Source organism: Heteronotia binoei, chromosome 9 (genome assembly GCF_032191835.1).
Source record: "Heteronotia binoei isolate CCM8104 ecotype False Entrance Well chromosome 9, APGP_CSIRO_Hbin_v1, whole genome shotgun sequence".
In the NCBI taxonomy this organism is placed as follows: domain Eukaryota; kingdom Metazoa; phylum Chordata; class Lepidosauria; order Squamata; family Gekkonidae; genus Heteronotia; species Heteronotia binoei.
In genome coordinates this window covers 87,174,278-87,246,366 of record NC_083231.1, presented here as the reverse complement: position 1 = coordinate 87,246,366, position 72,089 = coordinate 87,174,278, and the positions used below count along the sequence as shown (strand labels likewise).

Genomic DNA, 72,089 nt, shown 5'->3' with positions numbered 1-72,089 from the left:
AGTTACAAAGGTGTCTTCAGGTTGCTAGGGCTTGAGCCCCTGTCTGGGGACAGCCCTGCAACTCTGGCTGCAAGTCCCAGATGCTGTCCTTCTAGCTACTGGACGTGAATCTAGCTAGTCTTGGTGAGGCTCTGATAGATGTGCTGTGCTGTAGGTTATTTCTGACAGCACATTTCTGCATTGTGCATGAGAAGATAGGTTCCAGCTATTGTGAAGCTGTTGTTGCCAAGTATCATTGTGATTGACAGAAAGAGATGTGGAACTGCCTGGGATTACAGTGCAAGTGGCTGTCAATGTTGGTTATGCTGACCTCCACTCCCCTCAGAGAAATTATTGGGCTTTCTGCCTTGCTATTTCAGGATTGCACAGCATTGTGAGTGCGTTGTGCTGGCACAGAACTGGTGAAGCACAACAGGGTCAGGCTGCTAAACTGCTTTTCATCTGCACTGTTTCATGATCTTCAGTGAGATGTGTCTCTGAAACTGCGGAAGAATCATCATTACTCTGTATTGAGTTCTGAGTGCTTTGTGGACAATTCTCTACCTACACGTTTCAGTTATTACCTTCAAATTATTGGACTTGCACAATAGTCTCATTGCTTTCAGAAGAACTGAAGCCTATGTGGCATTTTCAAGATTGGCTTGTTAGGGGACACTTACCACTTTATACATTTTCATTCTGTATGAAGTAGTATAAGGGAAGCATACCTTAAACAGTTATTGTACTGAAGCATATAAATTATTTTGTGACATGGAAACCACCAACATGAATCTGGCAAGGTGTGTACAGCATTCATTGGCAAAGCTGCAAGCCATACATCTCTTCCATGAAAGTAGTCCCACTGACTCCCTGCAGGCTGCTCTGAAGCAAGCAACTTCTGGAATGCAGCTGGATGCCTATATCTTCTGTGTAACTCCAAATGGAAGATGCTTGACAAAGAATGTATCAAACATCACAATGATGGTGTTTCAGTCCCACCAGAAGACTACGCATCCTTTTAAAATACTATTTTACAAGTCATACTATAAAACTGACATGGCATCTGAAAATAAAATCGCTAGACCAGAAGCCACTGTGAATATTCTCACTCCTTAACTGTTTTTATGCAAAGATAAGAGGCCCATTTTTAACTCTTTGACTTCCAGAAGTCTCTGCTTTGTGCTATAATGTTAAAAGGAAGTTTTGCCAGGAAGCAAGTGCACGGAATTGGATAGCCAAGAAGCTATCTAGACCTCAGGAGCAGACACAAAAGTGGTTTGCTCACAGTAGGGTAGCCTTAAAGATGCTGGCACAAGACCAGGGAGCTGTTTGCGGTAATAGAGGAGAGACTCCTTACAAAACCTCATCCTCATTCCGATTGAGCAGTTGGTAGCTGTTAAGTATACACAGAATGTAAAAGGAGAATGAAAAGTGGTCACATTGAACCCCAGGAAGAATGAATAAAATGGATTAGGTCTCTTGTACAGAAGAATTAGAAACCTATATACAGTATAGCATATGCAGAAGGGGGTCAGGATCACTTCTGTGCAATGCGGCTTGAAGTTAAGTGTGTGCTGTTAGCTCTCCAATCAACAGTATAAAGTACAATGCTGGTCATAAAAGGCTGCCTGTGCAAATTATTTGCTCTCTTGCTTTTGTGGGGTTGAGTTACAAAGCAAGCAGCCTGAGCTCTCCAAAAGATTAATACCTGGTATTATCCCTCTTGAAGGAATGAAGCAGAATGGCTTTCATCCATACTTCTGAGAGACGGACCCTGTAAAGAGATACAGGCAATCACAAGCTAAGGTGCCCACTTCTCCCTAAGACGTTGCCAAGAAATAAACTGCTTATCTTCCCTCCCTTCTCCCTGCTTTATTTACAATAGCTTTAAAACAGAAAATCAAAACATTTTGTTCACCTAACAGAAGAAACAACAGTAAATAACCATAATATTAATTCAGGAAAAAAATAACATTTACTTTCTGAGTAACTGAGAGATCTTGCATGGTATAGTGGTTGAAGTGTTGGACTAGGAAATGAGAAACTCAGGTTCAAATCACTCCGCCATGGACACTTGTTGGGTGACCTTGAGCCAGTTATAGAATCTCTATCTAACCTACCTCACAGGGTTGTTGTGGGGATAAAATGCAGAAGAGGAGAATGTTGTAAGTCGCTTAAGTCCCCATTGGGGAGAAAGGTGGGAATTCAATAATGTAAGTAAATAAACCATTTTATAGAAAGCAACAGATATAGTCAATTGAACAACTACAACAGCATTGGTCAATAATTATATCTCCTCCTAGGTCTTCCTCTCCAATGTTACTCTACCTGTTTCAGAAGCTGCAGCTGGAGAAGACCAAACCCTGGCTTCTTTGACTTTTCACTCTGCATGGCTCCTGTATTTTAAAAGTGGCTGATTCTAACTACTGCTTCTTGTGCCATCTTGTTTTCTTCCTCAATATTCTTCAGCAATGGCTGCTTCATGCTCTGATCATCTCCAGCCTCAGCTTCTGAAATCATCTCACACAATTTGTCCTTCTATCTCTGTTCAAAGTTTGTGGTGTCAAAACCACATGGTTATACGGTCCCCCAAATCTCTCTCTGGCTTGGTGGTAGATAGGTGGTTGCAGTTTGTTGAGGGGGGTGATGCCTGCAGATGCACCTGTGTTACTCTTACTGTCTGAGTTGTTTTGGTTTTTGTTCTCAAGTTTTCTACAAGTCTGGGACTTCCTCTACATTGGCAGGACTCTGAATTATAGCCATAAGCCCCCTGTCCCAGGCAGATTTGTTTTATCCATGTAGAGGCCAGCTGTCTCTATTTGATATCTGGATAATCATATTTCCTATTTTTAACACAAATAATAATTTTGACTACAAGAATATAACATTGCTACCTATCCTCCCCAACTTCTGATTGACACTTTGAACATAAAGCACAATCCCTAATTTTTCCATGTGATATAAATTTCCCTTGGATCACCAGGTACTTAAAGTTTTTATTTACTTCATTTATACCTTACGTTTCTCCCCAATCAGGACCCAAAGTGGATTGCAAAATTCTTATCTCCTCCATTTTATCTTCACATCAGCCCTGTGAGGTATGCTAGGAGAAGATGGTATGACAGGCCCAAGGTCACCCAGCAAGCTTCCATGGCAGGGTGGGCATTTGAATCTGGGCCTGCCAGATCCTAGCTTGATGCTCCAATGACTAAATGATACCAGCTCTCTATAGAATATAGAGTTTATAATATGTATATAATAAACTTATATGATCCCACTAGTTTCCTTAAAACAATGTTGAGTGTCTACCCATTGTGTAACATTCCAAATGAATGAGGTTGTGGGGTTATTTTCAGGAACTGTGAAAAGGGTACTTTGATGTTGGACTGTTTCCTCTTAGATACCGCATTTGATATATGTTATAGTTCTCTGAGCCTCACAAGTGTGAATAATGTTTCCAACTATCTTGCCCCCTCTTAAGACCAGTAGGAGTCCGCAAGTATCTCTTTTCAGCTTTAGTGACTTAGATTGTTGCCCCTGTTGAATGCACATGTTAGTAGCAGCACAATCAGCCAAGGGACTTTCCAAGCTTGACACTTACAGATCAAGTGTCCTGTAACTCCTTTGATGAAACTGTTCTGAATGCTGTCTAGTCATTTATGGATCTTGCCGAAATGTTTCATCAGAGCTTCTCACATGCCAAGCTTCCTTCATTTCCTCCTTCTAATCCTTCCTTAAATACATTTCCTTTCAAAGGCTTCCAGTGTCAGTCTCCTAGCAAACAACATCTGTGCCTACTTCAGGAGGAACCACCAGCAGCAGTTTGTATCAGAGGAAAGAAGACCTGCAAAGAAAGAGATCTGTATTCTGTGTCTAGCAAACACATTGTGTGGCCCCACAGAAATATCTTTTGCTGAACTTTTCTGGTGTAATAGAAAGATTTTAGCTATTAAATAAATCCAGTATAGGACTACTGAAAACACCTACAGCAATCTGGAACTACTTATTACCATCTACCAATGATGCGGTTATATGTTTGGGAGGGACGGTGGCTCAGTGGTAGAGCATCTGCTTGGTAAGCAGAAGGTCCCAGGTTCAATCCAAGGCATCTCCAAAAAGGGTCCAGGCAAGTAGGCGTGAAAATCCTCAGCTTGAGGCCCTGGAGAGCCACTGCCAGTCTGAGAAGACAATACTGACTTTGATGGACCAAGGGTCTGATTCAGTATAAGGCAGCTTCATATGTTCATATGTTCACCCTCTCATCTACAAATAATTGACTGGCGATGGCCAAACTTTCTGCTATTTCCTTATCCCACAACACACACAAGCACGGGGAGACTGCAGCTCTCTTTCCAGCACTGACCAGCCTGATGTAGGTGCAGAAACATATTGACCTATACGATACCTAAATTCAAAGGTCCTTGCAGACTGGTACAGATTTCCTAGTGGTAACACTGGCAGACTAAAACAACCACCAATTCACTGGGCAAAAACAGCCAGGGTCCAACAGGGAAGGAAAGAGTGCAATTCCAGTAATTATACACAGCCACCTCCATGCTCAGTAGGCATGCATGGAGAATACACAGAATCCTCAGGAGGATTTCTTCACCGGAAGCTAAGCACTACACCTTCTTCACCAAACCCTGTTCCCAAGGTCCTGAATGCTGGGGGCTTTGGGGGTGGAGCCAGGAGACTTTGGGGGTGGAGCCAGGAGACATTGGGGTGGAGCCAGGAGCAAGGATGTGACAAGCATAATTGAACTCCAAAGGGAGTTCTGGCCACCACATTTAAAGGAACCACACAGTTTTTAAAATGCCTTCCTTCCATAGGAAATAATGAAGGATAGGGGCACCTTCTTTTGGAGCTCATAGAATTGGATCCCCTGGTCCAATCTTTTTTAAACTTTGGGGGTATTTTGGGGAAAGGCACTGGATGCTATACTGAAAATTTGGTGCCTCTACCTCTTAAAACAGCCCCCTTCCAGAGCCCCAGATACCTGTGGATCAATTCTCCATTATTTCCTATGGGAATAAGTCTCCATAGGGAATAACAGAGTTCTCAGCAGACATTTCCCTCCCCTCCCCATGCTTTCTGATGACCCTGAAGCGGGGGGAGGGCCTCCAAACCGGGGGATCCCCTGCCCCACCTGGGGATTGGCGGTTTTATCTGTTCCACACACTTATCACTCCTTGGACATGTGGCGATCTGCTAGCTTAAGCCCCCCGCCCCCCAGGTGCTTAACGTTCTGCTGGCATGAGGGTCTTTCAGTGTGTGTTCATTGGGGTACAATAACAATCCTATTCATACCCAGTGGGGACATAACTTAAAGACAGGATCACTCTGATAGTAAAATGTCTTCTGTTTATTTCTGTCTTGACAGCAAGTGACTTGGAGGGCCTATCAGCAGAAAATATGAGTAATATAAATATAACAAATAAACAAAGCCTTAAGTTTTTTCAAGTGGTAGCTTTGCTGACCTGTAATTAACAGATAATGTGCCTGGTCTCTCAATACAAAAACTATTATCCTGTGGGGTAGAGCTCCATTAATTCACCTCAAATGTGGCATGAAGAGTCTCCAACAAATATAACTTAAGACAGTCACTCACCACAAGCAACACACATGCACACACAAGCTTCAGAGGCTGCATGGGAATCAACCATCAGAGATTGCATTTCAGCTTGGTTTTAGAAAATGACTTTTGTTAATAAGGAACTAATGCCAAAAATATATGTTGTTCAGTCTTTCCCTCCCCCACCCCCTTTCATGCAAGGCATTTTAATTCATTTTCATGTAGCTTATTACTGCGATGAAAATATTATTCACTATTTTGCAAATGCTGTGTTATGAAAAGTAGGGTTTGAACATCAACAGCACATATGATTTCTATTAATAATGAAACTTGTATACATAAATGGAAATTAGAGTTAGTCCCAATTAGTTTAGATCTTCAGGAAAAATTAGAATCCTGTGTTATAATGATCATGCTTCTATTCAAACATAGCAAATGTCATTGATTTAATAGTGAAGCTCCCTTGTAATTTCTTATTCTAATTATACACCTAAAATATACTTTTAAAAGTCAACATATTTTCACAGTAAATGTAACAGAAATAAGGATAATATATGGAAATAACCTATTCTATTTCTAGATCAGACGAAATACTTTCTTTTTGTAGTAAAATATTTTTATACTTCATAGATGATGCTTTTAATGTAGGGTTTTTTTCATTTCTCCATTATTTTCATTCCATATTCCTCATCCTAGGCAATGCATGCATGTGTTGTTACTTTATCAATAGCAGCGTTAGGCTCCACTGGGGTGCAACAGCATCCCCTAGTGGGAAATAATCACTTAACATTTCCAGGAAGGGCAGAAACTATAATCATTCATAACCAAAAGGGAAACCAAGGCTTACACTCTGTTCAACAGCAGAAAAGAGCAAGAAGCCAGTAGCACCTTAAAGGCCAACAAAATTTGTGGCAGAGTGTAAGTTTTCATGAGTTACTGCTCACTTCTAAAGTCCTTAAGGTGTTACTGGACTTTTGCTCTTTAATGCTGCTACAGACTAACATGGCTACCCATCTTGATCAACTCTGTTTAACAGATGGGGAAAATAGGAACATAAAAAACACGTGCCTTAACCAGTGAAGAAACCACCCCAACTAGACACCAGTAGATTGCTACACCTTGCACTTTATTGCTTTTTAACCTCACTGTTCATAATTCTCTCCCTTTTGTGTTTATGTGTTGCACATGGGAACCTGCCAGTACTCCCTGAGTGCAACCAAGGGCTAGTCAATATCAGATGTCGCCTACCAGCTAGGAAGGCTGAGACCTTAGCACATTAACCAACCAAATCAAGCCCCCACTTGCAAGCCATGCTGGGCTGCAGTTCCCTACCTTCCCACTGCCTTCCTGCGCAGGTTCCTTCCCAGATCCTTGGCACAGCTGCTGCCTGCAGCAGAACTGACTGGGCTGGACTGGACCAGCTGTCCAGCAGCAACCTCATTTACCCAGCAAGGACACCTGGACCAGGGGTTGTTTTGTAGAAAAATAAGTGGTGGAGCTCATCCAGGGATTGCTATGCAGCTGCACCTCCTATTCAATGGACAAGGAGGTGGAACTCTCAGGAGGAGGAGGAGGAACTCTCAGAAAGGTTCAGGAGCTGCACTCCTGTGAACTCCCACGGAATCTCTCCTCCTTTGGCCATGGCACCCACTCAGATCCTACTGGCCTGCTGCAGCGCAGTGCCATCTGCTGGCTCCCAGTTCTCTCTGCCAAAGTTGCTGCGCTGCCTGGCCCACCCCTCAAGCAGGCCGGGGGAGGGGGGGCAGAGACACTCATGGTGGGCGGAGGCAAGGCAAACCCCAGCATATCACTGCAGAACCTCATATAGACAGGGGGGGAGCCAAAGCTAGGCTAGCTACTGTAATTGGTGCCCTTGGACCATTGGCATCCTAGACAATGGCCTAATTCACCTAATGGGCAGTCCAATCCTGCAGACAACAGAGATTTGTCCCTCTGGAGAAAATGGTTACTTTGGAGGGTGAATTCTATCAGCCGAGGCCTCTCCCCTTCCCAAGCCCTGCCTTCCCGAGATTCCACAACAAAATCTCCTGGATTTTCCCAACCAGGAGTTGGCAACCCCAGGTAGGCCTGGACCCAAAAAGGCCAAAAATAGGTCTGAAAAAGCACTCTTCCTACTCTGCCTGCCTTTTGCTTACTTAAAGAAAACCTGGAATACTGTGGTTGCCTAGCAACAGCCACTGAGGGACTCCATTGCTACAGGCATTCCTTAAAGCTACAGACATTCCTTAAAGCCACAGGCACTCCTTTTATCATTTTCACGTTTTTAAACCCCTAGTGTATTTCTTTAGTTTTCACATTCTCCTGCAACCTGGGGACTTTTTTATGTTTGTAGAAATATCTGCCTTGCCTATTCACAGCTCCAAACATTTCCCAACTTTGCTATTAGAATATAAGATATATGGCTTCTCAATAAATGGCTTCCTACAATAAATGTTAGACTTTAAAGTGCTATGAAACTCCGTTTTGTTTTGGATGAGATTAGCACAGCAACCCTCCTTTGGGATTTTATTTTTTAGTTATAGTTAACAGGTAGAGGTATTCTTGCATAGGGCAGAACAGAGGATGAGTAAAGTGGTGGCTAGTTGGAAAGGAGAGACTTCACCCAGGGATTATACTAATGTTGAAATTTATTGCTAGAATCAAGAGTTGCATTATTACACTTTGCATTTCAGTTTATGAGTCAGCAGGTGGCAATGAGAACCCAGATAAGCACAGCAGCATGTACCCATAGGTTGCCACAGGCCCAGTATCAGAATGAAATAATTGACTAAGAACTTTTTTTACAGCAGTTAAAAGCAAAAAAAAAGACAAGGAAATGGAATTATGTGCATCAGGGAATCAGTTCACTGTTGGTCAGAAACATTATAGCCAATAACTTACCAAGGACCAGAGATTCATTACCTGCAATCATCATATATTAAGCACTACTGGAAACAGGATACAGATGACAGAGACTAATGGTCTAGCTTCATAAGTTTATTCATGTGTTACTGGCTGCATAATGGCATTAATTGTACATAGACTGAATAGCAAGTTCATGCTAATGTGCTGACAAGGGGAAAAAAACAACAGATCTCAGCTTATTGGGGGGGGGGCTAGTATGCTAACTACCAGCACATCTGGATTTGCTAACAATAGATGGTTTGAATCAGAGAGTGAGTACCACATATGGAAGACAATTTACTAGGCTTTCAGTATAAACGTAAAACAAAGGGGGGGGGGGTGGAATCGGCGGAAATACATTCAGCTGTAGCCATCTCATAATGGATAGCTTTTGGAGATTACATGGTAGATTTTTTTTTTACATTTTTCATTCCTTTTAGAATTCCCCAGATGAAAATGGGAACAATTTTTGTGCGCTTGTATTATTACTGTTCTCACACTTGCACATGAGTTGCTCTCCCCCCAACTGCAATGGCTGATGTCTTTTCTCTGTCTTTTGTACACCGCATATTTTTACACTGCAACATTTTATGCATTGGCTTTTGAAATGGGAAATAGATAAAAAAAATAGTGTTGCAAACTCTGGGTTGGGAAATTCCTGGCGACTTGGGGATAGAGCCCGGAAAGGTGGGGTATGGGAAAGGGGAGAGACCTCAGCAGGGTCCACCCTCCAAAGCAGCTATTTTCTCCAGGGAAACCGATCTCTGTAGTCTGGAGTTTACTTATAATTCCAAAATATCGCCAGGCACCACCTGCAGGTTGGCAACCCTAATAACAATTTAAAACATTTAATGTTGTCTGATTATTCAGGCACTCCAGCCTTATGTATTACTACAGCTAAAATAAATCCAGTCTTCTCTGCTGTGTTGGTAGAAGCAGTTATACCTGATGGGAAGAAGCAACACATTGGGATTGGGTGGTCTTATGTCCATATGCACACACTCTCAAATTGAGATATATCCTCAAACCCACCCTGCATTGAGGAAGAATAAGCCCCACCAAACTTGGTAAAGAACTCGGCTGCACCAACCTGAGCATGCACTCACTGTTAATATTACAAAACTTTATCCACAAAAGAATGAGGAAAATATGAATGTTTTCTCAAGGAACGTATCCGAAAGTAAGGTCAACTGAAGAGCAAGGTTTTTGTTTTGTTTTGAGTCTTGGAGGCTTTGCTACGGACTGAAATTACATTTATTTGTTGTTGTTGGCACTAGAAAGTGCATCAGTTCTCTACCAAGAATTACTTGAGGTAATTACAATCCTGAGTTTGCTTCCCTAGAAACTAATTTCATTTAATGGGGCTTCTCAGCAACCCTATAGAGGATGGCAAAGCACCCGCTTTGTGGCCCATGATGAAAGGGTAAACTGATCTTTGTGGTGCAGTCAGAATTGTGTGGAATCAGCGGAAGAAGACAGTGACTGTAATTTCAGGTTAATTAATCCACAGTAAGAGGGTATGATTTTGTGTACGTGAAAGAAAGGGAAGGAAGCTGTGCTTGCCTAAGGCATCCACTCCATTGCTCCCCCAACTCACCCCCCAATGTCTAGGCAGGTACTAGGCAAACAATTAGTATCCTTCAAAAGGATTGCAGTTTTAATCTGCTGTAGTAAAAATAAACAGGACTCTTGTGGCACTTTAATAACTAAGACATTTTTTTTTATTTTGCTAGTCCTCATTTCGTCAGTTGCATTGTGTGTATAAGCTTTATCATCAAAGTTACAAAAGGGGCAGTAGAGTTATAACAGAGAAAGACATGTTGTTAAATCAATTACTGTGTGAGTGAGTCCCGAGGGTCAAAGGGGTGGCCTGGCTATTTAACCTGCAAGGAGATATCCCAGCAGGACACTGGCCTAGAGCTCCCGGGGGCCAAGAGCAAGCAGAGCCAAGTCCAAGCAACTCTGCCGGTGTCTAAGGGGCTCCTTGGCTCAAACCCTTCCTTGGCAGTAACTTGTTCACATGGTACAGTGAACATGTTATATCCTGCATGTACATGCATGCATCTGTTTGTAAGAAATAGTGTTGCCTTTGTAGCGGGAAAACCCTATTTATACGTTACCAATTCAGTTGGAGTAATCACAGAGGCAGCGGAGACGAAGTTCAGGAAAACAGCTTCTTTATTTAACGTGCACGGGCCCTGCACACGGGCTCCAGACTCTCAGGAGAGACTGGGCAACAATCATAGGGAGCTCACAGCTTTTATAGCACTTTCTGGTACTTTCCCGGTAGTGCTGGCTTTTATACATTTTTTATAGTCGCGTTCATACATATTTCCTCATTTCCATTTACAGTACACATTTTGGTAGCAATCTCATAGTCCAGTACAGACGTTCTCACTTCCCCTCTCATCCCTCATGTTGCAACCCATGTTTATGCTGATCGGTCTCTTTCAATGGGTTTTCCCATTCTATGACGTATTTATCTAATGACAACTTCTTTGTATTGATTATATTTATCTGTCTCCTAACTTCTATTATGATCACATCAACAGTTATATATTCAAAGTTACATTTAGTTCTCTTAGTTCTCAGCAGGGACTTTTACAGTGGCAAACATGAGTCTTACTTCCTTTATGGTAAACAACTATGTTTTCTGTCCTAGATGTTACTTGCTTCAGCTTGCGGTTAGTTTATGCAAGCGTGCTCACTGTAGCTAGTACATAGAGGGGTCAGTTCCTCTTTTCTTGCAGCTCTACATGTTTTCTGCTAACAAAAGCCTTCTATGTCCGCCTTGTCAAGCTTACATTTCTACTCATATATTGATTATAGATTATTAAAGCTTTCATTCGAGGGGTCTGCTACACCTTCATTTTATGACCAGTACCTGGACACAATATCTTTTCAACACATGTGCAGCTGTGCATGTGTTGAATACAAATAATAGTTACTTAAGCCGTAACTAGACTGTCAGCTCGCCAACTGTCTCTTTCCATGTTGCTAGTCTGCAGGAAGAAGCAAGGAGTAGGGTTGTCAATTCTGCATTGGGAAAATTCAGAGATGGTGTTTGTGGGTTGCCAGCCTCCAGGTGGTAGCTGGAGATCCCCTGGGATTACAACCGATCTCCAGGTGACAGAGATCAGTTCACCTGGGGGAAATGGCTGCTTTGGAAGGTGGACCCTATAGCATTATACCTCATTGCAGTCCTTCCCCTTCCCAAACCCTGCCCTTCTCCGGCTCCACTCCCAACATCACCAGGTGTTTCCCAGCCAGGAGCTGGCAACCCTATGATCTGAAAAGGGCTGCTCAGGGCTGGGTTTGGGGAGGGGACTTATCGGGATATAATGGCACACAGAGCACTCTGGAGTCAGAAGATCAGCTGTAATTCTGGGAGATCTTTGGCAGCCCTAGACAGTGCCTCTTGGTGCAGATAAGGAGAGATATCAGAGATCCCGGTTCCTCATGATGAAACCAGTGCTTATTTTGTAGGGGGGGAAGCCCAGCAGGAACTCATTTGCATATTAGGCCACAACGCCTGGCCTGGGAGCACGTGGCTGCCACATGGCGGTCCGGGCAGCCGGCAGAAAAAAAGCCCTGGATGAAACCATTCTAAAAAGCTATAAACGTTACAGCAGCAGAACATACTATACATACATCGTGGCTGGAGAGTTGGTAACCCTCAGGGAATATCTGGAGATCTTCTGGAAATATCATCTCCAGACTACATAAATAGCTTATTTATTTAAAATGTCTACTTCTGGAGAAAATGGCTGTTTTGAAAGGTGGACGGCATGACAATATACCCAACTAAGATCCTCTCTTAACTCTTCCTCTCTCCCTAAACTCCCTTTCTCTCCCAGGCTGCACCCTCAGATCGCTAGAGATTTCCAAACACGGGCTTGGCAAGCACATCAAAGGTCGTCAGCAGACGCAGTCTTAAAATATGTTGCCGCCGCAAGCAGCAGCCCCTAAAAAGGTTCGCGGCTTCCTCGCCTGAGTCGCGGTCGTCTAATCTGCGACAACCCAAGAAGAGCTGCGGTCGCTGCCGACCTCCTGCTTGGCGGTGCCGCGAGGTGGCGCTGTGAGCTGCAGCCGCTGTCGCAGCCGGTGGTCCTTCTGCTCGCGAGCTCTGCAGTGGTTCCGAGGAGGGACGTGGCGTCTCCTCAGCACGTTTGCTGTGGGAGTCGGTTCCGTTGGCGACCGACGTCGGCGCGCTCGCGCTCTGTCTCTCCCCGCCCCCGCGAGTCAGGCAGAAGCGCCGGAGAGGAGAAAGGCGCCATGTCCGTGCCTCCCGCCGGGTTTCCCCCGCCGCCCCTGGTGCCCACAGCCGCCAGACCCTCTCTTCCAGGCGGGTCCAACGCGCTCCCCGCGAACCCGGGCGGCCCGGAGAACGTGCGGCTTTGCCAGAACGGTAAATGAGGCCGGCTGGGCCTAGGGAAGGAGGGCAGGGGAGACGGAGGAGAAGTAGCCGGCTGGCGAGAAAGGAGAGCGGAGCGGCCAAAGCTGCTGTGGGGGAAGAGAAGGAAGGGAAGGCATCTGCCGGGCAGGGAAGCGTCCCGTGGAGTTGGGTGGATTGATGATGTTGTTAAGGCAGCAGCTGTCGGGAAAGGGCTGGACTCGTGGTGTGAAGGGGAAGGGGGCTTTAGGAGACCAGAATAGTATTTATGCTTTGGCGTTTGTAACTTTTTTCCCTTGTCGTCCCTCAAGGCTTGTAGTTAAATAGGATTGGCCAAATATAAGCATTACTAAATCAAATCAAAGTCATGAACATATGAAGCTGCCTTATACTGAACCAGACCCTTGGTCCATCAAAGTCGGTATTGTCCACTCAAACTGGCAGCAGCTCTCCAGGGTATCAAGCTGAGGTTTTTCATGCCTGGACCCTTTTTAGTTGCAGAGGCTGGGGACTGAACCTGGGACCTTCTGCTTACCAAGCTGATGCTCTACCACTGTGCCACCGTCCCTTCCCGTTCATCTAGTCCATTTACTGTATCTGACGTTAGTCAGGCAGCACCGTGTTGGAACCCCACAAATGGAGTGAAAGGCAACAGCCTTCTCTTGCAGCTTTTCTCCAGTAGTTGAGGTACGATGCCGCTGAAATTGGAGGCTCTGTTTAGCTGTCAAGGCTAATCTCTCCATGAGCATGTCCAATTCTGTTTTAAAACAATATCTGTCGATGATATTCAGTGCCTCTTGTGATGGTGAATTTCTTAAGCTTACTCTTGCTGTATAAAGAAGTCATCAATGTTATTTTGACTGTACTGCTAGCCAGTCTTTATTAAGGCCCATAGGCCATTCAAAATTAGGGAAAGCACTATTATAAAATTAATAACCAGTGACAAATCTCAGTAAATATAATTCATCCTAATATATCTAATCATTTAAGGGTGAGACTCCAAGTAGATTATACAGTGAAATGGATCTGTACTTTCATTGCAGAGAACAGAACTTTACCATAGAGACAGTAGGGTGGCTTTTTGGGAGGTCATACGTCAACTTCGTAATTTTGGTTGTACTTTTTCCATCACCTTTTCCAGCTCTCTTTTTGGAGATGGAATAGCCACGTCAAAGTTTTTTCTTGAGAGCTGATGTGCACCAGTTCTGGAATACTTTACCCCTGAAAAAGTCAGTTGGCATCTAGTTTGTTGCCTGTTTTTATTTTAGTAATTTTATTTATGCATTTTACATACCTTGCCATGTTTAATCTGTAGATGTCATATTTGACAGGCTTTGTTCCTTTTGTATTTTCAGGTATGTGATGATGTTACGTGTGCCTTCATCTTGTGCTAATTTTATTAGTAGTTATTGATTTCTGTGATTGCTTTTATAATCATTTTTATTAATTTTTATTCCAGTTTTGTATTGTTGCATGCTGCTTTAAGTAGTTTTCTAAAGAGTGGAAAAGAAATAAACTAGCAGCTTAATCTGTAATAGGGCTTTAGTCTGTTTAGGTTTAGCACAGTTGTTGCAATTTCTTACTCTGGAATATTCAGAGCAGTTCTGTGGTTGTGGTCTGCCTCTCTCAGGTTGTAAACACTATACGAGGGGGTGGCCAGACTTGCTTAACATAAGAGCCATGCAGAATAAATGTCAAATGTTTGAGAGCTGCAGGGAAGGAAGGTAAACAGATTGGGGGAGAGGAAGAGGTGGAAAGAAAGCAACTTGAAATGCATCCTGCAAGCTGCTGATTGGCTTGGCTTGTTGAAGTGATTTAAAGAGAGAAATCCCCTCTCCAAGCTGGCCAATGGGGCTTCGAGAGCCACCCACTATGTGTGAAAGAGCCATATGTGGCTCCTGAATAATAAAGTAAAAAAACACTGGAATAACAATAACACTTTTACACAATATAGTGTATATGCAAGCTACATTTATCAAAATACATGCATAGCAATAGTCATCATTAGTATCTTATAAACCACTCCTGATATTAAATTCACAAACGCTCATAATACAAACGCAGCTGGAAAAAGAGTTCTTTTAACTCCCCACACTGTCTGCTGTATGAAGATAATAAGGAACAATAATAAGGAAGGCAGTTGCCTTCCTGCTGTTCTCCCTTATGTTCAGCAACTTGGGTGGAGTCCTCAAATCTCCAACACAGCTTGTCTCCGAGAGAGTAAGGGACCACAGCCCAGAATTCCTCATGGTTTCAGACCTTCCTCAGCCTTTTTCTCTCAGTATTTTATCCTGGAGCTTCAGTACAACATAACTTGGATCAACGCATATTAATTGCTCTTTCTGTTTCTGGCTCTCCTGAGGCTCCTGAGCTGCAGTTTGGCCATCCTGCACTATACACTAGGGTTTTAAAAGATTTTCTTATAGATGTCCCTATCTATATAAGATGTAGATATATACTGCAGATACAGCTCTGCCACCTTATTTTATCTTTAGGACTCCAAGTTTCAGTCTCTGTATTGTGAATATTTCTCATACATGGTAGCCACTGTATGAAAGCAAAGGAGGGTTGGGTAAAAAAGATCTGCCAAGTGTATAGTACACATGTCCCTCACTGGCTATTAACCAGCTTAGGACCTCAGATGTAATGGATCTCTGAATACCAAATGCTGGAGACAGCCACTGGAGGAAGGCCATTGCCTGCTTTCATGCTTTTCAGAGGCATTTGGCTGGCCACTCAGTTAGATGGATCATAGACATATAATTTTATAGGTATTTTGTTATGATTCTTCTTTTGGCTGTGAGATACATGTAAAATGAAAACAGCAAACTGAAATATCTTTTCCCATGGAAATCAAAAATATCTTTTATTGTATATGCTTCTCTCTGTACCAGGAGAATTTTGTCAGTAATTAAATGTGGATGTTTGCCTTTGGCTACATTTGGATATAACAATCAAATTGTAGTCTATGAGCCCTGCTCCAAGGCTGAAGACTACTAGTGTAGGCTGTTTTCATGATAACCATGTTTGTGTTGTATGAATGCAGGCACTTTAAATAAACTGGGATTCTTAACTATGGTTTAATCCCTATTTAAAATCCTAGTTTGTGGGCAAGAAATAAGCCTCAGTTTATTAAAGTGCTCAAATGTGGATGCCATGACAAACTGCAGTAAGATCAAATCTACATTTGCAGTGTGATGAGTAATAGAAGGAGAGCACACAAATCTGAAAATTTTAAGGCTCATTTGCATTGTAGAATAATTTTGTTTTGTCATGAGATCACAGTGCAACCTTTGAGTCAGATGCCTGTGGACCAGTCCAACCAAAGCAGTCCTTTATAGATGCTGTGGTTTACTTTTTAAACATAAATACATGGATTTAGAGATCTTGTAAATGCGTGTGACTGAAAGTTTTTAATCTGTTAGCACTAACAAAGATTAATAGAGTTCTCACAAACATGCACAAGAAGTTGCAAGGGGTATTTATGGCAGAAATCCAGGCTTGTAAGAACAGTTGAGACAAATAACTTGTGTGGTTCAAAAAGTAATGCAAGTTGTTATGTTTTAAATAAGCATATCTAAGCAGTTTAATTACCAAATATGGTACATAAATCTTCATGAACCAGACGAAATACAAAGTGAAACTGTAGAAATACATGAGAATGGGAAGAATTTTCTGTAAGGGGAATAAGCAAATCTATAAACTACAATGGCTTCATTGGCATTTTATAGGATTATTACTAAAATTCAGAAAATGTCAGAACTTTATAGTTCTCATGGATGCAACTATGCAATGGCAAAAAAATTCTCTTTTAGTTTAATTTCACTTTTCCATCCTTACAAGATGACACAGTGCTCTCTGTATGAGTGCTATGTGAGGTTTAGTCTATGCATGCATTAGCAAAACTGATTGGATTACGGACATGATTTCCATCTGGTAGCAAATTGCTCTGGTACATTTGGGATTGCCAACTATTTCCCACTACTACAATCTTATGTCTGCTGCCAGGGCACCCACCCTCCAGCCTTTCCTCATGAGTAGAAACACACCAATACCCGGAGAGACCCATAGCCTCTGCAGCAGTGCCCTCAGAAATGCCAGGCTTGGCATTAATGTTGGGTCTGCCAGGAGCCATTTCTGTGCCTGAGAGAAAAAACATGTTCTCAGTGACAAGCTGGTTGCAACATTCCTACATGCTCCTTCCCCCCCCCTCCATTCTTCTCCCTCCTCTGAGAAACAAAGGATGGGCTATTGCTATAAGATTCCAGTTTCTAATGGGCTAAGAGACTACCTATTGTCAGGACAGGGTATGCAGACAAAAGATCCTGCCTCTAAGCACAATGGTATGATTGAATTATGTTCTGTTACTAATGGCATTCTTTCCCTCTATCTTTCACCTTGAGTGTGGACACACCTATTCTAACCTTTGTCTACATTAACATAACCAATTTCCCTTCTACCATACTATAGAATTTCTAGTGCATCCCTCCTCCAAGTAATCACTTTAAGTAAATCTTCCAAAATCTGCATTTCTCCTCTTATCTATCAAGGAACCACAGATCTAGGCAGCTCCACCCAGCTACCACCTTATAGAATTTGTCATGACACCTATTAAGACAAATCCTTCTTTTTGTCTAACACCTGGGAGAACATGGAACTTGTTTTTCTCAGGATCTCCTGAAATCAATTTTTTTGTCATATTAGTCCATCCACATTTACATAGCTTCAGGATACATTTTTGGTTATAAATATATCCCGTTTTTGTCATGATCTGTGTTCTGCTGACCTCTCACACAGTAGCACCCCTGGCTCACATAAAGTATTCTCCGTATAGAGCACCTCCCTGATCTGGTATCGTGTTACCCCATCTCTCATATCCCTATCTCACCCATTTCTCTCTTTGTTTCTATGTCTTGTGTGAAAGTCACCCCATTTTTGTGTGTATGTTTGAATTTTATTATTTTCTTTTACAAAGAAAACCCATGTTATTTGACTACTTGACCTGGCTATTGGTTCTAATAAGAGGATCTATTTGGGACTATAGATAAAATATTTTTGCTTTGCCCCACCCCTTGCTGTGCTCTGCCTTTTGATGCTAATTTCCCCAAATAAAGATCAAAGGCTAGAATTAATAATTCTGTCAGGGGTAACAATGCCTTGTGCTGTTTAACATCTAGATGAAAATGGTGAGGGATATTGCCTGGAATTTGGAGCATACTGTCACTAATATGCTGATGACAGGTCTCTGTTTTCCATCACATCCTGGAAGATAATGGAAATACTTATCAGAGGACATGAAAGATTAAATGAGAGTCAATATATTGAAACTTAACCTAGGCAAGAAGGACATAGTGTTGTTTTGTGTTAAAGCTAATACAAGTATAAATGTATATCCTGTTCCAGACAGAGTTTCACTTCCCTTGAAGATGTAGATTCACAGTTTGGGAATATTCCTTTATGGGAAGTTATATAGCAGAAACTGACAGAGGTACCTTTTTGAACTGAAGGTGATAGCTGTATCTGTTCTGCAGGAACATGGCCAGTGTTTTACATGCCTCGGTAACAGACTGGACTAGCAACATACTGTACTTGGGGCTGCTGCCATTAAACACAGTGCAGAAGTTTTCTCTGGTGCAAAATATGTCAGTTAGGGTTCATATAAGAAACATATCACAGTGGGCATAGAAAACAGATTTTTAAAAATCATTTACACTGGCTTGCATTCTGCTCAGCCCAATTTGATCTTTAAAGGCCTAAAAGGGCTTTAAAGGGCTACTTTTACAGAGAAGGCCATCCAGCAGGTGAGGCCTTCCTATCAGGATACATCTATTTGAGAGCCCTTTTGTACAGGTTGTGAGAATAGGACTTCGGAAACTTTTGTTGTTTAATTCAGCTAAGTATTTGAATGATTGAATAAGTATTTAACAAGACAATGCTGGAAATCCTGAAATTGTTTTAGTATTATTTTATTATAATAATGTATTGTGAGTTTTAAAATTTTCCACTGAGCCACCTTGAGTACATTCAAGTAGAAAAGGCATCACATAAGTTAACTGTCTTGAACCCATAAGTGCCTTTGTACTCTTAACAGTGCAATTGTAACCACACATACAGGGATTAAGTACTGTTGGAGTAAGCACAAGAACACCTGTTACAAGTTGTTTTATATAAAAACAGCATTAGATTAGGAGCAATGGGTGCAGATTCAGTGAAAGATTCAGTTTGTGATTATGCTTTTTGGATCCCTCAAACACATTTTTTTCATTAGGGTTTGTAGAATCTTTCGGGATCAAGTGCCGTGTTCTACTGGAGAAAGTTTTCCTTCCAGACGTTTCGTTCTCAGCTGCGGAGAACATCCTCAGTGGCGTTGCAGCAACGCCACTGAGGATGTTCTCCGCAGCTGAGAACGAAACATCTGGAAGGAAAACTTTCTCCAGTAGAACACGGCACTTGATCCCGAAAGATTCTACAAACCCTAATGATGTTACCAGCCGTGAAAACCTGAAATCTTTGATAACATTTTTTTCACTTTAAATGTTCAGACAAGAATTTGGTGCAATTCCAAACAGCACCAGGTTGCCCTCCGTTGATTAATAGTTAATATCTATTAAGGCTTAGGTCTGTTGAATTTCCATAGTATGTATAAGATCTTGACTGTCAAAGACAGCCATAATTAGTACTGAAGTAAGGTGAGCCATCTTTGTTATTTAATTATTTTTTTGTATCTACCTTTCTCAATTTCTCTAGTTTGAAATCTAGAGCTCTCAAGGCCTCTTGTTAAAACGCACAATTCCGAATTTAGATTTGTGTAATTTCTTACCGTAGGTGAAGGTTTTTGTTTTTTTAAAAAAAGTAATTTGTATCATCTCTGATCCTAGACAGTGAAACGTTACATTGGTGATCATTAGGAACTATATCATTAAGATACACCAGTTTCTTTTACTTTTATCAATGGAACAGTATGGGCATTTTCGCACTGACCTTCTCAGGAGCGACGCCCCTCTTCACCGCGCAGCGTCTGTGCGGATTTCACACTAATTGCTCCGCAGAACCCGGAAGAGCCGCAAAGTCCCGTGGCTTTTGCGTCGCAAATGTAAACTGGCCAAAAACCAGTTTACATTTGCGACGCAAAAGCCATGGGACTTTGTGGCTCTTCCGGGTTCTGCGGAGCAATTAGTGCGGAATCCGCGCAAACGCTGCGCGGTGAAGAGGGGCGTCGCTCCCGAGTAAGGTCAGTGCGAAAACGCCCTATGTCTGTTTTTCCTAAGTCTTGTGGAAGTCATAAACTGCAATGGTTGAAATGATATGAGTGGAAGGAATTCTTAAGCCATTTTCAATTTGACTTTAAAAATACTAAAAGTGATGTGATAGTGAAAATTACCCCAGCAATACAGGAGCCACTGCGTGTGGTGCTCTGAACTAGCCAATAAGAGCTTTATTGTGGGAAACAGGAAAGGTTTTAATAGTTCAGAGTTAGGTTTTTGAAGTCACAAGAAGAGTTATTGAAAGGTAAGTATAACTGGAAAGAAGATGATGATGATACTGGATTTATATCCCGCCCTATATTCTGAATTTCAGGGGCTGTTCAGATGCAGAGTATAATCAGTTGTCGCTGTTGTTTCATACTGGATTAAAAGTGGCTGATCAGACAGCAACATCTGCCTCCTGGTATTAACTCGTAGTAGCCTACCCCCAATCCTTCTTGGAACTGGAGTATTTTGTTACCTGCTCCTTTGCAGTGTTTTTTGAGTTCTCTGGTTTCACCTTGTAGTTTCCCCGTCTGGGTAGTCCTCGACCAACTTCCGGATGTCTGAAGGCTGTCCCGGAGCAAAAGGAGCCTCAGACATCTGGTTTATGGTCGCCATTTTTTTTTACTACTTAGCGATATGTGCATAACTGCATAACCACATAATGTTTTAACATATGCGCATGCACACGTGCGCATATGTGCGTAATGCATGCATGCGCATAATTCCCATAAAAGTGGAGGAAAAAAGAACTGTATGGCGCCATCGTGTGGACGGCAGAAAATGGTTTCACCGTGGAGTGATTCGAATTGCAGTATGGCAGTCTGATCAATAATATTCGTAACAAAGATATTCAGAACAGAACCTGGTCAGTTTAACACGGACTCAACACGCTGTGTGAACAGGGCCATAGAGTCTCAGAGCGGTCACAATCTCCTTTACCTTCCCCCCTCCCCACAACAGACACCCTGTGAGGTAGGTGGGGCTGAGAAAGCTCCTACAGCAGCTGCCCTTTCAAGAATAACTCCTACAAAAGCTTTGGCTGACCCAAGGCCATTCCAGAAGTTGCAAGTGGGGGAATGTGGAATCAAATCCGGTTCTCTCAGGTAAGAGTCCATGCACTTAACCACTACACTGAGCTGGCTCTCTGGTGCACTTCCAAACAGCACCAGGTTGCCGTCCATTGATTAATAGGAAGGATTAAGCAGAAAGAATAGAGGCCTCTGGTTGGAGCTGTCCTGAATTTGACATAGTTACTGAATTACAACGGAAGTTGTGCGTTATATTTAGTGTTTTATCAAAAGTGTAACAAAATGTTCAATTCTGCCTGGAAAAGGTTTCTTTCCTGGTATACATTCTTCAAAATCTGGCATCCCATTTCTCTGTATTCCCTGTACATATTACCCTCTGGACCAAACTAGATTTATGACATCTGACCCAATGGAAGAAGATAAAGGAGATTGTAAGCTGCTCTGAGACTCTGATTCATGGAGAAGGGTGGGGTATAAATCTTCTACTGCTTCTTCTTCTTCCTCCTCCATCTCCAATTTAAAGTCTAATGAGGTAAAAATGCTGTGATGACCTAGTCCTGATTGGGCCCACAGTGTGGATCAATAAGGCTCCCTTGTCTCTCCCCCTCCACGCCTTTCAAAGGCTCCTGGCTGTTTCAGCACTTGAAAAGGCATGGGGCGAGGGGGAGGACGACAAGAGGACTTGGTCCACGTATTCTGCACTCATGACATTTTGAAGTACCTGCTTGAAGGTTTAAAATGGCAGCAGATGAAAGCTAGTGCCTGCCTCTCCAAGCTGCCCTTCTCATTCCTCCTGGCAGCAACAGGAGAATTTCCAGGTCCTCAGTAGTTGTGGCACACGAAATTTTAGTCTGCACCTCTGTACATTGTCACAAAAGGGTTTTTATGTGTTGCTTTTCTTGCTAGTACAAGCAATGTTACTGAATACTGGAACAGAAAGAAAATGTATTGGTCTATTGTAATGCAAATGCTTAAATATAGATTAATTTATTGTGGTATGAGCTTTCATAGGCAAAAAGTGCTTTGTCAGTGGCAGAACAAATAATGCATATAATTTTAATACATTGGTCTTTCCCCCCTCTGGTTCAGGTCCAGTGCAGAATCAGATGCAGTTTCCCTCTGTGTATGGCTCATATCCTCAAAGCTATGGCATTCCTTCAGGACGCTACTCAGAAGTGCCCAATAAAGCTATCGCTTCACAGCTGGATAACCACTATCGTGCCGATTATTACTCTGCCTACTACTCAGTACCAGCACAAAATGTAATTACATCTTCTGTGACTCCCATTGTGGCAAGTACACAAGGGTTGCAACACTTATACAGTAGGGTTCCTCATACGGTGGAATCATCAGGACCCATCCAAGGAATGGTTTCTTCTGCATCCCAATTACATAACAGCGTTTCACAGTCTTATTCTTCGTTTGTTAGCCCATACAGTTCTTCAGCCTTGCAGTCTGCCAGCTCTTCTGTTCCGTCTCAGGGATTTGTTGCTCCTTCTGGTCACTATGCTATGCCCTCTGTCTCCAGTGCTGCTTATTCTAATGTTTCATATGCTCCTGTGTCCATTGGCGCTCCATATGGACAAGTGCCTACTTCTCACAGTGTACCAGCTCTTGGACATCCTAAAGAGGCAAATGCCCAATCTAGTCAAAGCAGAACAGCACCTACAGTGCAACAGAAAGTTCCGTTGGGATATAATTCTGCATCATGGTCTACTCCGGAACTCCAGTCAACTGAAGGGAGTCGTGGTGGAAGTTTTGCAGGATCTTTGCCTAGAGCAGGCAATCCAATGAGTACAGGTACAGTACCACAGTAAAGGCCAAGATTATACATTACAATGGCAGCCTTATTTTTAACTTTTGTGTCTCCATATTTAAATGATTGTGTATGTGTTTTCTACTTGCACTTGGGTAAAAGGAGCTAATGTCTGCCTTACATTGTTTCTTTTCATTACTTCAAAGAGTGTGCTTGTTTGTTTTTCACTCAGGCCAGTTCAGTATGAGCCAAACAGGGTGCAAAAGTGCTTGAAGTGGTGAAATTCAGTGAGTTCAAGGCATAGTAGGGCTAGCTCCTTTGACTCGTTCATACCTTTGGTTTGAAAATAGACCCATTCCTTGATTTTAGAAAGGGGCACATGGGGATAAATGTGGCTGCTGTGTGTGTGGGAGGTTAGTACATTGATGTCAAACCTGTGTACCTCTCTCACTCTTACCCCTTCCTTTGGTGATGGTGCTGTTCTTTGTGGCAACTTAATCTTCTCTGAAATCCATAAATTCAATATGCTGATTCTTGGGCAGCTAGGGAACTGATAATAGTTTACTGATAGAGCTCATTTGTGCATAAAGTTCCAGGTTTAATTCCTGGCATCTCATGTGAGCATGCTAGGTAGCTGGATTGGAAGAGTCCTCTGTCTGAGACCTTGCTGCTGGTTGCAGCAGACACTTCTAGACATGGTCTGTGTTGGTATAAGGCAGTTGCATATGTTTTTACTAAGTGAAGCAAATCAAGTCAGAATGTGTTACATCATGTGACTCTTTCCCGTTAGTTTCAAGAAATGTGCAGAACAACATTAAGCAGAACAACTTGGGATAATCCAAGCATTTTCACAGACCGTGGGAGCTCGCAGTGCAATTCCTGTCTTGATTGCACTCTTGAGTAGTTAACTAATCAAACTCACTTATGGCAAGCTAATAGAGAATGTTTGAACATATGAAGCTGCCTTATACTGAATCAGACCCTCGGCCCATTGAAATCAGTATTGTCTACTCAGACTGGCAGTGGCTCTCCAGGGTCTCAAGCTAAGGTTTTTCACGCCTATTTGCCTGAACCCTTTTTAGTTGGAGATGCCAGGGATTGAACCTGGGATCTTCTGCTTACCAATCAGATGCTCTACCACTGAGCCACCGTCCCTTTTTATCCTTAATTTTTTGATTCATAGGTTAATTAGTGTTAATTAGACAGTTCTTTCTGTGTTGTGGATGGCTCCACTGAGTATCCATTTTTATTATTGTACCTCTACTTTGTGACCTATACCTTTTTCCTCATAGGAGGAATAATCTGCAATTTCCCCTTTAATTTAAATGTTGATGCCTTCCCCTGTTATCTGAGATATAAGCAGAATGTGCTCATTAATTGCTATTAAATATGTAAAAATTTCTGGAATTTTGAAGTCATGGGAAATTTTTTTGGGGGGGGAAACAGATGTGGGGAAAAAATGAAATACTTGAAAAACTGGAAAAATTGGGGGATAGCAAAATCATTACATATATTTCAGTTTCCTATTGGAAAAAATTGAAAAGGTCCTTGTATATTTAGAATAAGTGAAATGCTTTGAAAGACAGTTTTCCTCATTCAAAAAGAGAAAATATTTCATGGGGGGACTTTCTGAAATGTCCCAATTTTTCCATTGGAAGAATTTTTAAATTCTCAGCCTTTTCATGCTGTACATGAAAGTGTGAAAAGAAACATTTTACTCATTCTAAAAGAGAACATATTTCACACATTTTGTTTCAGTGTTGAAAAGCACATTCACACACACACACTTAAGTTTTTACTGCTTTTTTCCTGGGCTTTTAAATCTCTGCTTGCTATAGAGGAATGTTCTATTTTTTGTAATGTAGAATTGTTGTTTGGGGCTTCAGGTATATTTTCAAGATTGTCTGCTGCCATGTAATCCAGCACTATACACTTGGAGAACAGTGTGCATGGAAAGCTTTGAGACTTTGGATGTCATGATTGCTTAATGTATATAGGGATCCTGCCAGTTTTTTGACAGGGTCTCACCCAAGTAAACCTATCCACAGCCACTGTCCCAACTGGTTTTGTACAAGTAGCAACAATGATCACCCAGCATAACCTTTTTTGAGTGGCCAAGTGACCCATCTTTCTTTTTTGCACCAGCACAAAAACCTGGCTGTATCCAGCTCCTAGGAATTATGTATTAAACTGTCTGTGTTGGTATCTAACCAGGTACATTATGATCCAGGCAGGCTCCATTTATATTGCAATGATTCTTTAATATAACCTTTTTTGTTGTGCTGCTATAAATGCTAACAGTGAACAATGCACTTTTTAACAGTATAGGTTTACAGATAAGAAATTAATTTTTGCTCCTCAGTCTAGCCTAATGAAACTGTTACACAACTATTCATCAGTGTTCTTTTGCTGCTTAAGTTGTGTACTTTTTCTTTTTGGTTGATATTGCAGGACCACCACATCCTGTAAACCAGAATGTTCAGCCTACAAGTACTACCCAACGAACGCGTTCCACTGTGACTTCTTCAGAAAGAACACCTGGTGTAGAGAAAATAACAAAGCCTACCCTTGCCTCCTCGATTACACAGCCACCAGAGTCATTACTACATGAAGGTATTAAAAAGTGGAAGAGTAAAAAAAAAATGTTCTCATGCACTTCAGTATTAACTTTAAACTTAAACACAGTGTCTCTTTTGGTGTTTGTTTTGAGGAGTAAATCCTTAATTTGACACTTTTTTCATTATAACAAAGGACTTGTTTTACTGGATTCTGTTCATAAACTAGATAACCTACAGTGCATGTATTTAAGTAATTACGACATACACACAGCTGCTTTTGACAGCATCTTTGTTTTCACGTCAAGGTGGCTGTGGATTTCATTTGTATATTTGAGAGAGAACATGTGTAGCACAATTCCCTTAGTTTGTCAAATTGGGACTCAGATTTCCCAGTATGATCTTTTACAGGTCTAATAATTCATTTCTCTCTCACCCCCCCCCCCCCCCAATAAGTAGCTCTGGTTCAGTATGGACCTTTATGTGGTGATCCTTTGCACTAAAATACTATTAAATACATTTTTGTTGCTTCCGTAAAATCAAGAGTTAGAGCTTTGGGATTTGTGGGGACCACTTTCATTAGTAAATATACTATGTCCTGCAGTCTGGGGTTTTGTAGCCCTTCTGCCAAAATCTGCTTCTGAAAGGTAGTCATATTTTAGAAAATGTCTTGAGGACAGGGTATTTCATAGTTGAAAAATACTCACAAAGGTTGTTGCCCTACAGGTCCTTCATTTCTAGCAGATGTTCTGTTGGTCTTAGAAGATTGTAATGATATATTGGAGTGGAGGTAGTCTGGCAGATATGTTGGTTCAACAACCTATTTAAGATTTTATAAGTCATAATCAGTACCTTAAATGGCACCTGAAAGATAATAGAATACAGTACAGATGCTAAAGTGCTGGTATAATGTTTTTTTGATTACTCATTCCATCAGCAAGTTGTAGTTTTCTGTATCAGTTAAATCTTGAACAATCATCAAGGGAGGTAGGAATATTTTAAGTGTGTTATTTTTAACAGGAGAGAAAAAGCTGCAGCTTTTTACACAGGTAGGTGGTAGTACTCACTGTTGCCTCTAACCATCTGGGATCACAGAATCCAAGATGTCAAACCTTTGTGTCCTAGGTGGAGGGAAGTGAGTCCCTGCTGATGACTGGCACTAGCCAGACACCAAGAACTGTTTGGTGTCTTGTTCCCTGAGCGAGGTATTACTGGCTTTATCCAAACTGACTTTTGAGACAAGATTGAACTTCTGGTTCTCACAGTCTTCAGAGTTATGGTCCTCAGGGGAACAGAGTGTGAGCAAAACAAGTCCCAAAGTGATCCTTCTGTGTTAACAATGACTTGATTTTTTTCAGATAGATATGGCTGTGGTTTATAATTCAATACTTGTTCCAGTGGATGACAGACTTTTTGCAGCTTCTGTGACAACAAAAATGTTATTTTCCCCTTACGTGTAGCAAGATTAAGATAAGGATGTCAATAATTCAGATATAAGTTATCTGTTAATTTTTAAAGTATATCATATAAGATCTGTATTGGCTGTCTCAGTTGATTAGTATAAATCAAACCATGATTGGAAATGTTAGATTAATAAGTGATTATTTAGAAGAAAACTTGCAATCAAATGTGACAGTTAAATTTCATTTGCTGGTGATAGAAGATGATGAAGAAGAAGATGAAGATATTGGATTTTATATCCCGCCCTCCACTCCGAAGAGTCTCAGAGCGGCTCACAATCTCCTTTACCTTCCTCCCCCACAACAGACACCCTGTGAGGTGGGTGGGGCTGGAGAGGGCTCTCACAGCAGCTGCCCTTTCAAGGATGACCTCTGCCAGAGCTATGGCTGACCCAAGGCCATTCCAGCAGGTGCAAGTGGAGGAGTGGGGAATCAAACCCGGTTCTCCCAGATAAGAGTCCGCACACTTAACCACTACACCAAACTGGTGATATTATAGTGCTTTGAGGCGATATTCTGTCACTTGCAGATTAATGTGATATATACTGAATATTTTTCTAAATTAAGTAGATAGTTACTTCCATCCTCTCAACAGGGCAAGGTGGTGTTGTGGGTTGTGAATGACATTTCTTAATGAAGAAGGAAAGGTCCCCTGTGCAAGCACCAGTCGTTTCTGACTCTGGGGTGACGTTGCTTTCACGATGTTTTCACGGCAGACTTTTTACGGGGTGGTTTGCCATTGCCTTCCCCAGTCAGCTACACTTTCCCCCCAGCAAGCTGGATACTCATTTTACCAACCTCGGAAGGATGGAAGGCTGAGTCACCCTTGAGCCAGCTACCTGAAAACCCAGCTTCCGCGGGGGATTGAACTCCCCGGTGATAACTAAGTTCCAGTGAACTCGATTAGAGTTCAGTTCAGTGCAGGCCTGGTTGAAAGCAAATCCCACCAAGTCTCTCTCTTTCTCTGCCCAGTTCTGGCTCTCTCCTCCCAAGCAGAAATACATGCTGTCTGTGGCAAATCTTCATTGCCTCAAATGCAATACAGTCTAAGACAGGGGTGTCAAACATGCGGCCCGGGGGTTGAATCAGGCCCCCGGAGGGCTCCTATCAGTCCCCCGAGCGATTGTCTCTTGTCTGCTTCCTTCTGCCCCTCTCTTTCTTCCTTTTGCATCTCAGCTTGCTTTGCAAGGTTTGCTCAATCGTACAGGAGCTATGGAGCAAGCTTCAATTTTCTCCATTGGTTTCAGTTTCAGTTTATTTCAGTTTATATCCCGCCTTTCCCACCGAAGCAGCTCAGATAATAAAACAAATAAAACAGCGATCTGTCAGAATACTACACTACAACCCTCTATAGTTTCCAATGCCAGTTAGTTATAGGCCAGCCGGAAGAGGACTGTCTTACAGGCCCTGCGGAACTGGCCAAGGTCCCGCAGGGCCCTCACCTCTTCCGGCAGCTGGTTCCACCAGTAAGGAGCCGTTACCGAAAAGGCCCTGTCCCTGGTGGATTTCAGATGGGCCTCCTTTGGCCTGCGGATAACAAGCAGATTTTGAGAGCCTGATCTCAGTACTCTCTGGGGAACATGTGGGGAGAGACGGTCCCTAAGGTAGGCAGGTCCTAGGCCATATAGGGCTTTAAAGGTAATAACCAGCACCTTGTACTGGACTCGGTATATTATTGGCAGCCAGTGCAGATCCCGGAGCTCTGGCCGGATGTGCTCCCATCTTGGGAGCCCTAATAACAGCCGGGCAGCGGCGTTCTGCACTAACTGCAACTTCTGGGTTCGGCACAGGGGCAGTCCCATGTAGAGGGCATTACAGTAGTCCAACCTCGAGGTGACTCTTCTGCCTCCTGGTCCCCTGGGGAGGGAGGGAAAGAGCCAGAACTTCTTTTGTCCAGTTCCCTGGATCCCATTGGAGAAATACAAAGAAAGCACCTTTAAGACCAACAAGTGCTAATGTTTTAAGCATGTTTTATTTTAAGGGTTTTAAAAAAAATCTTTAATCATGTTTGTCTGTGTCCTTTAAAAAAATTATATCTCTGCTACCCAATCTTAAATAGGTACACACATGGCCTGGCCCAACATGGCCCAAACCGACAAAGTCTCATTTATGTCACATCTGGCCCTCATAACAAATGATTGACACCCCTGGTCTAAGAGATGTCTGATAGGTTAATTTGTGAAGATACGTTTGATGATGGTCTTTATTTTAAATTTCTCTTCATCATATGTGCTTTTCCAACCCGATAATGTTGGCATTGATGATGATGATCAGTGTTTTTTGGAACTAATTTTTAAAAGATGCATGTTATGATTGATCTATATAATATAATGTAACAAGTAAAATAATGTTTAAAAGTGGTGCCTTTGCGTACTGTGGCTTCAGACATAGACAAATACACTGCAGAGGTCTAAAAGTATTTGTTAAATATGTGTTTGTATAGTCTCTGCTAAGCACTGCCTGAACTGCAACAAGAACTCTTTAGTTGATCTCAGAGTTCTTGTACAATAGAAAATTTAACTGCCACATGAAAATCTGGAGCCCTTGTGAGTGAATTTCAGATCAAGAGAAATTCAGAATGGAGAAATGTGTTGCTTAATCATAGTAGCCGTAGTAGCCACACAGAAGTGTGTTCCAAAACATGAATGTTGCTTTATAGTTATAAATGTTATACCCCATTGTCATGATTAGGAAGGTATGTATGGAGAGAGCTTTTGCTTTCTTCAGTTGACATAACAACCTCGTGTTTTCCTTTGATTGATCAGGGCCTAAGGGTAGAGGACTGCTGATATGTAATGATGCCCTGCTTGTTGAAACTATTTATGTGAATGAAGGACAAATAGCATTTTTTACTCATTTCATGCATGACTAGCTTATTTCCAAAGTGACAGAACTTTGGAAATCAGTAAAGATGTTGAAGTTGCATGCCAAAGGACATGGAAAGGGTTGCATAGTGGAATGTGAATTTGTTCCCATGATACTCATGAAATCCTTTAAAATTTTATCTTCTGAATTGTGCTTCAATGAGTTGTTTTAGTTCTACTAACTTTGTTTGTCTGCCGCTAATATTTAACCAAACCGTTCTACTAAAAATTGCCAGCTAAACTGCTTTTCTACTATTTGGTTAATAATAATTTGGGTAATTTGCCCATCCTTCATGTTACGGTGTCCTTTACAATGTTTGGTTTTGCTCTCTCTCTCTCAATGCTCTGAGTTATGCTTTCAATTTCTTAACTTTCCTGACGGTCTGATTCTTGTGTTTGTGCTTTCCACTTCACAGGCATGCAGTATGGTGGATATGTTAATAACCAAGCTAGCTCTCCAGCAACTCCCTTGTCATCAAGTACAGATGATGAGGAAGAGGATGAGGAGGATGAGGAAGCAGGTCTGCTTTAGCTTTGCGCCAGTATTTCTCATGTTTCATGCCCATTTTTGATAATAACTGAAGAAGTCAGAAATTCTGTTTTATATAGGAGTTTAAAGATGGTGTTCAGTAATAAAAAAACTCCTTATATAGGAAGTGGAGATCAGTAATAAAAAACCCCCTCTGCAATAAGCATTTCACTAAGATTCAAAGCCATGGAAGTGCATACTGAATGATCAGTTGGGCTTTTTAAAAAGAGTTACCATGGTTTCTGGTTAAAGTTCTGTGGTAACTTTGGAGCATTTCTCATGTTAACAATAACAGGGTTTTTTTAACCTAATCATATCCACAGATTGCTTTCTTTAAAGTTAAATATGTTATTATATTTTGGTATTTAGTGGGTATGAGAAGATTATCTGTAAATACCTGCAGTCCTAAACATAATTAAACTCTTCTAAGACCATTGTAACTCTGCAGGAATACACAGGTATCTTCTAAGACACACAAAATTCTGTGGCAACTTTATTTTTTTCCCCATTTTATTGTGCAGATAAACATTGACATGTGATAATTTATCTTCATGGTAATATATTTGCCAGTCTGTTTCAGTTGGCTTTATTAAATTGGGGTTTTTTTTGCCATGAGTATTATTATTCAGTGGACACATTATTTTATTTTATGTTTAGGCAGATTTCAACAACAGAGCCTAGAACATATGATTAAAGTCCAGCTGCCACAATTAAATAAATTCTTAAATTGTGGTATTTAGACAGAGTATGCTTTTTAAGTTAAGATTTAGAATGACACATTTACCATTTACTTTTCTTGCTATATTACTGAAGAATTAATTGTGCTCTTATGCTGCTTGTGTGCTCTTATACATTCCCCAAGGTGGTGCATGGGAATGTTGCCAACTTGGCATGCATAGCTGTACCCCCAGGAGTGTGTTTTGTGATTTTTCTTCTAAAACTGTTAGCTGATTTTTTCCAAATGTTATTTCTCTTATGCCCTTCTGCTTAAACTTCCAGTCAAATAAAAAGAAAGTTATACTCATTACATGCTTTCTCTGTGTTATACCAGATACCAGCATAATTCAGAGCAGTTACTGAAATATCTTAGTATGGTTGGAAATATTTTGTTGAAATGCATATCATTGTATTACTTAGCTTGTGCAGTTTATCCACCCCTATCAAATCCACTGCAAAAATGCATCTCAGAGTTTAGCACTTTATTTCATCGCCTTACTGTTAGGAATTTGACAGTCTGTTTCAGTATTGGAGGAAATTATAATTACATTTTTAAAAATTAATTCTTTTCCTCAACATTAATTAATTCAACAAAATTAATTCATTTCCCTCAACATTTGTAGAGTCCTTTAAGAAACAGTTTAAAAAAAAAAAAGCAAGTGACTTAGTGAAGTAATAGCCAACATTTAATTTTGAGAATCTCTTCAAGTAGTTTTAAATATGAGATCTGAATTTTGATTGAATTTCGTAATGAAAATTGAAATACTGGGGCTCGGAAATAATTGTAAGTTCTGGAACTAAATCAAGTTGGTCGATAGCATCTGTGCTGTTCTGAACTACCTTAAACTTGCTGTGAGATTTTTAAACCTTGTAGGATATGTAAGAAAATCTGCCTCCTTCAAATTATTGGCTCAGCTTTTGAATAGAAAAAGGGAGCCAAACTGTATACTTTTTCTACTCAAAAAGCTTGCAAGTTGTCCCCTGCCCCCCCACAAAGAAATACCTTAATTTGAAAGTTACAGCTTTTACAGTTAACTCATGCTTTGAATGCCATATTATGAAACATTTCAGTAGGTTTTCATTCTGTCTGTGCTATCGCAGTTCTGTCTGCAAACTGTATTAAGCATTTTAGAAACAACATAGTGCTGGCCATGATATGGTCAAGCTACAACTATGCTATATAACCCCTAGTCTATTTACCTGCTATGGGGCATCTTTAAGGAGCAAAAAAAGTCTTAAAATTGTATATGGTATGGGCCTGTTTTTAGTTTTAGAGCAGGCCTGGAATAATCCAGAAAGATAGTTGACAAAGCATCTGAAGATTTCAGTCAGTCTGGTTCATAAAAGTTTGATACAGATTTTTTTAAACCCTCCTTCCTATCTTATGATTTCCAGGCTGGTTTAGACACACAATAGAGTATTTTTAGAACTTTGTTGGTACTAACAAGAAATGTGACACTTAACGAGACTTGTTTCTGTCTTAAGTGTGCTAACTTTAATTTGGCTGTACTTTTAAAAATTGACTTTAAGTTTTAATGCATAAAAGTTCATTTGTTCCATTAGATACAACAGATCTTGGAGGTATAGAATCCTTCCAAAATAAATTAAAAATATAATGTGCACATATTTGAGTACTGGGTTATCTGCAAAAGGTTAGCCTACCATACTGAATGTTACAAAGTAAACAAAACCAAAGTAAACAAAAATAAGCAAATAGAATGTAAATTATATCTCATTTGCACTATATAATGCTTATATAGGTTTAGATTAAGTAGCATTAATGTTAAAGAAAACAGGAAATGTGTGTTGCTAAAGGACATGGTTCAGTTTGAATTAAAGAATGCAGACTAGGATAAGAAGGAAAAGAGTTTTGACCAAGAGGTGCCTGATAGTCAGTGCTTGGAGCATTCCTCTTCTCTTGCCCCGGGGACCTTAGCCAAAGTCTTTCTCACTTTTCGGAATGTACAAGTGATGTGCACTTGTTTTTGTTCGCAGACTTTTTTCTCTGGCTTTGAAATACTTGGGGGGGGAATCCATGATATCAAGTAGTCACAAACGGTTAGCATATGAATAATCTATTTTCGCTAATATCTTATCAGGCTGCTATTTTCTCATCGGTTTTGTCATTGGTAGTTCCTTTTTAAAAAGTAGTTTTGTAGGCACAAAATCCTGTCTTGTGTTCTTGTTGTATAATACTCTTATTTTTCTAACAGAGTTTCTTATTCTTTCTTACCTGGTATTGTTAAAACAGTGGTTGGCATGCAAGTGAATAAATGTGTTCTTTGGTTTCTTCCCCTAGCTATTGACAGCTCTTCCACTACTAGTAGTGCATCTCCTGTTCCCAACAATTACGATAACCTTGAAGGAGGTGGCTATCCAGGTAAATTCTTTATGTTCCATTATTATTATGAACATTACACTTTTGAAATATTAAAATGTAAACATGGATGTTTTGTCTAACTTCATATGTGTTATTCATTTTAACTTGAGATTCAAAAATTTGGGTTTTTATAATTAATTGGGTTATTTTTTAGATAATAAGTTAAATAATACTGAATGAGTTCCCTAACTAAATGAGTTCCTTAAAATTTATTTATTGCATTTTTGTACTCTTATGTTTTGTATTTTATGTTGTTAGCTGCCTTGAGTCCCATTCAATGGAAAGGCAGTGGGGAATAAATTTAATAAAGAAAATAAAGAAATAAATACTAACCTTTTTCAAATAAATTCAGGTGGGTAGCCATGTTGGTCTGAAGCAGCAGAGCAAAGGTTTAAGACCAGATTTATTCTGGGTATAAGCTTTCATGTGCATGCACACGTGAAATATCTGAAGAAGTACATGTGCATGTGAAGGTTCATTTTCAAAGATGTTATTAATGTAGCATTATAAATATGACAGTCTAAAATCATTTTTTTTCTTTTCACCTATGTAACATATGGCTTTATACCCTATATTACATTTCTGCAAAGCTTACTGGTTAATTCTGCTGTATGTTGTTCAGATGCAATCCTGTATACAATTATGAGATGGCCCTATTGAACCTGCTACTGTGCAGTGCTCTTCTTAGTAAAAATACAGTGTGGCTAATCAGCCATGGGGTAGTTTAATGGGAACTGAATATCACATACATCCCCTTTTAAAATAAGTTCCCTTTTATATACCCTTTTAAATTGTAATCTTGGTATCTGTCCAAACCTTATATTTATGTGGGATATATCACGTTTGTCTCTATTATTCTCGTATTGATATTTGATGTTTCCTATTTTATGCTGTAAAGAACTGCGAGACTGGGATTTTTTTTTCTGAGTTAATATTGATTAGGTGAAACTGCATGTGTGGCATTAATCCTTATATTTGTGTAGAGGCAGGGATGGGGCTTGTGGTAGGATCATGAAGTGTGTTTTGACTGAAAATGTTAGTCTGGTATCTCTGGTGAATGGATCATCTATGTAAGTTTTCCATAAAAGGGAAGATGTGAAACTGTGGAATATAGGTGGGTCAGTGATAATGAGTAACAGAGTAAGACTAAGGGGCAGACAAAAGAAATCTGTCATTCGTATTAACTTTTAAGTCACTTGAAGAATACCTCATTTTTAGCAATATTTTAAGGGCAGAAATATGTCAGAACAGGTTTTTGGGATGAGGTGGCTGCTGCCTGATGACCTTCTGTTCCCTGTAATTCAGAGGGAGTGTGGGGACAGGACTTCGTCTGCTACCGTTTGGGGTACTTGATTTTGTTTTATTTTGTTTAAAGTAAAGAAGTGCATTAAAATAAAACATTGCTCTTTTTAGACGCACGATCCACAAGTCCAGCTCCTGTTTCTTCTTCAGTTTCCCAGCCATCGAAACCCTCTAAACCTTTTGGCTATGGGTACCCTGCTCTCCAACCTGGCTATCAGAATGTAACACCTCCACCTGCCATGCAGCCAAATAGCTCTGGATATAATTCTGGATTTCCTCAGTACCCACAGGTTAGTGATTGGAAGATACTCATATAAAACATATATTTGTTATATGTGTATGTGTGTGTGTATGTCTGGTGTAGCTTTTGATAAAATGAAATGAATGCAGATGTATAGTACCAGGATTGGAATTCTAATTCTTTGATTTCAAAATAGATTCTTTATACTTCAGTTGAAAGAAAAGGCCTATTGAACAAAATTAATACCTGAATACCGTATTTTTCGGACCATAAGACGCACTTCCCCCCCCCCAAAAAAGTGGGGAAAGTGCGTGCGTCTTATGGTCTGAATACTAAAAGATGAGGGGGGAGGGGCCTGCAGCCCCTGGGAGACAAGCGGCGAGATCGCTCCCTCCGCCCCCATCGCCAACCCAGCACTTTGCAGGGAGCGATCTCGCCGCTTGTCTCCCAGCCAGGCGTGCTTGCCCCGCGCTTGCGTGCCTGGCTGGGAGACAAGCGGCGAGATCACCCTCACCGCAAATCCTGCACTTCGCAGGCGGGGCCGAGGCAGTCCGAAGGCTGCAATGGTGCCCGCGTCACCGAAGATGGCCATTTGCGCATGTAGACGAAGGTGCGTCTTATGGTCCGGTGCGTCTAATCGTCCGAAAAATACAGTATTTTGCTTCTCCAAGCAGTGGGAATTTCAAAACAGTTCCAGGGTCATTTGCCTTCAGCAGACAGTGTGCATAGTTAGGCTGACATCTTGAAATGCAATTAAAAAGGAATGATTAGAAAGTTACAGCCTGTATGGGCAGTGCTGGCCCCTAGTCAGAACCCAGGCATTCCTCAAGGTCAGCCTGGCCAAGCCTCATTGCTTTTGCTATCCATAGCATCTCACATGGCAAAGAACCACACCCACTGTTCTGAACAGCTCAAAGTGGGGCTTGCAGAAGACCCTTGTTACAAACTATCAAGCTGAGAATTTTTAAGGTGTTCCCTGTTTAGAGATGAAGGCCTGCCTAACCTGAGTTGCAGTGCAAAGCTGTTTCCCCATGCTATTCATGCAAATATAGCTTAGACAGTGTTTATATATTTAGAGAGGATAATATTTTGTTACTCAAGTTGGAAATGAATTAGCACAGATGTGTAGATTAATATCTAAATAACAGCAGTCTGGCTTAGGACAAATTCTAAATTATACTCGTTTTTAAAAGCAAACTTGTGCCTTTCAAATTATTAGACATGAAAACTATGCACATCTAATTACATTTACAAAATCATTGTTCACTCATCTTCTCAGCATCTCAAACATTATATTGCATTAGTAGTATCTGTTCTTTTTTGAGGCTGTGATATGAAAATAAAAAACTCCAAGGTAGGGTATGTTATACTTTCCCATCTTCATTAGACCTTCAGCTGTCCCCTAAGTTTATCACACCATGGTCCACATTGCCTAGAAAATTGCTTAGGCCGAGGCTCTTAAGTTATTGTGGTAAGGCAGTAAAACAGGTTTTCTACCACTGACTACCCATATGACCAGGAAGATGTGACAGATGTGCCAGCTTATGAGAAGCCAGACAAGTACATCACATAACAAATGTCAGTGAGGCTGTGAAGAGCCCATGCCTCACAGTGCCTGGGTGAAATATACTTTAGGAACAAGTTTAGGAATAAAGGAGGTAGCAGGAGTGGTTAATGGAGAAAGGGGTTATTAAGTTACATTAGCCGGGGTCCAAAGAACCATGCAACTATTTGAACGAAAATTGGATTTTTTTTTTGGACTTGTGTGTATCAAAAAGCAATCCTCCCTTGCCACATGACATATCTGTTTTGAAGCTGAGAGGATTTTCAGAAAGTGGTTAATGATGTGGTATGGCTGCCTGCTATTTAAAGTTTTTTTTGTTGGTTAGAAGTTAGGATTACCCCACAGGGGAGGTAATAGCGAGGAAGCTAGTACTGCAAAATACATGTTTTTCATTAATGGTTGTTTCTAGCAATATCCCACAATGAATCAACTTTCTGCTAGTCTTGGAGGACTAGGTCTACAGCAGGCTCAGCAGCCAGAGAGCTTAAGACCAGTCAACCTTACTCAAGATAGAAATATTCTGCCTATTGCTCCAGTTCCTGCTCCTGTGCCTAATTTGAACTCAGATCTGAAGAAGCTGAACTGCAACCCGGAGTAGGTATAAATTTTCCAGTATTAAGCATGTTTAAATCCTTGTGTTTCTTGGTTTGATTGATCTGTCTGAGGAACATATAAAAGCCTTATAGCATCAGATTACTGTTCGATCTAGCTCAGGAACCTGCAACTTCTGGCTCTAAAGTCAGATGTGACTAACCAATGAAGCAAATTAGCGCTCTAATAAAGAGAGTGAACTACATTAAGGTATATTGACAGACTAGAATAACCAGGATGTGAATGAAATGGCAGGAAAACGTTTTTGGGGGACTAAAGAGCTTCTTAAAGATACTTCATAGAAAGGTAAATAATAGATCACATTGCCTGTGATCATAGTGCAGGCCATGGGCAGGTTTATTCCGGTGCACTAAAACAACCACATGACTCCTCTGTGTTACTTATTGCAAGACCTCATGTGTTCCACATCTGCAACAACCAGTGTTTGGGCTGCAAAAACTTTATAGATTATTACTCAACAGAGACGGACACGAACCTGCTCATGACCCTAATTTTGGGCTAAAATTGCCCAGGGTGTGGAGCCTCCCCTCCATGATGCTCCGTATTTTTTTTTCAGAGGTTCATGTACCTGTAGGTCATGGTGGGAAGTGGAGGTGGGGAGGAGTCACAGAAACTGCTTGTATCTGTTTCAGCCTAACAGTGGGTCTGGTGCACCTGTCAGCTTTTAGGCTGAAATCAAAGCAAGCCATTTCAGCAGTCCTCCTCACTCCCCCCTGCTTGGAGGTAGGGGGGAACAAAAGGGATCACTGAAACAGCTTGAGATTCCCCACACACACCTTCTCCTGGCTGAGGCTTGCTGCAGCAAGGAGAAAGGGAAGAAATGGAAGTGCTTCCCTGGAGATCCACTCCCTCCCCTCCCCCCCAGTTTCTCCTGGCTGAGGCTTGCTGCAGCAGGAAAAAGAAAGACCTTTCCCAGAAGATCCCCTCCCCACTTTCTTCTGGCCAAGGCTTGCTGCAGCCAGGATAACGGGAGACTCTTGCTGGCAGATCCTGGCTGCCATGATGGAGCCATTTAAACCCTCTGGTTCTGCTCCCTTCCACTTCAGAGTGGGAGAGGAAGAGTAAAACTAGGTTAAATTTGGGGCAAAGTGCCTCCCAAGGACATTTCATCCCTTTCTTTCTGCTGGTCATGGGGGGCACTTCACTCCCTCTTGTTTTCTGGCTGTGGCCAGCAGAAAAATAGGTTGACATGCCCCCTGAAAGGCACTTTACCCCTTCTTATCTGCAGCCAGCAGGAAGGTGGGAGTGAAGTGGCCCGAGGAAGTCACTTCACCCCTTCCTTTCTGCTGACTCAGCTGTCTTGGGCCCACTCGCACAACCTGTTTGAAGGGGCTACCTGCTGTGCCAGTGAGGAGTCTCCCTCCACTGACTCAGCTGTCACTCTTGGGCTCCCTTATGCAGCCTGTTTAAAGGCAGATCTTGGCTGTGATGGCTTCTCCTTCCACCACACGCTTTAAACTGCATCACAGGAGGAGAAGCTGACCCCAGAATTTGCACACAGTTCTCCATCAACATGCAGGGAGGCTGCATTATGAATCTTACAAAATGAGCTGGCTTGGTAAACAGAATGGTCTGTGAAGGTTCATGTGACCCCACAAACTGAAACGAACCTTGATATTCCTGGTTCTTGTCCATCCCTGTTAATCAACATGCCAATTGGTACTGTTTTATATTTTCAAGTTATGAAAATGGACTTTCTTATACTGGCTCTTTGATTACTTGTTCTGACTTGCAAGGCTAATATATTATATATTATTATTTAGATGGTTTGCTAAAAATGCAGTAATTCATAGCCAACAACATATTTCTACCCCTGCTGTTGTGTCCTGCAGTTAGTATGCTATTTAAAAAGGGTAGATAATGTTAAACCGCCTCCTTGTGGTGACAGATGCTCACTCTACACTATGACAACATTGCTACAGGTGTAGATTTGGATAACAAACAGTTTTGCCCTTTTCTTGTTGGAAAGTTGTAATTATCAGAGCTCATAAATTAATGAAGTCTCTCACTGTTTGTATACCAGATACATACATGGTGACACTTTGTAATAAATGGTGAAAAATATGACTGGAGTTGAATGCTGAATGTGGGGATAAGCGATTGTGATGGGAAGAGAGTTGTTACACTTGTTGCCCCTGACTCCTTCATCAAGTCTCGAATGCTTTATGTTTATGCAGAGTTCTGCAAGTTGGTCTGGTTATTTGCATAACACAGTGGCTTTAGAATACATGGGTGAATCATAATCTGTGAACCTAATGCTTGTAATTTTATTTTCTAGTTCATTTCGATGCACCTTGACAAATATCCCTCAGACTCAGGCTTTGCTAAACAAAGCAAAACTTCCTTTGGGATTGCTTCTACATCCTTTCAGAGATCTAACGGTAAAATGCCTTTTTATGCCCAATTTTGCTTTTATTATGTTAAAATATAAAAAGAAGTTTGTCAGCATTCAGAAGTAAACTAGAGTGGAATGCTGGTTTACATTAAGATGGTGCAAGCTGTTATTGTATTATATTTCTTGAAACCAAAATAAAACCAGAAAATAACTACAAATGCATTTGTAGCATAAACTTCAATAGAACTGTCTTTAAAATAAGCTTTGAACTGTAGACTTTATGCATGTTACATTCCTTTTTATATCCATTATCTTTAACACATGTACATATACAGTATTGTAATAATGTCTTAACAGTAAATAAAATTTAGGAGCATGTTTTAAAAATTTGCATGCTGCAATTTTCTTATTTTTTTTTTCCTTTTAGCAGTTACCTGTGATAACATCAAGTACCATTGTGAGATGTAGGTCATGCAGAACATACATCAACCCTTTTGTTTCCTTTATTGATCAAAGGAGGTGGAAATGTAACCTGTGCTACAGAGTTAATGATGGTAAGTATTAATGAGAGAATCCATAATCCATAGGGCTACATGGTGAACTCGAAAGGTACAGGTGTAAAGAGAAGCTTCAGAAGCTGTGTCCTCCTTTGTGAAAACAGTCCCCTTTCAGTATGGGAGCAGCTCCCAAAGCATAGGGGCAGCACGATCTCTTAATGTACTTGGGAACATTCTTCAAAGGCCTTGCTTGTTGTTTTAAGTAAACAGTGGTGTTAACAAGGATAACACGTAGAATGGGGTAGGGGTTTTGTTGTTGTTTTTGATACAGTAAGCAACATAAAAGAGCTATGAACACATTCTTAACTTTTTGACAGTAACATATTTGTTTTACAATTTAGTTCCAGAAGAATTTATGTATAATCCTCTGACACGATCATATGGTGAGCCTCACAAACGGCCAGAAGTGCAAAACTCTACAGTGGAGTTCATTGCTTCTTCAGATTACATGGTAAGTATACATTTTAAAATGCTTGTCAAAAATAAATTCTCATGCATCCGTGAAGGTGTTCTAAAGTTAGGACTGAAGGCAGTCATGAACTTAGATATTCCTCCCCCCACCAACTACTTCCTATCTCCTTTTATAAGCTGCTGTTTACTTCCTTTACAAAGGACCCTCACGGATGTGACGGGATAACAGGAGCATATAAAGCGAAATTGTCCATCGTTCTGAATAATCAGAGAATTTAAAAGACTGTATCAGTATGATTTTTTAAATAATTCATTTTGTTTTACAGCTTCGTCCACCTCAGCCCGCGGTGTATTTGTTTGTATTTGACGTGTCCCACAATGCAGTAGAAGCTGGATATTTGTCAATTGTATGCCAGTCTTTGCTGGAAAATTTAGACAAGTAAGAACCTTCTTGTTTTTTACCTTTAGTGTGGAAATATAATCAGGATTCTTCAGCCATTATAAGTGTTACTCAAATGGTCATCTCTACCATTCATACATCCACAGGTCCCTCATCCGTTTTTGTGCTTCTGGTCCCAGAATGACCTCCTTTTAAGGAATTCACTGACTAGCTTTTAAATGTTTGAAGTGTGGAGAAGAATGACAAACCTCAAATAGCAATTAGCACAGAACCAAGGTTATAGGAGCTTGAAGTTCTGTTTCTTCCCACTCTCCCCTGCCCCACACACATATGCCAGAATAAGATATTGGGTTTTAATGCTACACAAAGGAGGGTGGCAAGAGAATGCCCAGCCTAGGTATACTTAGCCACTGTTGCTAGAGGTTCAGATCTGTATTAGACTACATATTGGGGATCTCCATTCTGGTATTAAACAGCAGTTGTCTCTGAAGACCTGCTAAAACAATGTATCTATGATTTATGTTTTTGATCCTTAGGTTGCCTGGAGATTCAAGAACAAGAATAGGCTTCATAACGTTTGACAGCACTGTTCAGTTCTACAATTTGCAGGAAGGATTATCACAGCCTCAGATGCTAATTGTCTCAGAAATTGATGGTAAAGAAAACAAAAAGAAACCTATCTTGATTCTGATTTTAGGGATTAAACAGCTGTTAATGTGCTGCATAGTACTTTGCAAGGTCAGAAATAGTATAGATAATGACTGAAATATAACATTTGCTGGGCGATCAGCATGCGCCATCCAGCAGGCTTGTAATTTGTTGTCTGTATTGGTTGGGATCCACAGGGCCATGCAGTGTTCCACGCCATGTTTTAAGTTTTTTCTGATTCCATTCCCTTGCAACAACAGCCCTTCTTGCCCTGAAAGTGCAGCTCTTGAAAGTCGAGAAACTCTTTGGAATAATGTTGCATTTAGTGTGAAGGTTGCAGTTAGGAAGGAGAACTGGTAACATAACCCTCTTGCCCACACACACACATACATATATGGAAGCGTGATTTTGCTCTTGCATGGATCCTGGCCTTTGTGTCTTGCATGCAGAAAATAAATGCTTTAAGATGGAATTTGATGCCTTACTAGAATGTATTCTTCCCATAGATGTCTTCCTACCCACACCTGACAGCTTACTCGTTAATCTGCATGAAAGTAAAGAGGTAAGAGGTATCAAAATGAAAGAATTAAATGGTAGAATAAAGCCACATTTTCTGTTTTTGAATTAAGTAACTTAAAACAGTATGCAGTTTATGAGGTCCGTGAGCCTCATTCAGTGTGCAACATTTCTAGCCCCACCTCGAGTTATGTAGTTATCCTACCCCTTCAGTTTCGTCTCCAGTGAACCGGTGTGGTGATTCAAAGAGATAAGGAGAGGCTGAAAAAGCTGAACAATTCTGTGCCAGACAAAGGGGGCAAAGTAGTTGTGTTCAGCTAAACTGGCTTAGCACTGAACTTGGAAAGAGGTGCCCATCTTGGAAAAGAGGGGGCTGATGGTGACATGGAACACCTTTAAAAACTGCCAGATTAATACACTTCTTTTGAAAAGGGTAACATGGCTGCTACATAAAGAGCTGTGGTGGGGAAGAGATAGTGAGAATGTCCTGAATTACCCATATGTCCATAATGCTAGAAATGTGTGAATAAAAAGCAGTGGGGCTCCTAGTTTTTGTCTTGTAGACCTTGTGAGATAATAGACCTTAGTACCTAGGTTATATGAGCCAGTTGTGTTCAGATGCTGCTTTGCTTTCTCCCACCCCATGCAAGTGGCATGTTCTTGTGAGCAGTTTAATGTATAAGCTACCAATTTTCAGAATTCAGTAGCTGTGGTGCAGTGTTTTGGGTTATTGGTTCTCACACACACACACATACACCTGTAACATTCACACTGTATAAGCTTGCAAACAAGAGAAGATATGCTGTTAAATCACCCTCCATGATTATGAAATGTTCTGAACTTAACTTATGCATATATGGCAGCTTGATTTCATGCACCATTGTCTTGGTGTGTTTAAGACTTTTTAAATGATGAGGTGCGCAGTCTTAATTCGTCCAGTGGAAGATTTGCATTTAAACATAATTCATGAAGTCATCTATATATAACTCATTGCTTTTAAAAGCTGAGGTACATCTGAATTTTCCATTTTAATGAAAAAATATAGATTTGAGTGCATGGAAATTGCATCTTTCTAGCACCTGTGACTTTAGTAGCCTGGTTTAGTAATTAGCTTAGCTCTCTGCATAGTGTGTATGTGTGTTTTAAGAACTAGTATCACAGGTTCTTCTGTCAGTTACGCCATAATTTCTTATAAACTGAAATTTCCTCCTAATATCATTCCATCTGTTTTTCAGCTAATTAAAGACTTATTGAATGTGCTACCAAATATGTTCACCAACACACGGGAAACACACAGTGCGTTAGGTCCTGCCCTTCAAGCAGCCTATAAACTGATGTCTCCTACAGGTGGGCGGGTATCTGTGTTTCAGACACAATTACCATCCTTGGGCTCAGGGCGCTTGCAGTCAAGGGAAGATCCCAATCAAAGATCAAGCACAAAGGTACTTTGGATTTGGTTATTTTGGGATTTAATGTAGCTAAGTCTGTGTGTTTCAGAGAAAAAGGCAGACGAGAATCTAAACTTCCATTTTGAAAGGCTTTGAAGAAAGGCTTAAAAGTATATTTAATGAAATCTTAGGGCTGGGTGGAATAGTTGCAGAGGGGGAAGTGAGCTTTCAGTTCTGCTCAGTATTCTTTTCTCTTCCCTGAATCCAACAGAAGAGGAATAAATTATGCAAAATAAGCAATTACATATGCCTGCTTTGTTTGCATAGGAACCGGGCAGGATTTTTAGAAATTTCTTCAAGCACAACTGCGGTTACAGTTTTTTCTGTGTTGTATAATTTCTCAGGCAGATCCAGGAGGATAGTTATTTGAGTAGTGTTAATAATTGGAATGAAGTTCTTGCACAAAAATAATACCTTGCTCGAATTCATTTCTGCGCATGTTGTTCTTATTAAGTGCTTTTGCTACTCAATCTTGCAGACCATATTTTCCTGCTGTTAAGTGTGCAAATATTTTCTGGTAAAGCATGATAGTAAAGCCCTAGAATTCCATTATGTCTGTTTGTATGACAAGCACAAATAAACCTTTCTTTATTTAATGTAATTATTTATTTTTATCCCATTGTTTCATAGAAGTTTTATATCAGTAAGAAATCATCACAATGTTTTTAAAAAATAAGAATTGAGATGATAAGATCAGGACCTTCAAGACAAATAGAAAATGGCAGACTAGCAAAACGTATAAAACTAAGATAAAACTGACAATTGGGAGTGGCACAGGGCTAGCCTGATCTTATCAGGACTCAGAGCTAAGCAAGGTTGGGCCTGGTTAGTACTTGCCTACCAAGGAAGTCCTCAGGGTCACTATGCTGAGAAACCACCACTGCTTCTTACTTGCCTTGAAAATCCCATGGGGTCAACATAAGTTATCTGCAAATTGATGACACTTTCCACCCCCCAAAATACCTTGATTAATGACACCTGAAATGAGAATGCTTTTCTCCTTTCTGTGATGCGCCTTTAGAGATAGAGTCAGGCAAACTGCCCATGGGAAGGCATTTGTAAATTCTGGGGGAGCAATTTGAAAAGGCTCAGCTTCTTCTTACAAAAGCCAGTCTTGTCTGTAAATCAGGGCTTTTTTTGAGCAGGAATGCAGTTCCGGCTGGCTTGGCATCAGGGGGTGTGGCCCAATAAGCAAATTACTTCCTGCTGGGCTTTGGCTTTTTCTACAAAAAAGCCCTGTGTGAAACAACGGTGATGTCAGGGGGTATGGCATAATACACAAATTAGTTTCTGCCCTGTCTGTAATATAAGCACCTGGAAGAGGGCTTCCCTCTTCCCTGCTAGCACCTGGAACACAGAATCATTTAAATCATGGGGCAATTTGTATAGGAGCCCACTGTAGTCTTAATATCACTGAAAAATTCAGAAGAAATGGTTGGATTTTTAGCACTGCCAATGGAGTGAGTCCTGCTAAAATGGACTTTTCCTGACTTCTGTTGCAGCCCATTGAGCCCTACTCATCAAACCTTTGCTCCTGTGGAGAAGATTAAAGCTTTGGGGTGGAGGCAAAAGTGGGTGTCTGTGGTGAGAGGCAGACATTAAAGAGCTGTTTCTCCAGAGTAATTGTCATTACAATGGTGGAATGCCAGCCTTGTATCCAACCCAAATGCGATCATGGGCATATGCAGTTAGGAGCGTTCATTAGTTTTTCTAGCAGATGTGATTGTCAAAATCGGAATTTGTCAAGGGCTAGCGTGTGTTCCAGCATTTTACAGTGGTGAAACTATAGAATAAATGATTAGATATAATGAGTGGCACATATTTAACTTGCAAATTACAATTTTAGAAAAGTGTACGTGGTGTTCCTAAACTATTCAGTGTGCTGGAACATATTCATTCATCCTTTTCATTGTGTTTGCTTATTCTAGGTTGTTCAGCACCTTGGCCCAGCAACAGATTTTTATAAGAAGCTGGCACTAGATTGTTCAGGACAGCAAACTTCTGTGGATTTGTTTCTTTTAAGTTCACAGTATTCAGATCTAGCATCTCTTGGTAAGGGATTAATTAATTTGCAAGGCTGCTTTGCACTTCAGTATGTGTTGATGGAGAATTTTTCACATTCTGTTAAATTGTCTAGAAGTCTCACAGCTATAAGGCAAGTACCATAAAACATAGTTATTGTTTGTTTTAAAGAGCATATGAGGCAGCCAGAAGACTTCATCCATTAGCTGGTTTAATAATGCATTTCAGTTATTTTGGTAGGTGATTATTGTTGTAATGTATTTATTGTTTGTCACCCACTTTGGATCCTGATCATGTTGGGAGAAAGGAAAGGTATATAAATGCCTTCATAGATAGATTTGTGTTTATTTTCAGTTGGGCCAAAAAGCTTGCTTATCCCAGTTCTAGATTGATCAAAGCTTGTTCAAGCAGCTGGTGGCCCTCACACCATCTTCAAGAACAGAGCTGCTTGCAGCTTGGCTAAGCACATGAAGAGGTGTTCATGTTATGAATTGGTGCCTCTGTCTGGAAGCTGGTATGATGCACACAGTTTGCAGTAGTAGCTAAGAAGGCAAATGATTAGGCTCACCACAGGAGGCAGAGCTGACCACAAAATATCAAGCAGTGAGGTCATGCATAACTCTTATTCTAATGATAACTCCTCAGTGTGCCTTTCAAAATGAATGTAGTATTCAGAAAATTTTCTTGCATTCTAGCAGCTTACCTTCAGTCATACAGTGAAGATCCTTGTTCTGTGGTGGCAGCTGCTGCTGAAGCAATTTTTTCAAAAAATCTGCACAGCCAGTTGGAAGGCGTGCAGGGCAAAAGTTCCACCTGGCCCACCCACTTTCTAAAAACACTTGCCAGGTAAGGTGTTGGTGGGCATCATGGTGCCCACAAGCACCCCATTTGGGATTCCCATTTTAGAGCATTGTCTGTTTCTGAAGTTCATTGATGTGGGTTTTCAGGAAAAATTAGAATTGGAAATTTGGGTGGGGGGGATTATCTGGTGCTCTACACAGAACGTGATCTGATTCAGCATGTCTATTTGGATTTAGTAAACAAAATTTTAAAAGTACCATATGTGGCTCAGTAGCAAGAACTACTGTGGTCCAGTAGCAAGTACTGAACTGAAAATTTTGATTAGGAAAATGACAAATTAATTATGGGTTAAATGGTATGTTCAAGCCAACAGAAAGCTTTATAGTAATTAAAGACAATATAATGTGTACTGACATTGTTCAAATTTTTTAAAAACTCAAAGGCACTGAAAACTGCAGGGAGTCTAATTCCAGCATACCCCAATAACTGTGTATGGTATGCTGTGGATGTGGTTATTCACTCATCAATTCCATGGAAGTCCCTGGGGCACCTTATAACTAACAACACTTGCTAGTCCCATGTCAGATGGCTGAGTATTATCTCTTCCAACTAGTGTTGCTAACTCTGGGTTGGGAAATCCTGATGATTCCTCAGGGAGTTCCAGGAGATGTCTGGGGGCTGGGTTCGGAGAGTAAAAGGACCTCCTGGAGATCTCCAGATTGACCTTGACTTTGGTAGGCTTGACTTCCAGTGTATGAAACAACAAAATAAGAATTTTAGCTTTGGTTTTGATTTGATTTGTAGAGTCAATAAGGCGAATTCATACCTTTAAAAAAATGAACAAATATTGGATTATTATATTCATTTGTGGTTTCAGCCCTCCCTTCCAACTTCCAAATCAGTAGAACATGCATTTATTTGGTATAACAATTCTTGTTATAATCACCTGAAAAATGTTAATTACAATTTTGAAATTGCTGAGGTTGCCTGATATTCTGTTGGCAGTGACATATATTCATTTTTAGCAATGTCATTAGAATGGAATATTTTCCAACAGAACAACAAAGTACTGGAAAGTTTGATGCTTAGATGACCATCAGCTTTGCTGTTCTATGCTAAGCTTTAGCAATTCTTTTATGTATGTAGATGATTTTCATTTGGAATGCATAATCAAATCTTTATAATTTGTTTTTACATCTCTTTCTTGAATAGATTTGTTAGAAGTAAATGATATCTCTTTAAAGATGCTTCCATGTGTGTGTTTAGCCCCATTATATTAGCTTTGGTTCAGATAGCTAATAGTTTATCCGTAATGAATCTCACTTCAAAAAATGGTGAGATTTGTGTGTGTGTATATATATGTGTGTGTATATGTATATGTGTGTGTGTGTGTGTATATATATATATATATATATATATATATATATATATATATATATATATATATATATACACACACACACACACACATATATTGGCCACTGTGTGACACAGAGTGTTGGACTGGATGGGCCATTGGCCTGATCCAACATGGCTTCTCTTATGTTATGACGTGGAAGAGTACTTGATTCTCCCAAAATGTGAGGAGTCATCACACTCCATCAATAATACCCTGCCTTTCCTGTTATTAAGGAAATGTTCTGATCTTTGCTGTATTGTCAGCCTTTTTTTTAACCTGTATGGTAAACTGTGAATTAATGAGGGTTGATAAAATTTTCCGTCAGCACTTGGATTGCAACTATTATGAATGCATATTAACACTCTTTTGGTGGATGTTTTTCTCTCTGTTTTTTCCCCCCTGCCTCTTTACCAAAAGCTTGCATGTCCAAATACTCTGCTGGATGCATCTATTATTATCCATCTTTCCATCATAGCCTCAACCCAATTCAAGCAGAAAAATTGCAGAAAGATCTTAAAAGATATCTTACTCGAAAGATTGGGTTTGAAGCAGTCATGAGAATAAGATGTACAAAAGGTATGTTATATATTTTGGAATAGATGAGTCAGTCATGTGAAGTGGAACTGGATTTAGGCATCCAGAATCCTCCCAATTTGATACTTATACATTTGGAACTGTACTGTACTTTTGTATTTGGGGTAGTGGGGAATCACTTTGTACTTGGGGTTGTGGGGAATTGGCTTTTTCAGAATTGTAATCTGTTAAATTGGGGTTCTGGATTTTTTTAAAAAAAACCCTAAAATACCAGTCAGTTTCTTAACTTAAATTGCTTGGAATCAAAATGTTATTTCATGAAGTCTTCCGTGAGATGAGCCTTTCATGAATCAGTGTGATGGACTTCATTAAAAAATGGTTTCTAGTGCAGCAGAATTAGAGATATGGTAGATGAAGGGTTGACACTCCACTGTAATGGAGATGTTGAGTGATGGGCTACTTCTCATCTTTGATTGGCCAGCACTAGCTGAGAAAAACTATATGATCAGTCAAGTGCTGAAGAGCATTGAGTTCAGTTATACCACCTCAGGTGCCATTTCAAGTGGACTCCTGTTTTCCCCATGAAGTTGCTAGGCTGAGCGAAAAGCCAGATTATATTCTATGTGACAGGGTGGGACAAACATACTAGCAAAACTACAAATATTAACATGCTACTTGGGGGCTGCTCAGTCACAGCAGGGCACAAAATTTTTGTTGGGAAAATCTACCTCACAGTGAGGGAAGTGATAGGTCCATCATAGTCAACCATGCAGCTTTATAATTAAGAGCAAATTTTAAAAGAATAGCTGTGCTTAGAGGATCTGTTGATCTTTACTGTTAGGAGCTGCATTTTTCAGTCCTTCCTGTTTTAAATTCCTAAATAATGCCATTTGTTTTCAGGCCTTTCAATACATACCTTTCATGGTAACTTCTTCGTGCGATCTACTGACTTGCTCTCACTTGCTAATGTCAATCCTGATGCTGGGTTTGCAGTACAGATGTCCATTGAAGAAAGCCTGACAGACACATCATTAGTGTGTTTTCAGACAGCACTTTTATATACTTCAAGCAAAGGTAACTGCAGAAAGTATAGCTATCTCTTACAGTTCCATGTTCACAAAATCACAAAACATGAAGGCAGTGATTTCAATAATAGTTTTTGTGTAGAGTTAAAATGTGCAGCACATTGCCTTATTCCTGGAAATGTACTTTTGTGACATAAAATATTTTGATAAAAAAATTTAAGCATGCCGTGTACCGTTTGTTCTGATGCAGGTGAACGGAGAATTCGAGTGCACACACTCTGTTTGCCTGTGGTCACTTCATTGTCAGATGTTTATGCTGGTGCAGATGTACAAGCAATTGTGTGCCTCTTGGCTAACATGGGTAAGTTGAAAATAACAGGTCAGGGTTTTATATGTTTCTGGGGCTAATTAGTTATGTTGAAGTTTAAATACTGAAGACTTACTGTGAAGATCATGTTTTCAGTTTGCAAAATGTTGCAAAACCTTTTCTACAAGGGTTCTTTAATACTGTTAGTAGTTTTGTATTCTTACCTTGTACATCATATTGGAATTAGCAAAAGAGTCATTACAGAAATCATCCTGGGCTATTTATAATTCTTTCCCCAAACAATAGTGCTTAGTGCCAGGTCATATTTTTTTCATTACTTTGGACTAAAGTGCCTATGAGTAGGAGAAATCACAGAGGCAGGAATATTTACTGTCAAGATTACATTTATTAGTAAAACAAAGAAAGTGCTACTTACTGTCGCATTTTTCAAGGTGCTTTCCCTTCATGAAGTTTAGGGGAGCATATGGGAGGGGGCTACTCTTGCACCAGTTTTATCCTTAGAAAAAACCTAAGATAGGTTAGGCTAAGAGAAAGTGATTGGCTCAAGGTGAGCCACTGAAGAAGATGATGATATTGTATTTATATCCCGCCTTCCACTCCAAAGAATCTCAGAGCGGCTCACAATCTCCTTTACCTTCCTCTCCCACAACAGACACCCTGTGAGGTGGGTGGGGCTGGAGAGGGCTCTCACAGCAGCTGCCCTTTCAAGGACAACCTCTGCCAGAGCTATGGCTGACCCAAGGCCATGCTAGCAGGTGCAAGTGGAGGGGGGGAAGCAAACGCGGTTCTCCCAGATAAGAGTCCTCACACTTAACCACAACACCAAACTGGCTCTCCTGAGTTCAATGGCAGGGTGGGTAACTGAAGAAAGTAAGGAAGAGAAATTGCTAAATTATTTTATTTAATGAGTACTTCTGTTATTTGATTAATCAGATGTTGGCATCTTCGTGGTTATTTGTGCTAAGAAAATGTTGCTGTGTCATGTTGCTTATAAGTTTTTCAGTAGCATTCCTTTCCTGATTTCATTATTTTTTCACCTCCGTCAGCTGTGGATCGTTCAGTTTCATCAAGTCTTTCAGATGCAAGGGATGCCTTAGTAAATGCAGTGGTCGATTCACTGTCTGCTTATATGTCAACTGTATCAAATCTCCAGCCAACTGCTTTGATAGCTCCAAATTCCCTCAGGCTGTTTCCTTTGTATGTGTTGGCTCTCTTCAAACAGGTATTACATCTAAACAGTAGCATATAATTGACTTCCAACAAATATAAAGCTCTGCTTTTAATGACAGAAGCTTTAATTATATGAAACTGCGTAACTGGAACATGTCTTCTGTCACATCATGTTCCTTTTAGTTAAGGTCTTTGTGAAGTTTAAATCACATGGTGTTCTTTATAGTAAAAATAGTCCATGCACCAAGCTGCTTTAAAAGTTGGGACTTAAATAGTCTTTTTACTCATCAAGAATGTCAAGCACCTATTGCCAGTCCTTAATGTTGTTTCATACTAAAAACTAGGAGACCTTTAGTAGTAACCTTTCATATTTGTAAAAAAGGGATGAAGTTACGGTCATTACTCTGAAACCCTGCAACTAGATTTGCATGCCCTGGGAAGTTTTCAGCTTGAGTTTATTAAATGGTCTCCATGCCACACTGAGACTCTTCTGAAACTTCATGAGTTTCCTAAGCAGTCTGTGGTATGACATCAGAGGAGGGTGGTGTATGCCATTCAGAAGGAAACAGTAAAATGATCCAAATGTGTCTCTTCATATCCTGGTGACAATGTTTAATAATCCTGCAGTGTATGTAGAATACTCTAAATTGGTTATTTTCTTACAGAAAGCATTTAGAACTGGCACCAGTACACGCTTAGATGATCGTGTGTATGCTATGTGTCTAATAAAAAGTCAGCCTCTGGTTCACTTGATGAAGACGATACATCCCAATTTGTACAGGATAGACAGACTCACGGATGAGGTATAGTACACATATTTTATATTGCGTCTAACAGGTGGAGGGGGTGGTGCCTGAAATGCTGGGACTACTTGTGAACACTCTTTCACAAGTGTAGCAGTATCAAATACTAAATTGGGGGGATTACTGAGCTATAAACAACTAAACAGCCTTCATGAATCACACAAGCATTTGAGGAATAAGTAACAACAAACAAATAAGTTGACCCCATACTGCTTATGCTAATGTTTTTCCATTAGGTTAGCTCAAATTCCAAATCAACCCTTGTTATGAGTGTGGTGGTAAATAGGAAGGTAAGGATTGAGACTTTTCCGTTTGAGCAGCATTCATAGCAGAAGAAACAGTGGACTAAGTTGGGGAAGCAAGGAGGCTAGGATCAGAAAGCAAGGAGAAACTGTTTAAAGAAGCAGAACATCAAGTTCTATACATTATTTTAGCAGTCCCAGTCCAGTGGAAGGAATAGCAAGGGAGAGGGGTCTGAGGGAGCGGGGAGAGAGGGGGTTCTATCTAGTGATTTGGGCCATGGATGAGCAATGTTGGGGATTATATGGACTCTTTAAGTCCCCAGTGATCTCCAGTGTTGGGGATCATATTGACCCATTTAAGTGGTGGAGGAATAACTGAAGTGAATAACTATGGAGAACTGAACTCAGTTTTCTTGTGCCTGTTTGCAACTTTTACTGTATATTTCCTGGGCATCTACCATCGGAAACAAATTTTATAGATGGTATTATTGAGTCCTCTCTGTCACTGGGCTAGATTTCCAGAATTTTGTCCATGACTCGAGAATTTTTAAATGCTTCGTGATTGGAAAGATACTAGGAACCTTGATCTTGTTGGTGAAAAGTCAGAATCCTTGCTCTTATGGGCAAGTTTTGAAATGTCTGAAAAAGGTTCTGAGGAAGGAGAGAGGAGGAGGGGTACCAGATGAGGCAGTGATAGCTGGATTTCTTGAGAAGCAGACCTGATAGATGTCTGTCAACAAAGGCCTGGGGATAGGAAATGGCCTTGGCTGCACTTATGATGAGGTTTCTGGAGAAGTTTTCATTTGTAAGGCAGATTCCTGAATGGTACTAGAATGTCCATTATTTTTCTGCAAACCTTAATCATAAATTAGGGCTGGAATTTAGATGAGTCCTCAGAGATCCCTTGCCAACGGAATATCCCTTGTCAACGGAATGCTCTCTTTGTGTCAGTTCTTTGATTGCCTGTACCCTGATCTTAGTTTCTCAGCATGAAGTTTCTCCTCAATCTCAGACAATGTGAAGTCCGAGAAGTCATGGGAATGGGATGTAGGTTTCAAAAACATGTTTCTAAACCCGTGGCTGCTCTTATTATAACAGGGATTGTGGAGGAGCTGAAAGAGGTAGGATGGGAAGAAGCAAGCTTTGAGACTAGTTTTATTGCCTCAAGACATATGGAGAAGTTCTTGCTGAGGTTAAGACATCTAGATTCCCTGACCCTAACTCCTGCCACATCCCCTGTTCTGACCCAAGATTGTTTGCAGTGCTTTGTTTTTTTTTTAAATTCACCCTCTTTACAGCTTAAAAGAATCTGATAAGGGAGTGTAAAGTTAATTAGTACTGGAGGAAGTATATTTCTTCAAATTTAAATTCATTCTAAAGAACATACAAAAGCTGCAAGAGGGTCGCAGAGCTCACAGGTTAGATCCTAGAAGGACAAAAAGTGGGCTAGCTTCCCCTTCTGCTGTAGTCATGGGGCTTGCAGTTACACTCTAGCAGAGTTCATTCCGTCTGCTGCTTTTTGACAAATTTTTGGAGGCTGAAGGAATTTTTAATTTTATTTATTATTTGAACTGTGAATCACCCATCAGGTAGAAACCACTATTTTTCTACATAGTTGGGTATTAACAAGGAAATGCAAAACTTTCTGTGTGCTAGATTGTTGCCTTTTTTCATTGTCCTACTGATTGGTATTTGACTGCCAACTTTGCAACTTTTGGGAATGAGAGAATGTTGTGGAAGCTTCCTACTTGGAACTTAGCGAAAGATAATGAAATGCATTCCTTCATAGTTTTTGCTTTCATTAATATGTATATTAGCTATGACAACAGTTTGATAATAATCCTCAGTATATGGATGTGCTCTGGCAACAGACCCAAAAGTATATTGCCCAGTTATTTAAGAATGTAAAAGGAACCAGTTGGTAGTGTGTCCTTTTTCAGTTAATTGGTTTGAGGCCATTTGCGGATGGTTTTAGTATTCTGTTCCAGATATTGTGCTAAAAATAATGTTGAGACTTAGACTGGGTTTGCTGCTGTGTTGGTCATGGAGGGCTGATACTGCTTAATGTGGACTGTAATCATTGTAGGCAATGTTGCATAAGTTGCCCAGGCTCTGCAACCTAGCTTCTGAATTATTAGTAGTGCTGCTAAATTTTGTACACCCTTCATATATAATGAATGGTATATAAACTGTAGGAGGTTTAATTATAACTCTTCTTATAGGGTGCAATACATGTCAATGATAGAGTTGTACCCCAGCCCCTTCTTCAGCGACTGTCTGCAGAGAAATTGACAAGAGAAGGAGCTTTTCTTATGGATTATGGCCCAGTAAGTTGCATACCTGGCTTCTTCGTATCTATATATGATTGCTTTACTAAACGCTTTGGTAAAAGTAGAAAAATTTAGATTCTTAACGAGTGATTTATTGCCGCCCATTTGGTAATAGGTTATTGGCTTTCTTTTCTAATAAACTGTTCTGTAAGACAGTAAGGACAGTAATTTGTTCATTGTTTAAATATAATTATGTATTCAAAACAAGTTAACAAACATTTCCATGAAAGTATCACCATTGACAGTGTATCTTATCTAAATTAATTAAGTTGTTTACTTCAGAGAAATAGCCCTATGGCACAGAGTGTTAAAGCTGCAGTACTGCAGTCCTAAGCTCTGCTCACGACCTGAGTTTGATCCCCAGCGGTAGCTGGTTTTTCAGGTAGCCAGCTCGAGGTTGACTCAGCCTTCCATCCTTCCGACGTCCGAGCTTGCTGGGGGGGGGGAAGTGTAGATGACTGGGGAAGGCAATGGCAAACCACCCCGTAAAAAGTCTGCCATGAAAACGTTGTGAAAGCAACATCACCCCAGAGTCGGAAACGACTGGTGCTTGCACAGGGGACCTTTCCTTTCCTTACTTCAGTGATGTTGGTTCTGTCATTTCAGGCAATGTATATATGGATTGGAAGAAGCTGTGATAATAACTTCATAAAAGATGTCCTTGGATACCCTAACTATTCATCTGTACCACAGGGACTGGTAAGTGTTTGTTTCCTTAATACAAGAAACTACTCATCTTGAAATTGATTTTTTTGTGAGTCAGTTAGTTGCAAGCTTCCAGATTGCTTGAGGTCAGGGAGTATTAAGGGTCCAGCTGTTCTGATGGCAGATATGCCTTGGAAGTTTCCTGTTGCTCTGTCATTGAGCTAGCTGGATTGGTCACTAGATCGTGTAATGGTTGGATTTGAGGTGGTAATGTTGTATAGCCACTGCTTTTTCTTTCCTGAGTTGAGACCAGTAAATCACTTCAGCAAGGAGTGTGTCATGAGCCCTGATGAGGGGGAGCTGGAAAGGTTAACAGACCTGGAAGAGTTGTCAGCCAGTTCCTCAGCTGAACATACAGCAGCTGGCCCATCAATCACTCTCCAGACACCAGTGTCAGCTGTTGATGATCAGTCTCCTCCAAGCTCTTCTCCTCCCATCTCAAGAGTTTGAAGCAGGCTCCGGAAAGAACTTTCAGAGCGAAGACATGAGGCACGCCAATGCTTCAGAGCTCTCAGCCCTGAGTTCTAGCAGAGTCACTGCCACCCAGGGAGCAAGCTGATTGAGGCACCTATATAGCTCCACCCAGGACTTGATAACCTTGTGGAAGCAACAAGTCTATTCTCTGACTTGCATCCATGCTCCTTCCTGATCCTGACCTGCTTGGTTTCCTTGGCACCCTGACCTTTTGGCTTTTGGACATTGACTTCTGATTCCGGTTTGTGATTGTGAACTGGTGACTTGGCTCCTGCTTGACTTCCTGGACTTTGACTGGCTTGGGACTCCTGCCTGCCTGCACCCTGAGAACGTGATAGAGTGGGTGGAAACTCTTCTCTTGTATTTCTGCACCTTAACCCTTCCAAGTAATAGGGTGTGGTTTTTTTTTTACCCAGGAAGTCATAGGAAAAGTTGGTTTACCCATTTAAAGCTTTCTACAGGCACCAAATTCCTGTTGAGCCTTCTCAATTAACTGCGATAACATGAAGTCCCTCTATCCCCTCCATATTGCCTTTCTTTTTTCATTTTTAGTTTCATCAAAAGGGTAAATGGGGTCCATCTGGCCCCCAGTAGACTTGGCTTGAAAATGAAAACATTATGCATAAACGTTACAGGGGTTTCTGTTTACCTCAACAAATACTGACAAAATGTTCCCGTGTTTAAATAAATGGACCAACACCTATTATTTCCATTTTATTGAAAGGTGGAAGCAGTGAAAACAAAACAAAAAAACCCTCACCATTTATATCTAGTCATTTTTTGGCTTTGAGGTTTTACACCACTTTTGGAATTGGGGGTTGCAACAACCCCCAGGGAAACCAGTCTTTGCAAACTGAATTGTTGAGTATATAGTAAGAACAGGTAAAATCCCTGTATTTGTGCTCTGTCAAAGCTTTCTCCATGCCGGTAGTTACGTGGAAAAGTACAAATTGAACTGTACTGCAGTTTTGGAAATGGGGTCGTTCTATCCCCCAGGAGGATAAGCCTAGACATGTTGGACAGCATCCTCTGAACTTCATATTTTCCATGCTTGAAGGAGCCATGAAGCCTGGAACTCTAGATGATGCCTGGCACCTGTTTTATGAGCTAATTGCTTTCCTTTGCCCTTCAAATTTTGCAAGCCTCAGAGTGATCTTCTTAACTTTACATATCTGGGTGGGGGAAGAACTTCAGATGACCCCGGCCACCTGTCTACTGAGCTGACCTTTGCACTGAACTGTTCACATTCAGACTTTCCAAACCGCTGATATGGCCATCTCAACTTTACAGGGGGAAGTTACTCTAGATGACCCATAGCCAACAGGTGCACTGTTTGACCCCATTTTTGTGGAGTTTTGATGTTTTCAATGAGGGGGTATTTTTTACCCCAATTCCAAATTTTACTCTCCTTTGTCCTACTTTGCAGAAGGAAGTTATGCTTGAGGCCTAATTTTTTTCTTAGTAGCTAATGCCATGACTGAGAGCGCAGTCAGGTTTCCATTGCTTTTTGCTTTGATCCTTATGCCAAAGTAGTATAGTTGGGGGAGGTGTTCCCACTTGGGAGGGTTAAAGGTTGTTTGTGCTCTGTTTTTTCTGTTTATAAAAAACTGCTTAGGAATTTTTGAGTGCTCATGGGGATGTCAGACAGGAAAAGACATTTTAGCATCTGCTTATTCCTATAAGTGGTTTTAATGCACTAATTAAGTAGTTATAAATAAGAGGTTTAAAATGCAATTATACCCCCTCAGTACTTTGATGTTTGATAACTTCATTGATGCTGGATCATTATATGCATGATTGTGACAGATTATTATGTCTGAGCTTTAGCAGTGATATGACAGAAAATATGAGTAGTTGTGAATTGTTAGTCAATTAAGAGATGTTTGAGGGATCTCAGTTATAAGAGTATGCTGGTCAGAGTGCACAATAATATGTCCAACCTTTTCAGTTGGTATTCTTCCTCAATAAAAATGCCAAACTACCTGTTTGAATTATCTCTTCTGAAGTATAGAAGGGCATGCTTCTGCATTGGAACACCTTGTCATCAGGGGTGGTGTTAGGAAGATTTATTAGTATTCTGTACTCTAATAGACTCTGTGGATGTGGTACTAACTGAATTGACTCTATCAATCATATTCTTTTGGAATGCTCTTAATTTTCAGACTTGATAGCTGAATCAATTTTCCCTTTGCTTAAGCAGGACTTTGTCTCTTTAGAAGCTAAGTCTATAACTAGTTACTAAGCGATGAAGATAAACAAGTAACTTTGCATGTGGCTAAATTTTTGGTGGCTGTAGTTCTGGTAATAAATCTTAGCCTTCTCCTTTAACATGTGAGGGCTTACTGTTCATGGTTTTTGTCATGGAAACAGTAATTAAGAAAAAATGGATAATTTCAGTTCGTTTTGGCTCTAGTTTAGCTTTCTGGATTCTTCAGTGATATCACTTTGACCAGCATACTCTTATAACTGAGATCCCTCAAACATCTCTTAATTGACTAACAATTCACAACTACTCATTATTTCTGTCTGTATCACTGGTGTGTTTTAAGTGAACTGTTCTTAAACTTTGCATTTAATTTTTCTAGACACAGCTTCCAGAATTAGATACTCTTTCTTCAGAACGAACTAGGTCATTTATATCCTGGCTTAAGGACAGTAAACCTCTAAGCCCAGTCCTTCAAATAATAAAGTAAGTGTATATATGTACATATGTATCAAAGTAAGAATCCACACATTGGTCCTTTGCTGAATTCATTGATTTTTTTATGTATACTTGTACAACAGCTTTTTATTCCCTCTTAATAGGCATTTAAAATTTATTTTAAAGAAGTTTTATCTCTGCAGTCTGATCCAAGTAAAAGTGTGAATTTAAATGCATATAGAAAATGATGTTCACAGGAATCAGAGTGGGACTGTGTGACTATTGTGTGCCCCAAACTCAATAAATGCAATAAAGCCTTATGGTCATTATCTGTTAGGATTACACAAAAATGACCAGATGATGTTTTATACCTAATTCCCCTCCCCAGCATCTTTGCTTCCCTTGTACATGCCTTCAGTTGTATGCCGTCCCGACCTGATGACTTGCTTTTATTTTGTCCTTTAGCCCTAGAACTTTATTTCTGTTTCACAGTTCTTCACATACCTTTCCTGAAAAGAGCTGCACTGATGTGGATAACTGTTTCACATTTTCTGCATTGTAAATCAGCATAGCTTCTTTCTGTTATTCAGAAACATGTGCTTTTGCAACCTAAAGATACATTTCCAGGCATCCTCTGAGCTCTGATAGCACACCAGCAGGCAAGCTCTTGTAGTTGGAAAAAGTAGTACTGCCCTATCCCTTTTCAGTTATTCTTGGTGCTCCAAAAGCATGCCTGCTGAGACTGTCCCAGCAGCTGTTCTTTGTACCTCAATGATGGCAGAAAAGGGAGCACCAGGGTAGATTTTGAGGGGAGTGGAAATCTCATTTCCAGCCTTACCCCTTCATTGCACTTGGCTTCAGAGTCTAGAGGGGATCCTTCATAGCTGATGCTGTGGTTTGTTTTCCTGACCAGAACTTCCTGACTGGCCTCTGTCTGTCAGCCACATCTGTCAGACTGGCTTCTTACTCTCGGTGTATTTTCATGAAACTTAGGCATATATGCAGACATCACCTTATCTTGTGTGATTTTGGAGGAGAGTGTAAAAATTCAATTTTAAAGAATTTTTCAGATTTTTCTGCAAATCTGTAGGATTGTAGAAAAATAATCTATTTTTGTATTTGATCATGTTATGTGGATTTTTTACTCCACACTCTGGGGCCAAGTTTAGAATTAGATGGATGTTGTGTGAGGTGGAGAAAATATGCAGGAAGAATGTTCTTTCTTCTCCTGTAATTCTAGAGTTTATGGCCAGCTACTTTAGTTAATGGGGAGTCCATTCAGGACTGACAGAAGGACATATTTCACTCACAGCTTTTTTTAACTTGTGGAATTCACTGTCCCAGGAAATAGTGATGGCATTTGCCATTGGTCTAGTTGACTTTTACAGGGATTAGAGAAATTGTGGAAGATAGGTGGCTGATAGTCATAATAATTAAACAGAGCCTCCATATTCAGAGGCAGTAATCCTCTAAATACAAGTGCTAGGCGTCCACAACTGGAAGAATATTTGTGCTACATACCCTGCATGTAGGTCTTCCAGGCACATCTGGTTGGCTACTGTGTGATAAAGGAGGATGCACTATATGGAACATTAATCTGATCCCCAATAAGCTGATGCTTTTGTACAATGTGGGATGTTTGATGGAGCTGTTGCTCTTCTGAATGTCATGGCAGTGGTTAATTAAAAGAGGATTCAGTGCAGGAAGAATCAGTCTACCTGACTGGGGATGCTGCTAATCTGTGATATAGAGTGATTTTACAGGTCATAAACAAGATTACTTGTGGCAGGTACTAGGATGGGAGACCTCCTTGGAATACTAGAGCCGGGAGGCAGAGGCAGGCTTTATTCAGTCACCTCTTTGAATATCCTCCATGCCCCCAGTAGGGGTCAGTCACTAGAGATCACCATGACTTCCAGGTGCACATGCACTCACACAGAGAGAGATACAAAAAATACAAAAGTATTGCTTTGCCTAGTCTCCCTACTGCTGAAATAATTTGATTAGGCTGACGTGAAAACACCAGACTGGTCTCCAGTGTTCCATTGGATGGCAAGATATTTGAGAGAAGCCTTTCAAGATACACATGAGGCTGATTTCCCATTGAATGTTTAGATCAGGAATGGAAGCTGCTTTAGTGGCTCTGATTGACAGCCTACATCTAGGGAAGTAGGTACAAATCTGTATTTCTCAGCTTTTTAGTAGTCTTGAGACAATTGATTAGGGATGAGCACAAGCTGATTCATAAGCCAACATTTGGCACAAACTTGGCCTGGTTCAGAGCTTTCAAATCGATACTTGGGGAAAGTGCCTTCACTGAATATTTATTGTCCACTTCAGCTCTTCGGACCATGTAAACCTAACAGCTGATGCTTGGGTCTACAATTAATCTGTTAAGTTTAAATGGTTGTGAATCATTTCATCAGTCAGTTTTACTCTCCCCATTGGAAGCGAGGAGGGGCAAACCTGACCAGTGAAATGATTTCCAGCCATTTAAACTGAACAGTGGGGCAGGTCCTTCCATCAGCTGTTTGGTTTAATGGCTCACAATCATTTAAACCTATCAGTTTTGCTCTCCTCTCATCTCAAAACAGAGGGAAGCAAAGTTTCACTGTCCAGGGTGAAACCCCCCCTCCATTTCTCCCAGCCAAGGCTGGGAGAAAGGGGGATCTGAACTGGCTGGTTTGGAGAATTTTTGGTTCAGTTTGGGGTTTGGTTTGGAGGCCACCCCAAACCAAACTGCAATTTTAAGGTTTGTGCCTATCCTTACTATTGATGATTAAATCCTGTTAGGGTAGTTGGGTGTGAGGGGATTCTACTTTGTAGTGGTTTCACTCCTACCTATCTAACCAAACTCAGTAGGAAATATTAATCTCCTTAGTAGGAATTTACTTGGGGAGTACCCTAATTGTGTCTTGGTCTAAGAACTTCCTTTAATATATATATAGGCTTTTCAGAAAGACTATAATAACTTCGAATATGGTATCTGTTTTTTGTGTTAATCTGACTCCTGTAGCAGGCTAGTCTTTATGCCTAGACAGCACTGGATAAGCAAGAAGAAATAAATTGTGACTGAATCAAGCAAATTGAAACAAGTAAGCTATATAAGAACACTTTTTAAACATTTAATTTCTTCCTGTTTCAGAGATGAAAGTCCTGCAAAGGCAGATTTTTTTCAATATTTAGTTGAAGACAAAACGGAGGCAGCATTCTCTTACTATGAATTTTTGCTGCATATTCAACAACAAATTTGTAAGTAAAAGAAGAAGAAACAAAAAGAAATTGTGGACTCTTACTCAAATAGCAGCTGTGAAAGTGTTAAAACCAGGCATGATTTCTTCAATGTCCAGGACAAATAACCATATTTAAAACATTTCAGCTGAAAGGACAAAATACACTTTTCCAGATGAATTTTACAGATTTGCTTCAGTCTAAAAATGATGGCTTTGATGCAGTTTTAATAATATATTTTAAGTTGGTTTATATGCATTTCTAATAGTGCAGCAATATGGTGCTTCTGTTCATTTCAAGCTGGTGGATTTAGCTGTTGAATTTTTGTAGCTGTGTGGAATGGTATTTCTTAATGGAATCTAAAATCAGAGCTTTCCCCCTCTAACTCTTCATATCCCAGCCTTGCCTCTAGCAGAGATGCCAAAGTGCAGTGCTCCATGCTGTTTATATGAATTTGTAAAATAAATAATTCATATTTGAAAACTTCACTGTTTTCTCTGTGAAGACTATATAATTGCAATACAGAATACATGACTTGTAGAAATATATAATGTACAGAAGTGCTACATTTGTAAAAAAAAAAATGTAAAACTAACTACAGAGTATGAATTGCTTAGTGTGCTGCAGTGTTGGTGATTCAATGATAAATCACTATATCAGTTAAAGAATAAAGTAGACTAATACATATTAAAACCGAAATCTGAATCCACATAAGAAAAAATGCAACTTTGTAATTCATTTAAATTAATCCTTTTATGTGGATTTATTTATGATCAGCTGATTAAAAGTATTTTGCTTGATCATGTGTTTTTATATCTGTGATACATTTTAGATACTAACAGTGAATTTGGCTTGCTGTATTAAGAAAGGATGTTTACTACTTTATTGTATAGATTCCTCAAAAAAGGATAAATTCAGTGGATTGAAATTGGGGATTTGAATGCAACCAGTTTGTGATGCTACCTAGCAAAATGATAGTCTTACTTAACTCTGGTTTATTTTATGTACCCTGCATTGGTTGTGGTTCTAGGTTCCTCATTTTTTTTTTTGCTACCATGAGACATTAAAGAAAATTATATTTCATTTCCAGGTGGGAGTTGTTTCAGCACATGATCTGAATACTGGCCTGGGTTTATCCTAATGTTCCTTTTTCAGTTCTAGTGCTTCACAGACATGGCTGTAATTCTGTAGGGCCTATGTGCAATGGGGGATCATGCCAGCCTACTTGATGTGCCAATTGTAAGAGCCAGTTTTCAGGAGCAGCAAATTACACATTAATCCCTCCTTGAATGTGTGATCCAGGGTGCTGCTCTTAGGCAGGGTAATACTAATTCTTTACCATGTGTAGGCACTACATTATTGGAACCATGCCTGATCTTAAACCTAGTTGGTTTAAGCATGTATTAAATGAGTAATTGAACAAGCCACCTATTTTTAAAACAACACATTTCTTTCTTTTAAGAGACAAATACTAATACACTTGCGTAAATATATATATTGGTGCCCCAGTATGTTTTCACCTGTGCACAAATGCTCTTATGCAATATAATTATGTTTAATTATTTTACCGTCTTACCTAATCGTATGGGTAAATATTTGTGAATCTACCTTAATCTTAATTTTGGGAAAGCATGCCAAAGGATTTGTTGGAATATCACTTGCTTGTTTGGTTTTATTTATGGCACATTTTTAAACTTGTCTAAAAGCATAAAAATGTTTTCAAAGAAGCTGTTCCCTTACAGTTTTTAAGTTAGTATGTCCCAAAGGTCACATTTTGGAAGGGGAGTGAAAAGACAGATTGGATGAAAATGTATGTTATGGGTCCATAAACGTGTCCAGTATATTACTGTAATTTAAACAAACAAGTTATTTTGGAATAAAACAATTTTTGTGAGCTTAGTGCTGAATATCCAAAAACATCCAAAGCCATGCTGTATGGTAAATGATCTGTAAAACCATTACTTAAAAGTTTTATTCTTCTACATTTTTGTATATAAAATTGTTATAAAATATATTTGAGAAGTATTTGCTTTGAGTAAGGTACTTGTTGCCTGTTACAATTGGGGGAAGATAATGTAGTAGTAGTTCCTCCTAACATTTCTGCATAACTAAAACAATTGTGGGATCTTGTGAATTCTGTATCCATTGTCAGTTGATCCTCAGCAAGATTAATCATAAGTATTCCTGCAAATATTGAAATGTTGGCTTGTGTAAATACAAGTCAAAGTCCCATCCTAAATCTTGTTGTTGGCTGGTGGGGGGGGGGGGCGGGGTTGAGGGTTTGACTTTGCACAGTGTGTTGCAGTCATCCTGTGTTATCCTTGAGTAAAAACTGAAGCCTTTGGCATATGTTTTATCACTCAGTTCAATAATCTGTAGATGTTCATTGAAACCAAAACTTGAAATAATGACTACAGTTTGGTTAATTCAAAATAGAAGACATATTGGGTAGTTTTTCACAGTTGGCAGGTAGACAAATAGTTTTTACAAAAGGAAAAGAAATATCAACATTCAGTGCAAGATTCCTATGCAAAACCTGTAAGCTTCCTGCCACTTAAGCGTGTCCCACTACTTCAAGTCAGGGTAAGCATTACATGTATATAGATGGAGGAACACCTTATCTCAGTGCAGCCTTTATTTTCAGGTAAGTGGATTTCCTTATATTCACTTGTATAGGACTATATACCCTTGTATTTATTTGGATGCCCATTAATCTGCCTGCTTTGTAGATTTTAAGAAACCAGATCCTTTTTATGGTATCCTGTCCTCTACATTCCATTGTTGTATAAATAATAGCTTAAGCGCTTTAGACATTTTTAATGACCCCTATGCATTTGTCATCTAATTCTGGGTTTCCTTCCAACTCCTGTCCTTAATTGCACTTTCATTCAGTTTGATTGGAGGTTAGTGGAACTTTGGCTTCCTATTAATCATGCTTTCAGGGAACATTGGAGCTTGTAGTAGCTCTTGCAAGGTTTTAAACCAGATCTACTTCACTACAAGGATAATTTGAACCATACAATTTTCTGTAGACTGGTTCACAGTGAGACTGGAGAGCAGATACCACCTCAGTTACTGTAACTGGCAAAAATAACTTATACTTACCTATATGGAAATAACAAATAGAGAAATTGCATGAATGAGTCCTGGGAAGCAATATTTTTTGAAATGCTAAGTGCTGGCAGCAGTTTTTGAGTCACCACTTCACTGACAAGAATTATTATACTCTGTCTGACTCAGTGATGGTGCCTGACAGGTCCATGCTGTGCAGCACCATGCAACAGAGTGGATAAAAATAACATGAAGATGGGTTCTCTGGCTTTCTAAGCAGCTGGATCACAGAATGATATGTTCAAAGAGTGGAATGAGAAATGTAGAAATTTTGAGATTACTTGGAAATGCCAAGGGCCCCTGCAGCTTCATTGGCAACTCATTTTACTACTGTTGTTAACATTTGGTAGGTAGTTGATCTGGCTAGTCTGCAGCTAGTTTAATTAAATTGGTTTCAATTCACATGTGCTTGTTCCTTTAACTGATCTACAAGGCATAATAACTGTATTTTATGATCCTTTTCTATTCCTGATTGATGCATGCTGTTTCATTAAATGGTGTATGACTATTTTGCATTGCTGTACATGTTATCCGGAAGACTATGCTGGTAAAGGTCCTCAGTGAAGCAGCTGTAGAGACACAACACATTTTATTGAATGTGATTATTTATAAATGAGGAAACAGTTGAATGAAATCAACAGCGCTGATTTTCTGCCACAAATCTGAGATAGAACAGTGGAAGAGCTTTTTTGTGCATCTGGCTGTGATACATCTCAACACTACACACAGAACAAAAAATTTAAATCCATTTTAATTGCAGCCTTAATATGTTAACTGGAGCTTTAGCAACCTAGAATAACTGTTGGTTAAGACTGAAACAGACTTCTGAAGCCCAGATGCCTGTAATTTGGTTATGTCTTAACAGATTTATAAATAGTTTTTTAATATATATTTTTACTCATAGGCATTTATGCCAGGCTAAAATTAAATTCATGAATACTTGGAAACTCCATTTAAGACAAATCTATGTGTTAAAATGTGTGGACCTGAATTTTGTTAAATGTTTGCCCTTATTAACATAATCAGTATAAAAAACAGTTTTAATACAAAACTGTGGCTTAAAATGCATTAAAGTTGCTGCCATATTTGTCCAGCCAGCCACATAGGCTGGTGGAGGGGGTGAGATGTTGATTGCACCAAAAGCAAGAGGATCCTTTGCATGTGTTTCAATTGTGCTAGGGACAAAGCTTTGTCAACTTGTCCTGCCACAGCTTTGCTATCAGCAAGAAGTAATGGTGGAGAAAAGAGAAGGATGTGGCAACATGTCTTTTTCTGGATTTAGCATGCCCTGGGAAGAGAAACGGCATGAAACAGTGTAGAGGCTATTTTTAAGCCTGGCCAATGGAGAAAGCAACTCAGTAATGCAACACACCTATTTTAGAATGAAATTAGCCCCCATCTTGAAGAGAATTCTGAAAGCAATATTTGTTTTAATCTGAGCTGAGACTAAGATGTTCTGGTGGGTTGGAGTCATATGCTTATTAGGTCAGTACAGAAAAGACAGGGGCACCTCTTAAGAACTTGCACACTTCAAACTGTAAAATAGGAATGGCTTGTGAATCTCCAAGGATGGTTATTAAACATGCAGTAGATTGTATCACCCTCTCCCTATCAGAAGTAGAATAAACTATATCTGCCTTAAAATGCAATAGAATTTTAAACATGTTTCGAATTACAATCTATTGTGCTTGAAAACCTGGAGCGCAGCTGATGTGGACTGAGTAAACCGCCAGTCTGAGCAGAACTGACTTTGATGGAGAAACGGATTCAATTTATACTAATTCTATGCTGAAGAGAATGCTCACCTAGGAACATGCTCCTACCTGCAGCTAAAGGTTGTGATGAAAATCACCGGAAGCAGGCTTCTACCACCCCGCCAAGCAACGGTAGCCAAAAGGTGGTACAAATCCCCCTTTGGTCTCTCATACCGGGTTGCAGGGTAACCTAAGGATGCTACCTGGTATCCCCTCAACGTCCTCTGAGGAAAGGGCTTGCGTCGTCTCGACTCCTCTACACCAGCGACCCCCTCCGCTCTTTTCCCAGTCCCTCTGTATTGCCTTTGCAAATTAAAGCTGCCACGTTCCCGCCAATCAGTAGCCAAATGGAACGTGAAGGTCGCAGATTAAACATCACACTTGGGAAATAATGCAGTTTGACTCTGCCTCCCCCTTCCCCAGCGTGTACTACACCTTACAAAATGGGGAGAGGCAGCATGCGGAAGTTTCAGAGCCATCCTCCCGCTCTGGTGGGCAGGCTCTGATAATACGCTGTTGTGGCTGGTTTTGTTTTGGTTTTTAGGGCGGGCGAACAAATAGGGGAAGGGAAAAGAAAAGCCCCGCCTTCCCCCCTCCTGTAGTCCCGCCCTCTCCGGTTCTTGGCCGGGTGTTGGGCGAAAGCGGGCGCTGGATTCCCTCGCTGGTGCAGCTGCTGCGTGCCTCGCCCTCCGCGCGCGCTCAGCCCGCACAAGCTCAGCCTGCTGGCCCAGATTGGGCTGCGCGCCTCGCCGCCTCTGCTCAGCCCGGCGGGACGGGCAGGATGCTCCCCTCGGCGGCGCAGTTACTCCGAAGTGCCAAGGGGGGATGGCAGCCCCGGCCGCTGCTCGCCCCGCTGGCGGGCGGAGGGATAAGAACCGGGAGCTCTTTCCTCCAGAGGGACCAGCCGCAGGTGAGTGGTGGCCTGGGCTGGGCTGGGCTGGGCAGGGAGCGGTTCGGAGTTGGGCGCTCTTTTCCTTTCGCCCCTTTTGAAGGCCTCAAGAAAGAGAAACTTCCTGGTAGCTTCTGGCCAGGGCAAAGCGCCGGGTGGGGGCTTCGATTGCCTGGGGCTTCCGGGATGGTTGGAACAAAACCGAAAAGTTGCATTGAGCTCTGAACGCGGTTGGAACGGCACGTTTTTTTCGGCCTCCGGTGCCCGAGTCGTGGGCCTTCAGACTAGAGAGCGAACTTAACGAAGAATGAAAGGAGAGGCAGAGCAGGCGTTCAGGTTCCAAATGGTGCTCCAGATTCGATTCCTTCGCTGCTGAATTCCAGATGGGTGGATAGCGCTGTGGCTGCAAAGCAAAACAGGAGTCCTGGTTGGTAGCCTTAAAGGTGCCATCGGGCTCCTCTGTTGTTATTGCACGCTGATCAAGACGGTGTCCAAAAATGCTAAGGAAAGTGCACTCCTTCACCCAAATCTCAAAGAGCCTGTGTAAACAATCTCCTCTTTAAGCTGCAAACTTGCCCTTTTCTTATAAAGATTTTTCAGTGCTGTATTAACCTACAGCATCTTAAGGATTAGTTTGGACCTCGATTTCAGCAGTATACTTAGCAGTGGGAATGCTTTTAGCCCTTGGGGACTTCATGCATGCCTAGATTGAAATGAGAACAGACTGTGCCATTTCCCTTGGTACTTGAAATTGCTAGTAGCGTTGAACATTGCCAGTGGCATTGGGAGTCATACCCGTCTCATAAGCATGTATGTCCAAATTGCGGGGGGGGGGGGGGGAGACAGGAGATGTCCACCCTTTTTGCCTTGACGGTGACCATTAGGAGAGGATAAACTTGGTTAAGGAGTAATACATCTGTGACCCAATATTAATCAGCCTCGCTTTGCCAAGATGCTTAAGCATTAGAAAGCCACTGGAGGTGATCTTGTGGGAGGGGAGCAATTAGTTCAGTCAGCTAGAGCAGTTGCTGGCATTATTTTTCTTTCTGCCTTCTCTCTCTCATTTATCTCCACCATTCCCTTATTTTCAGTGGGTTGTAAAATAAGAGTTTTCTGCTGACGCTTATCAACAGATACTCAGCCATTTGCCTGCCACAATTTTGTAGATATTCTTTTTAATAGGGAAACAGCACTTGGTGCCAAAACCCTTTATACGGGAGTAAAGGTTTTCTTCCTTTGTGAGCCCTCAAGGCGTGCCTGAGAAATGTATTTGGCAGCAAGTGATAGCGTTTCAAGAGCACTGTGATGAGAGCCACTTTTTATTACTTAGAGGCAAAGTCTCCTCTCTGACAGGATATAGGCTCAGAACCAAGCATATGCTGCTTTGATCTGATGAAAAACAAACAAAAAAACTCTGTTGAAAATCATGACATCCCCCTCCCCTCCTTTCGTTCTACATCAACTGTTGTCCTACTTCTAGAAGGGTAACAAATCATCCATGGAAAATGCTTAAGGAGTTGTTTATTTAGCACAGATGTATTCTGTGCACTCTATAGTCAAAACACAGAAAATCTGTATATAAATGAATCCTGTAAATAACTAGTAAATCAACAACGTTCAATCTATGTATGAATTTCAGTGCTTCTAGCTGTTGAAGCTATCCTCTCTTGGGGCTTTTGTGTGTGTGTGTGCTGGATATGCAGTGCTGTGTAGTATCTACAGAAGCCCCATCTAACAACAGGAGCTCATCAGCATGCATTTAGATTGTTATTTAATCACCCTGGGTTAAGTAGCCTAACCTTCTGTCACCACTTCAATGCAGTGTTGCTGAATGATTCAGGAAGGTGTGCTGTTGCTTTTTTCTACCTTATATATGTAACATGTTCATTTTGTAAAATGTTGGCTTTATTGCTGTGGAAAGTGGTAGTCTGCGAAACAGTGAAGCATCACTTGGGTTTTTTTGTGTGTGTTTGTATTCCCCTCTTGTTTGGGCTCATGTGCACTTAAAGATTCTCCTCAAACAGTTGTGTTGCACCAAAGACCCCAGGGATGGCTTTCCTTCTTTGAATTACTCCACTGCTTTGCAAGTCAGCAAACAGTATTTCTGAAGGGGGAGGCTATGGGTTTGATTATAATCGATGCTGTTAACACTGGTTTACATGTGTTATGCATGCACAAGTGTGCTTATGTAAGACAGAATTATATTTGTGGTGTTATGGCCAAGATGAAAAAAATCATGGTAGTAAAATGCTAAACCAATAGCAAAATATCACTGACAGTTACAGCAAACCTCTGTTAAAGTTAGTACTAGCAACATGCCTTTACTCAAATGTACAATTCTATTTTCACATGTACTTTAGTAGAAGATTCAAATCATTATTTTTGCTACAATTAAACATTATTGATTTGCAGGGTCTTGCAAAGGCAGAATTTGTGTGAAGGGTTAAGAAGAGTTAAGAGCCCTTCCTTCCCTCCTTGTTTTTCATCCTCACTGTATAAAAAGAGGTTTGTTTGTTTGTTTTTTTGGTATGTCTGACACAGAGACATAATCTGAATCATATTGAAATGTAGACCCTACTGCGGGAGAGTAATTATTCTGGCTGGCAGTGGTAGTCAGCCAATATGCGGTTGCACTGGAGAGTGGTGTTATCTTTGACATTGTGGTGAGCCTGGGAAGTGCATGAAGAACCACAGAAGTGGAGCAGATCAAGGACAACCCTCTCCTCTCAGGCTCTCAAGGAAGTCAGGATGGGTCCTGCTCACCAGAAAGAGGCAGGACATTTGTCATGAGACCAAGATACATAAAATTATTGGATCAGTTTCTTCTTAAAGAGGACTCTCTTTGCCATAAGAGAAATATCGTATTAGCTCATGGAAATAAATAGCATAATAATGTGACTGCTCATAATTTTAGGAGTTCTTGAATCCCCCCCTGCCCTGAGTGATCTGTTGAAGAACATGGATGCACCATTTCCTCTGGTAATCTATTCAGGAATTTAGAAGCAAGATCCAGAGCATACTGGCTGTAATTCTGGACAAGAAAGTTCACTAGGAAAAGAATTTGCTAAATCTTTGGATCAGAGGGAGAGTTAGTTGAGTAATTAGTTATCCTGTTTGCAAGTTGGGCTAGAGCTGGCTTTTGCAGTATAGTGATTCTTCTCAGAAACTTCAGTGAGGAATCTAGAGCCCTATTATCTGGGGCAAAATCTGCGCTGTAAACGTTGAGATTTCTCTGTGTGATTCCATACTTGGGAGGCATTGTATGGAAGCAGGGAAGACAAGGAGAAAGCAGTTGATTCTTGTGTGAACTGAACCTAGCTATCTGGAAGAGCTGTGCAAGCACCAGTCATTTCCGACTCTGGGGTGACGTTGCATCACATTTTCATGGCAGACGTTTTTACGGGGTGGCTTGCCATTGCCTTCCCCAGTCATCTACACTTTCCCGCTAGCAAGCTGGGTACTCATTTTACCAACCTCAGAAGGATGGAAGGCTGAGTCAACCTTGAGCCAGCCACCTGAACTCAGCTTCCGCCAGGATCAAACTCAGGGAGTGAGCAGAGAGTTCAGACTGCAGTACTGCAGTTTTATCACTCTGCACCACAGGGCTCTTCTGGTAGAATTAGTGCACGCAAAAAAAGCCTTTCTCTACTGTGGAACCTTGCTGGGTGACACTGGGCAGTCACACACTTTCAGCCCAACCTACTTCACAAGTCTGTTGTGAAGATGATGGGGAGAATGTTGTAAGCTACTTTGGGTACCCACTTGGGAGAAAAATTGGGGGACATTTAATAATAATAATAATAACAACAACATTTTATTTATATCCCGCCCTCCCCGCCGAAGCAGGCTCAGGGCGGCTAACATCTTAATCCATACAAAAAGTTATACAACGAATTTTAAAAACATATTCACCTAAGAACATTCCAATTTTAAAATTACATTTCTGGTGCTATTCTGTTAGATGTAAATATTATGGAAGAGTCACTTGAGGCGAATCCAACAGTCGTTTGGTTAGGTAAAGGCCATCCTAAAAAGGATGGTCTTGCAGGCCCTGCGGAACTTCTTCCGGAAGCTGGTTCCATAGGTGTGGAGCTGCAATGGAGAAGGCCTGTGTGCGAGTGTTCTTTAATTTTGCCTCCTTCGGCCCGGGGATAGTTAGTTGGTTCTTTCCCATGGACCTCAGTGCTCTCTGGGGTTCATATGAGGAGAGACGGTCCTTCAGGTAGGCAGGTCCTCGACCATATAGGGCTTTAAAGGTGATAACCAGCACTTTGTAATGAACCTGGTATACAACTGGCAGCCAGTGCAGCCCACGCAGCCCTGGCTGTATGTGCTCCCACTTCGGGAGTCCTAATAACAGCCTAGTCGCTGCATTCTGCACCAGCTGCAGCTTCCGGGTTCGGCACAGAGGCAGCCCCATGTAGAGGGCATTACAGTAATCTAATCTTGAGGTGACGGTTGCTAGGTCCCCAACGCTCCAGGAAGGGGGCCAACAGCCTTGCCTGCTTCAGATGAAAAAAATGCCAACTTGGCAGTGGCTGCTATCTGGGCCTCCATTGATAATGAAGGCTCCAGTAGAACTCCCAAGCTCCTGACTTGGTGCGCCGTTTTCAGCGGTGCACCGTCAAAAACTGGAAGAGGAATTTCTCCTCCCAGAGTGCCGCGACCCACGCAAAGGATCTCTGTCTTCGTCGGGTTCAACTTCAACCCACTCAGCCTAAGCCAGCCTGCAATGCCAGGTCCAGATTCCCTGGGACGCAGTCAGGCCGGCCATCCATTAGCAGATAGAGCTGGGTGTCATCTGCATATTGATGGCACCCAAGCCCATACCTCCGGGCAATCTGGGCAAGGGGGTGCATGTAGATGTTAAATAACATCGGGGATAGAACTGCTCCCTGCGGCACCCCACAATCTAGTGTGCGCCGCTGGGACAGCTCACCCCCAACTGCCACCCTTTGTCCCCGTCCCTTGAGGAAGGAGGAAAGCCATTGTAGGGCTGACCCCCTAACCCCTATGTCAGCGAGGCTGACGGTCGACCGTATCAAATGCGGCCGACAGATCTAGCAACATCAGCACTGCCACGCCACCTCGATCCAAATGCCGCTGGAAGTCATCTACCAAGGCGAACAGCACTGTCTTCGTCCCATGACCCGGACGAAAGCCAGACTGGCAGGGGTCAAGGATGGAAGCGTCATCCAGGAAACCCTGC

General features: G+C 40.9%; 1 protein-coding gene across 1 annotated transcript; it reads left to right on the top strand.

Annotated features, from left to right (window-relative positions):
- Nucleotides 1-12,598: 12,598 nt before the first annotated feature.
- On the top strand, nucleotides 12,599-63,151 carry SEC24B (SEC24 homolog B, COPII coat complex component). The gene is made up of 24 exons (XM_060246936.1): nucleotides 12,599-12,863; nucleotides 22,216-22,926; nucleotides 25,334-25,495; nucleotides 30,178-30,282; nucleotides 33,307-33,387; nucleotides 34,801-34,979; nucleotides 36,904-37,088; nucleotides 39,385-39,487; nucleotides 39,869-39,995; nucleotides 40,340-40,449; nucleotides 40,736-40,848; nucleotides 41,346-41,464; nucleotides 41,964-42,019; nucleotides 43,209-43,415; nucleotides 45,350-45,473; nucleotides 48,061-48,219; nucleotides 49,078-49,251; nucleotides 49,453-49,563; nucleotides 50,577-50,752; nucleotides 51,366-51,503; nucleotides 53,968-54,072; nucleotides 54,682-54,774; nucleotides 57,840-57,943; nucleotides 61,041-63,151. The coding sequence occupies exons 1-24, from the start codon at nucleotides 12,731-12,733 to the stop codon at nucleotides 61,153-61,155; spliced, it is 3,690 nt and encodes a 1,229-aa protein (XP_060102919.1). The 5' UTR covers nucleotides 12,599-12,730; the 3' UTR covers nucleotides 61,156-63,151.
- The last annotated feature ends 8,938 nt before the right edge of the window (nucleotides 63,152-72,089 follow it).

Coding starts and splice junctions, on each gene's coding strand:
- SEC24B (XM_060246936.1), top strand. CDS start 12,731: ATGTCCGTGCCTCCCGCCGGGTTTCCCCCGCCGCCCCTGGTGCCCACA. Junction 25,496..30,177: donor AGAGTCATTACTACATGAAG/GTATTAAAAAGT, acceptor TCCACTTCACAG/GCATGCAGTATGGTGGATAT. Junction 42,020..43,208: donor ATCTGCATGAAAGTAAAGAG/GTAAGAGGTATC, acceptor TCTGTTTTTCAG/CTAATTAAAGACTTATTGAA.